This window comes from Myxocyprinus asiaticus, chromosome 27, assembly GCF_019703515.2.
Source record: "Myxocyprinus asiaticus isolate MX2 ecotype Aquarium Trade chromosome 27, UBuf_Myxa_2, whole genome shotgun sequence".
Classification (NCBI taxonomy): domain Eukaryota; kingdom Metazoa; phylum Chordata; class Actinopteri; order Cypriniformes; family Catostomidae; genus Myxocyprinus; species Myxocyprinus asiaticus.
In genome coordinates this window covers 1,450,943-1,520,897 of record NC_059370.1, presented here as the reverse complement: position 1 = coordinate 1,520,897, position 69,955 = coordinate 1,450,943, and the positions used below count along the sequence as shown (strand labels likewise).

Below are 69,955 nucleotides of genomic sequence, written 5' to 3'. Positions count from 1 at the left end.
ATTATGTATATAACAGATGTTTAAATTGTGTTGTGTTAATTTGATGTTTTAAGTTGTGTAATTATGTATAACAGATGTTTAAATTGTGTTGTGTTAATTTGATGTTTTAAGTTGAGTGTATTTATGTATAACAGATGTTTAAATTGTGTTGTGTTAATTTGATGTTTTAAGTTGAGTTTAATTATGTATAACAGATGTTTAAATTGCATTGTGTTAATTTGATGTTATTGTAAATTGTATATGTCTCATCACTGTCACGACTGCTATGTTGATCGGAACTGCACCCAAGAATTTCACACACCATTGCACTTGTGTATATGGCTTTGTGACAATAAAGTGATTTGATTTTGATTTGATTTTTGATTTGATTTGAACTTGCACCAGACACTCCCCGCGCCGTTCCTGGGCCAACAAAGATGCCAACGGGTAAAGACCAGTCTCTCAAGGAGAGGAGCACTCGATTTTTAAAGGCAGCGGTGATGAGGCTCTTCATTAAGTCCAGGTGCACCCATCACGTGCTGCCAATTGAGGAAAAGTCACGTAGCCAGAGTTGTTTCACTGTGTTTAAGCAAACACATGCACACACACATACGCATGTGCACAGGCACACTCATCAGTCAACCAATACGCTTGAATGTTACTACAGAGACTACTGTATACCATCAACTACCGAGGTGGCTGGCATGACAAAAACATAAAGACGGGTATGTATCCAATGTAATAGAAACTAAACAAGGCAGTTTCACACGACACGGGACCAGACAACTGGTAAAACTGTGTGTGGTGTTTGTGCAGCCAAGACTTAAGCCAAAAACTTAAAATCAAGAATTTCACTGAGTCCAGTCACCCACATCATGTCTCTCACAGTTTACTAAAAACAGCATATTGAAATAAAAATAAATAAAAATAGTATTAATATTGGATATCAAGTCATTTTAGGTGTAATGTATTTACACATGTAGGCTTCTGTAGTCTCTTGTGGGCCACACAGTGTTGTCAGCTTGAACTGGTCCATATTAGCTTGATGAATTAACTGTGTAACATTTTAAATAGTCAGGGAAAAGCAGACAGCAACTCTAAACAGATAAACAGCACCTATTTATTATTGATTGACTATTTTCAAAGCATTGACAAGCTGCTTAAAATACATTATTTTACAGCATTTGTCCACCATTCACAACATTCAACCATGCACAATAAAATATTAGGTTATTTTGGGCAGTGAAATGTTTTGTTTATAATTTAATTATAGACTATATAATAAATGTATTATTCGATGACAGAGTTGTGTAAAAAGCTAAACTTCATGTTACGAGATGAATTTAGTTGGTTATGACGTTTTTATTTAAATGTTTATTTTATTTTATTTTTATTGTAAACCACCGGGTAACTTTTTTTAGCCTAAATCTCTGACATTTTTGAAGGACAATTCTGTTAAATGTATGACTCAAAATTATTCTCCATGTTTTTTCAGTTAAAGAAGCGCTCAAAGAAATTTTCTTTGGTTGGTATTTAAAGATTTCAGACTGATTACAGACCAACGCGGCTGCCGCTCAAGCAAATATCAATTATTCTTATTTATTTTTTTCAATTTTCTGCAGCAGCTGCGGGACACATATGGACGCATCAGGGATTTAGATACATGAGCAGCACGCAGGACTGCCTGTTTCCTGCAAATTAACTAGAAAATCATGTCCGTGACGACATGGCCCTAATATTATCAGTGGGCTTTTCAAGTGTTTTTGGATGTAACATTTGCAGTCAAATCATGAGACATAAGTTCTCAGTGAGTGCTAATTACTACTGTGTTGACTCATTTGTATGTACTGTATTTTCCCAAATCAGTCGGCAGATAGAGAAAAAAGATTCAGAAAGAAATCTCAGTATAGACTATTATTTCTTTTTTTTTCTTTTCTTTTTTTTTTTTTTTGTATTCCCTTTTCTCCCCAATTTGGAATGCCCAATTCCTACTACTTAGTAGGTCCTCGTGGTGGCGCAGTTACTCACCTCAATCTGGGTGGCAGAGGACAAGTCTTAGTTGCCTCCGCTTCTGAGACCGTCAATCCGTGCGTCTTATCACGTGGCTCGTTGTGCATGACACAGCGGAGACTCCTCATGTGGAGGCTCATGCTACTCTCTGCGATCCACGCACAAATTACCACACGCCCCATTGAGAAGGAGAACCACTAATCGTGACCACGAGGAGGTTACCCCATGTGACTCTACCCTCACTAGCAACAGGGCCAGTTTGGTTGCTTAGGAGACCTAGCTGGAGTCACTCAGCACACCCTGGATTCAAACTCGTGACTCTAAAACTAAATTAAATTGAATTGAAAATGAAGTAGAAATAAAAACTAAATTAAAATTAGAAACATAATAACCTTAGTTGTAATGACTAACACAGCTTTCACTTCTATGTTTGAGTGGAGAGGAAAAAGCAACAAATAATTGAAATGTCAACAGAACGCAAGTGTGTTGAAGGACAGTTATGTCTTCATACACCTAAAGCATATGCTTTCATACTGAAACCACTTTGAAGTCTGTTCAGCAGGATACTAATCATAAAATATATATAATATACATCAAATATATATGAAACGCAACAGAGGTGTTTTTGTTTCATTTATATTGACAAACTGTTTTTCTTAGTTGTGAAGTTTAAAATAAGCTTAAAATATTAATGTTGAGTTTACGGTTACAGTTTTAATTCAGATTCATGAACAGATTCATTTGGACTCGACTCGGACTCGATTGTTTAAAGACTCGGACTTGACTCGGACTCGACTAAGGTGGACTCGAACCCAACACTACTGGCTGAAGAATGGTCCTCTGAAGAGGTGGGGCGGTGATGATCCTCGGGAGGGGTGTGTTGTTCCATCACAATAGTTAAAACACAGAATAAATCTTACATGAGCGTTTTCTTCTCTTCCCCACTGGAGACGACGCAACGCGCGTTGTTCAACATGCTTTCTTGTGATTTTGATTCAGATTCATGATTTGCAAAAGGAATCATTTAGATCACTTTTTGAATCTTTTTGACCTATTCAAAGAAATAAAATGTAAAAGATTTGACTCAAATGATTCTTTCACGAATCAAACATCATTATTGCCGATCCTCTTGCAGTTTACACCTACAGCTGTTATGTTTTGCAGTGTTCAGTCACAAAAGTAACGAAAGGGTCGGGAGAAATTTATTAAGTAAAAGTATTAATTTTCTCTTTAAAATGTAGTAAAGCAAAAGTGAAAGTCAACAGAAATGTTTATATTCAAGTAAAGTACAGATATTCAAAAACTGTAGTACAGTAACAAAGTATTTGTATGCCGTTACTATACACCTCTGCCTCGACTTGCCCGTTTACCTCGTTTGTAGTCCCTTCAGAGATTCCATTGAGACTTGTGTCTCTGAAGACCAAAAATGGCCGTTTTCTAATCAGTGGGTGTTTTCAAACCAGGATGGGCATTTTTCAACCGCTTTACACGATTTGCCTATTACACTGAGATTCCCTACTTTCATTGGATAGTTCAGAAATATCCATCCTGGTTTGGAAATGCCCACTGATTGCTACATTGAGATTCCCTTCTTTCATTGGATAGTTCAGAAACGCTCATCCTGGTTCAAATACGCCTACAGATTGAGAAACACCTTTTACTGTTCCACAGAGACCTTTACTTCTTCCCATTTGTTCTCTGTGGTGACTCCCTTTCCTCATATATTATGTTCATGACTGACACAAAATAAAACTTCCAAAGTATGCTCCGGTGAAGTCAGTAACATGAAAACTTTCTGTCTGAATCAAAGTACGTGCCTGAGCGCAGTATTTTTACATCCCAGTGGTATCATTTTGACGGGACTTGCTATTTCTCAGAAACTTACCAGCTCTTTAGTGATCGCTTCATTTGAAACGAAAGGTGGTTCATTAGAAATGGTCATTTTGGTTGCAGGAGCGGATAGCAGGGTTATAGGAACAAAAGTTTCCTTCACCTTTATTCCGCTCTCTGTCAACAACCACTCTGTTAATGCGAGAGGCCAGTACAATGTTATCAATCCTGACCTGTTCTCCAGCCACTAAGAGCAGTTATTGTACCTTTACATAGGGCTCTGTCAAACACTGGATCCATTACGCAAGGACAGAGGTGGCGTTCAGACGTCATACTGGCGAAAACACTCCGAAATCGGCAAAAAAAGTCTTTCCCTGCGATATTCTGTATTAAGTATTAAGCCTAAATCTGCTCCCAGCATGCAACACACACACACACACAGAGAGTGAGTGAGATTATATAATTATTTTCCAAGCTCTTCCTCTGTCTCATGGAAATTACTTTTCATCATAACAGAAATAACTTTGTGTGACACCACAACTGACGTCAGACGCTGGAATTACTGGTGACTTCTTCATCCATTATCTTAATGGGCTGCAGTTCCCACAACACCACCTCTCATTACACACACTCACATACATACACATATGCAAACACACACGCACACATGATGGTGCGGCTATCCTTATGAGGACTCTCCATAGACATAATGATTTTTATACTGTACGAACTATAGATTCTATCCCCTAACTCTACCCCTCACAAAAAGCTTTCTGCATTTTAAAATAAAAAAATATTGTTTAGTATGTTTTTTAAGCGATTTGAATTATGGGGACACTAGAAATGTCCTCATAAACCACATTTATAGCATAATACCCTTGTAATTACCAGTTTGTAACCTAAAACAATGTCCTCGTAAACCACCCAAACACACACATACCAATTAACACTCACAGCCACATACTGTATGTACAGCTGCACACGCACATATTTATGCACATAGCAGACATGCCCACACAGCATTTAGGGCTGATACAAACAGAAACTCTGTGGGTACATGTCCATGAGCTTATTTTAATCAACGTCACAATTTTAGATTAAAATGTAAACAAATGCATCAGGGATAATTTATATTTAAGGCACTGTAATTTGGGACCATTTAAGTTTTCATCTTTTTTATCACCTTTTTGCCTTCACTGGTTTATTTTTTAAATAGTCATGTCATTTTTATTTGTATAGCGCTTTTCACAACACACATCATTTCAAAGCAGCTTTACAGAAAATCATGCATTAACAAAAAACAGCATGAATATAATGCCAATATTAGTTATTTGTGTGCAGTGCAAGTCATGGTTCAAAATTAGTAAATTAAGTGTCAAGGTCCAGTTTAAAAAAAAAAATTAAATTAAAAAAGAAAATATTTTTATTTTTATTTTATTTTTTATGAACTGTAAGATTAATGACTAATGTCTTTGAAGTCCATCCTGGATTAACTGCAGAAGTTCACATGGATGCATTGTCCTTTGTCAGTTGGCTGATGAAGGCTTTTGTTGGCAATTAAATGATAGTCTATGTATTCCATTTCAAGAGTGTAGTCCATCAATAGACAAAGGTTATGCAAGCAGAGGTGCATCGCAGTTTAACCGGCAGGTCATTTCGGTGAGGTTCGGTGAGGTCCATCCTTAGTCCATGGTTCAGGCAGTGGCATATGAAGTATCCTATGTCTCACAGTTGGAGTTGGCATCAGTTCATCTCCTGAAGTCCATCGTAATAGACTGAAGTGATGTCTGGCTTGCGCCGGCTGTAGCTTGTCGTCATTACTCAGTGACACAGTGGAGTCCGACACCAAGCAGGAACGGGGCTGGATCTGGTCGGCGCTGATAACCTCAGGATATGAATCCCGAGGTTGAGACAAGGAAGCAATTTGCACTGTGACAGATTAATTAAAAAAAATAAAAATATTACATGTAGTCTCTAAATTACTGTTAAATGAGCCCATAAAAGCTGCATACTGTATATAATAATTATAAAACAATTAGAAAAATGCAGTCTAATATTGTTTTAGATGGAGTCACACCACAGGACATGTAGTCCCATAAGTAATTTATGTCTACAACTACCAATGTAAGGAAAAAAGTATAAAAGATGTTGGTTTTCATTTCAGCAAAGAGCAACCAAAGCTTGTATCAACTGCAGTACTATTACTTATTTTAATACTACTATATATTTGTTTAGCAAATGGTGCTACAATGTAAGACAGTCTTGGAATTTTAGCTGGTCATAATGTTTTTTTTTTTTTTTTCTCATTAAGGCAGTTTTTGTAATACAATGTGTAGTGTATTCACTCATAATGCATGTAATAAGATGAAAGTAAGCTACACCTGATTACAACCAGGATCTCTGTTTACAGACATAAATTTCTGTGATTTCTGAGGTCTAGGAATCACCGTATTGAGTTTTACAGGTTGTGAAAAAAAAAAAAATTCTTCAACATTACAAAGATAATCACTGATGTTATAGCAAGGTTTCAACAATTTACTATTACATTCTTGTGTTTGTGTCTATGCTGTGTGTGTCGTTCTTGATCTCTAACTCAGCGGTTCTCAAACTTTTTCAGTGTCAGGCCCACATTGTGTAAGGTACATCCCATTGTGGCCCCCCTGGGGACTAAATTGGCCCCCTCCATCTTATAAATCAAATTTTCTATCAGTTTTTAACTAGCAATTTATCTACTGTTTGATAACACTGAAGTATGGAATAGCAGTAAAATCGAATCATTTAATTTCATTAATATTTTTCATTTTAATGCACACCACATTTTTAACATTGACAATCCCTGATTAGACATATAATTAACCCTAAAAAATGGCAGGATCATAAAGAAACCTCAAAAACTTGTTTATTGCTATTTTCTGACACATTAGGGCCCAAAAATAACACAATTTCATATTTTTCATAAAAATATTGCTTTTATTTCCAATTTTACTGTTTGTATCAGCTAGGATATGCTGCCTCTAAAGGTAAAAAAAAAAAAAAAAAAAAAAAAGTTCATATTTGGTTGTGGTTCTTACCAGATTTAAACCCATTTAAAAATGTTCTTAAAACATTCATTGGTGTCAGAGCCTCTTAAAATGCCTACAAAAAAGTACCATGGTATTACCATGTTTCTTGGAAATGGTACCATGGTATTATGATGTTTTTTTGGACATGGTACCATGGTAATACCATGACTTTTGGACATAGTGCTATGGTAATACCATGGTTTTTGGACATGTACTGTATGATGGCATTGGTAATACATAATATCCTTTGCAGAAATTTGAAGTACTTTGTAAATACTATGGTATATGACACCGACTGTTATTTAATACCACAGTACATTTCAAATGCTATGATATAACCATCTGAAACCATCACTATTCCATGGTAATGATCAAGATCAAGAGAGGGGCCAATGCTCAAGGGCCTCTGACTACCAGGGGCATCCAAAGCCTAAGGACTACCAAAGGAAGGTGAACACCAGGGCCCTTGGCTAATACATTGCAAGTTGACCACTAGGACCTTGGTCTAGTGTGAGCTCATCACTTGGGACCCAGAGGCCTTTGGCTAATACAGCACAAGCTGACCACTAGAGTCCCCAGGCCTTTCAGTGAAAACAGTATCAAATCAAATAAAAAAAATCAAATCACTTTATTGATTTGTATGTGCTGATTGCTAGGGCCCTGTGATGATACACCATAAGGGGAACATCTGAACCTGTCCCTTTGGTTCATTTAGAATAGCTTAATCAGAAAAGGTTAATATGTAGCAAGAGGGGGACTCTCATGTCCAAGGCTACATTTTGGAGCCATCTAATGTTAGCCAACCAAAACACAACTTTCCTAATTTGTAATAATTCTTGAAACTAGCCATTGTCATTTAACATAGTTTAAGGGCTTTTCACTATGGGTGAGTTTACTGTGACATGTCTCTTCCTGCTTCAAGAGGCATGCTAGAGTATGACACAGATCTTCAACTACTTTCTTGCAGAGGCCAGATTTTTTACATTTTTATCTTTGTTAAAACTTTCATTGTAACTAACATGTGTGGGTGCTACTGGTTGTTTAAATCAGTTTTACTCTCAGAAATAATCAATAATTAATTGTTATCAATTATGGAATAATTAAATAACAATTAAATAATAATTAAATAATAATTAAATAGAATTTAACTCATTAAATTCTATTCTTAGGGCACCACTCTTTGAAAAGAGAAAAATGATAGCAAGTTACTGATTGAGTCTCACAAAACAAAATCTACCCTGTAGGTTGAGTACCTTAATTGTTAATCAAAATAATCAAAAAGGGGGAAAACTAGTTAAATTATTGCTATACAAATCTAATAGTAATCTAGTTACAGTTAGTTTCTAACACCAATAAAATAACAGTACTCTGAGGTAACTTGGGAGTTCTTCACGTGGCAGAGGTTGGCTTCAACACAATATACAAACAAAACAAACAGGAGTACTTATTATAATATAACAAGATTTATTATAATCAAGCAGTAGTGAACACAGCCAATACTATCCAAATATAATCCAAAAATAAATCAAGGAAATCCTAAACTAACAGTGGAGCTATATGCTAGTGTGTATGTGTGTGTATATGAGTGTGTGTGTGTGTGTGTGTGTGTCCAGATGCGGTAACAAAGGAATCAAAATGGAGGATCAGGTTCAAAATGGAGGGTTAGATCCAAAATGGAGCTGATACCACGTGAGGGTGGAAATGAGTGGACACACAAAGGAACTGACGAAACAGGTGGGAGAATTTGGTTCACCAGCCTGAGTCGAACATAAACCACGGCGCCGCTCACTCAATGAATATCAGTGAGAGAGAGAGAATGAGAGCGAGAGAGAGAGGAAAAGTGCATGCAATTTAATCAAGGGTAACCGCTCGTAACAGCGGGATTGAATTACTAGTTCAGATCACTCAACAAAACAAATATAACCCCAAAAGAAAACTAAATACAAATCTCCCAACTCGAAACAGCGAGCAGAGTTTAACATACAAAAATACTCAAAACATCAGCATTTAGAATCAAAAATACGATTTTGTTTCAAAAGAAAAATCACAGTTTCTAAACTAAATCTGCCCAGATATCAAGCCTTACTTGGGAAATCCTGTGTGATTTCAGTAGGGTTGTCCGTTGGAATTCCGGTTGCATTGAGCGGTCAGGAGAAACAGTCTGGATGGTCCCTTGTCTTACGCTCGTCAGCGAAAAGACGCGTCTCTGCTTTATTCTTCAGATCCAGCGATGGAGAAGAATGCAGAAAGTAGTCAACGTTGAATGAAAAAGAGGGAGAAGGGAAACTGGTTGCCTTTCCGTTTTTCAAAATAAATTCACTGTTGCTTTACAGTGAAACTGAACCGGTTGTTATAAGTATACTATAAGACTTGAACAAAGCTAAGTTAATCTTACTCTACCGTGGCCAAATGGTGAGGTTAGAAAAACGTGGTCTCTTTGTTCTCAGTCCAAAACGGAGGGAAAACTCCTTCAGTACGTACACAGTACAAATGTCCCTTAACAGCCAGGCAGAGCTTAGCACAGAGAGGCCAAACTACATCTGTCTGCTGGTTTTATTGACAAGATGACGTCATCGGTCATAGGCCGCTTTCGACCAATGGCGTTTGAGACTGGGTCCATGGGCGGGACTTCGCATCCAGTTGTGAATTTGTGAAGGATCCTGGGAAACTGAGTTCAATGTTTCTCCTTTGATTATAGAACAAAGGGCCATGCGGTCTCTGCTGCCATTTTGAGTGGGCCAAAGCCCTACACCTGTCAACATGAAAAACAAAACTACACAGAGTTAATACAATGCATTTATTTACATTAACATTTAGTCATTAAGCAGATGCTTTTATCCAAAGTGGCTTACAAATAAGGAACATGGCAAGCAATTTGTCCAACAGAAGACAACAGTATCTGCAGTATAACACTGGCAAGTTCTCATAGTGGCTGATGTACCATAGAAGCTAGTGCAGAAGAAAGAGACACACACACATATATATATATAATTATTATTATTTCTAAATAGTAAGTGCAATTAGTGTGGATTAGTTAAGTGATTGCGGAACAGATGTGTTTTCAGCTGGTTCTTGAATGTTGAGATGGTATCAGCAGATCATGTGGAGGTTGGAAGAGAAATAGAAATTGAATGATCGTGAAATAAACTTTGTGCCTCTTTGTGACGGGACCAGCAGAGCGAGTTGGGACAGAGGCCTGGAGGAGTGAATCGAAGTAAGATGGTGCTGTTCCATTGGAGTCAAAGCCTTGAATTTGATGTGGGCAGCTACAGGCAGCCAGTAGAGTGAAATCAAGAGTGGGGTGATGTGAGCCTTCTTTGGATGATTGAAGACCAGACCCACTGCAGTGTTCTGGACCATCTGCAGTGACTTAATCACACTAGCTGGGATGCCAGCCAATAGAGCATTGCAGTAGTCCAGTCTTGAAGTGACCAGAGCTTGGACTAGGAGCTGTGTAGCATATTTAGACAGGAAAGGTCTGATTTTCCCGATGTTGTAAAGTGCGAACCTTCAGGACCGGGTGATTGATGAGATGTAGGCGGTGAAGTGAAGCTGGTCATCTACCACCACTCCCAGGTTCCCGTCGGATCACAAGGAATTCTGTCTTGGCAAGGTTGAGCTGAAAGTGGCGCCCCTTTATCCAGGCCAAAATCTCAGAGATGCAGGCAGAGATACGAGCTGAGACGATGGGGTTGTTTAAATTAACACTTTCAAAATAGTTAAACATTTAACAATATGCCAGAGTTCCTTCTTTAACTCGCAAAACAGAGTTAAAGTAACACTAAGGGATTAGACAAATAACACTGCTCTGAGTTAAAAAAATTTACTATTTGGGTAGTGTCAGTTTCACTCCATAAAGTGTCAAACTATCTACACTGAGTTTTTTATTTTATTTTAATTAATCATAAGAATTAATTCAAATAAATAAAATAACATTTATTTTTGCCTTTTCACACTTGCAGTCATTCATACAGTTGAACTGAAACATTGTGAATGAAGGTATAATGTACAAACTTTCATCGTTGTATGAGCTTTGAATATCATGCTTTGATCATAAAACAAATTAAACACAAAATGTGCTTTGAAAAGTTCATGAAATGCTCCGAGGAAGCGGTTTGCCTGGAATGGGAGGAGATGCTTCTACATCACCATGGATAAGCTGTCAATCTTGCTCTTCTGACGCCCAACAGCGAGGAGGTATGGCTGCTTGACCCTGCTGGTGGCAGAGATGCTCCTCCAAACTGCAGCATGACTAGGGTTGAGATAAAGAAACTGAACATCAGACTGAACATGAGAATAATGTGCAGCCACAGAGAAAACTACATTATAGAAGCGATTATTCAAGCATCTTCTCACTGGCTAGTGCAAGATGGGAATGCCTATGAAGACTTAATTTCAATTTCATCCACATTTTAACAACCCTCATTCACACATGTGGCTAATAAGGTGACATGTGACAAATTATTATAATCACCTTAATAATATAATTACCTTATGAAAGACTACAGTTCTTTCAACTGCATCACATGCACTAATTTTTGGAGACTTCAGTCCCCCTGCTGGTGGTGGAAGGAGATGTATCAGCAACAACAGAGAGGCCATTTCTTGGTCGTAAGCTGAGGACAAAGAGTCACAAGAATTAACTGAAAACTCTTCAAATATAATACGTTTCAAGTTTGAACGAGAACAGGGAGGCATTATGAGATAGTTTTAAACAGTCATCCATATATTGTTCATATTTGTCCCAAAAATCAGATCAACTTTCAGAGATATACAAAATAAACACATTAAATCTAACAGGTGCTTTCATTTTCTAATTTGAATCATATAGTCATGAAAATAATAAATGAAGCAACCATAACTGCAATAATAGCAAATGCTTTAAAACAAGCAAAACAAATACAACTCACTTGTTGCCTCATAAAGATCACTTCCTGGGGAACTTTCTGCTGACTGCACCAAGTGATGCAACTCTGGTGTTGAAGTGAGCCGCTTAGCCTCTTTTATGACATTTGGCTTGAAGAACACATCCCATTTCTGAAGCAGCCTGGAGGATGTCTCTTCATCAAATAGGAGGGTGAAATCGTGATCCACCTTTAAAAAAAAAGAAGATATTACACTACTACTACAGGAAATACATTCATATTTCAAGCCATTCCAAACTTACCAATGCTTTAGTATCCATGAATTTTGGGAAGGTGGAGAGGATATGAACACTTCTGCCTGGGTCATTAACAAGCTTCTGACGGTGCTGAAAGTCTCTCTCATCTTCTGGAAATTCAGGGAATAGTCTGTGGTATTGTTGAGCAAAGACATCGCCTCTTGGCAAGCATTCCCATCAAGCTGCCTTTCAACATTAACAGTCCTTTGGAAATTTGGGCTTCCTGGAGAAAAGTCAATAGAGCCATTTGGTGGCGGTGCAGATCCTCGATGAATCTTCCTTTGAAATGTTTTCAGACGGCAAGAAATGTATCCTCTGCTGCTTGCAGCATCATAGAAGTGTTCCTGAAATGAAAAAACAAAAATAATTGTAGGTTCTACTGGTTGTTTAGATCAGTGTTACTATCAGAAATTATTAATTATTATTTCTTTAGTTATTAATTAATATTTAAATGAAATAATAGAATCTAACTCATTAAAACTTCATACGGGGCTCCAGTAAATGTAGTGTGCTACGTTCAGGAGCAGGTTTGGTTATTAGTAATAATTAATAATTATTAAAGATAATTATCAGTTATTAAAATCAATAGAACATTGATTTGAATCAATGTTAGCTCTTTTAATCCTTCACATCAACAATCAAAGATAACCATCAAATTCAATAGAATATCAATTATTATCAAAGACAATCATTAATTATTAAAATCAATGGAACATTGATTAGAATTAACACTAGCTTATTGATCCTTCAAATTCAACAATCATCAAAGATAATTATCAAAATCAAAAGAAAATTAATAAGGATTAATATCGCTGGGGCACCACCCTGGAATCAGGGACTAATAACCAGACAGTATAACAGTCTCAATATTAGATTGTTCTCTTAAGAAAATCGACATCCAAAAGGAAACAATGAAGGCTTGAATCCGAGCACTGACATCCCCTGCCAGCATTTGACACAGGTGTATGCAAAACAAACCAAAACACTTCTCTTTGAAATATAACAAAGTTTATTTATGCAGTAATATCAATTAATAATCAGTACAATGCAGTCAATAAACTTCCGACTTACAACTACAAACTAAACAGTGACATGATTAGATATGGTAACCAAAATAAGCCTATAACACATGAGAGCAAGGTAGGTGTGACAAAAAATGGCGGACGTGACGCGAGATTTCCGCCAGAGAATATGACCGCGAATGTGGGCGGAGAGAAGCCGGTTAATGGCGTCTGCCCGTTTACCGCGTGTCTCCACTTGTACGATAACTTAGGGACAAAGCTGAGCTTTATCACGAAGTTATCTACTAGCCAAAAGTGTGTGCGAGAATGTTTGTGAGGGGTGGCGTGTGTGTGTGTGGTTAGTACGAGAGAGAGAGAGAATAAATTGGCGGCACCAAAGCCGATTTCGCGATCGAGGGAGAGAAAGCATCTGTTAGTTTATCAATCAGAGTGGACGGCTCGTAAACCGTCCTGTGGTCTTTGGTTCTTTAATGCATAAACTCAGTGTGCCGGTCTCACCCGCGATGGCGGAAATACACAACAGTCCAATGTGGTTGGACTACAACACAGCAGATCTCATTCGTGGCATTACAGTAATACCTTGAGTATTATTAGCAGCAATGAGCGGACTCGGCGGTCTGTAAACTGTACAAGCAATAACCTTGATACACAAGAATAACACACTATAATATTCTATCTCTGCCCAGACATAAACCTCTTACTTGAATCGTAGTTGCTGCAAAGTTGCTGGAAGCAATGCCCGGAAGCATCTCAGAGGTATTTCTACTCCTGATGAGGTCAGGGTTGAGGGGCGTTCTGTCGTGTGCCTCATCCAATAGGAGTTGAGAGTTCGATCCTTTAGTGAGCAAGGCTTCATGGGATTTGTAGTCTGTTTTGGACTCCCTTTGTTTGATTTTGGCACGGTTTTTATCAGTAAGATTTATGACTTTATGTGTGGGCCTCAGTCAGGTTTTACAACTGTGTTAGGCCTGCCTTTGTCTTCTATCTGAATACATGAGGCCCAACATAATAAATTAAATGCGTTGTGATACTCGGCTCATAAGAAATCTCAGAGAATTCAAATGTCAATGTCATTCACACAGCTTTTTGTCACAACATGCAAATATGACATGAAAGTGTTATGCAAATAATAATAATGACTATTGCATAGCCTTTCTTGGAATATGGATCCTTGAGGGAAGGGAACAGCATCACTATCCCAAGAGCATACACTTCTCTGATTGCTTTAGTGGGAAGGTGGAGAATTTAAATTAATAATCTAAATTTATGTAATGGCCATGCAGTTATTTGACAATCAGCTAATCACCTGTACAAATTTGCTGCTCATTCCTGGCAACAAACAAGGCTTTGTAAAGCATATATTTTCCATAGATGTTTCATTGTACATACTGCAGTTCACAGCATCAATTTATAATTGTTTCAGTAAGTTTGACTTAATTGCACTTACCGTGTAGAACTGCATGAGAGGGGGAAAAGGGTGCCAACTTGTGTCCAACTCTTGTCAAATAACTCCAACACTGAACACCAGAATGTGTTAAAATTACTCTTTGGGAGTGGAAATAAACTCGGAAATGTTTAACCCTGAAATTTCAACACTCCAATTTTTGCTGTGTACAAGCACTGATCCCTGAGGAACACCAGTGGTCAGCTGGTTTACATTAAAATAGTCAGGTGTATACAATTAACACATTTTAAGGTCTGGCAATAAATTCCTTCCAAAGATCTGACTGAAGAACCAACATCAACTCACCCCTCAACTAACAAATAGGTTTTGATTAATTATACTTTAAAAAGAAAAACAATGATCATTTTTATCATTGTAGGGCTATTGTTTTCAAATATTGAAAACTAATAAAGAACATTCAGATCTTCTTAAGTCTGTATCGTTGACAATATCAGCCCAGATAAGAAAACAATGGCAATCTAATATAGAACTGTCTTTTTACATAAAATCAATTTAAAACTGATCAAAGAGAAAATGTCCATTCTTCCTTTTCTGTTTCTTCCCATTCCATGAGGGGAAATTAGCATTTCCTTGTCCTGCGCATATTGTGAAGGAACCAGATATTTTTGCTGATATTCATTGGTAAATGGAGAACAAGCTGATTTGATGATGTTCAGGATTGAGAACGCTGACACACATCTGTAGAACCAAACCAAGTAAGGATATCTACGTGTATGCAGGTTCCATGTCAGATAAAGTTTTTGGCGGTCCAGGATATTATTGCACGGTATGCAGAAGTGCCTGTCATGTGGCCTGTGAGGAATACATGTAATAATTTCTAATGTCCATGTTTGGCATGACAAATCATAACAGCGTTCTCTGCCATTCTGGATACATGTAACTTACACAATATGAGCATATTAGAGCGCTTTAGCGCTTCAGAATGCATCATTTTGTAGAAAAATAGACATGAATAACAATTCTTTCTGAAGAAATGTTAAGTAAACAACTTTTGGATTAAATGTTTTATTGGATGTTGTTTACATCATTCAATAGATATGTGCGTCTTTATTATGGTTTCATATTCATAACTCTCATTTTGATGTTTGGATATGTTGACATAAATTAAGAAATTACTCTCACACTGTTTTGTGGTTGGCATGTCCTGCTGGAAAATGCAGGGATGTTCCTGGAAAAGACATGTCTGAATGGTAGGATATGTTGCTCCAAAATTTGTACATATCTTTCTGCATTAATGGTGCCTTCACAGAAGTTACCCATGCCATGGGCACTGACACACCATCATACCATGACAGACACTGGCTTTTGGACCTGATGCTGATAACAGCTTGGATGGTCTTTTTTATCTTTGGCGCGGAGAACACAACAGCCCAAATATTTTCCAGAATATTTTAAAATGTTGGCTTGTCAGACCATAAAACATGATCCCACTGTTCTACTTTCCATCTTAGATGAGTCCAGAGAAGTCGGCAGCGTTCCTGGACAGTGTTGACATTTGGCTTCTCCTCTGCATAGTAAAGCAGCAGCGAATGATGTTGACTAACAAAGGTTTCCCGAAGTATTCCCGAGCCCATGTCATGATATCCATTACTGACAAATGTAGGGCTTTACTGGTTGTTTAGATCAGTTTTACTATCAGAAATAATTGGTAATTATTTCTTTAGTTATTAATTAATATTTAAATTAATTAATTGAATCTAACTCATTAAAACCTCATATGGGGCTCCAGTAAATGTAGTGCGCTACGTTTAGGAGCGGGTTTGGTTATTAGCAATAATTAATAATTATCAAAGATAACTATTAATTATTAAAATCAATAGAACATTGATGAGAATCAATGTTAGCTTTTTTTTAATCATTTAAATCAACAATTATCAAATATAATCACTAATCATTAACATCGATGAAACATTAATTAAAATTAACACTAGCTTATTGATCCTTCAAATTGAACAATCATCAAAGATAATTATCAATTATCAAAAATCAACAGAATATTAATAAGGATTAATATTGCTGGGGCACCACCCTGGAATCAGGGACTAATAACCAGATAGTATAACAGACTCAATATTAGATTGTTTTCTTAGGAAAATCGTCATCTGAAGAATATAGATTTTCGGGAAAAAAACAATGAACGAAGGCTTGAATCCGAGCACCGACTAGGCTTTTTTTTTTTTTTTAGGCTCCTTATATACTATAACATGATTGCCTCATTGGTTTAACATCTGTTTCACATCACCTTGTTATTTCAACTCATCTGATTGTTATTAGTCCTAAATTGCCCGTCTCAACTTTTTTTGCAGCATATTGCAATCATGTGATTTCAAATGAGTGTAAATTTAAGAAAAAACACTAATGATTCAATTCAGTTTAAACATCAAATAATGTGTTTTTGTAGTGTTTTCAAAATAGCACAGGGTGAATAGAATTTACAAATCATTCCTTGTTGTTTTTATTAGACTGTCCCATATATGATGATTGCAAACGTGTCTAATACGGAAGTAATCTGGAAACACTGTGGCAGATCTGTCAAGCAGATAAAAGAGCGCTGGCTGGTTCTCTCAGTGAGAGAGAGGATATCTTCATCCGGCACAGATGGTCTCTATTTAGTTTTCTTTATTTCCTTTTTCTCTTCTCACATTATTTGGGGCAATCCACCTTACAGATCATACCCCTAAAAAATTCTAATTGGAAAACATTTGTCTCTGTGTCTCTCTCTTTGTATTATGATTTTGGTTGGTCTTAACAGTACTTAAAGCTGAAGTGTGTAATTTCTGTGCCACTACCAGCACCAAAAGGAATTGCAAAATTAAACATTGTTTTCAAACACCTTTCCTAAATACTTCCCCTTCTGCCCTTCACTGAACAGATAGGCCCACCTTAAACTCACACCATACCTTTAAATGTACCGTAGTAGCCAAAGGGTTGATGACTATCACAAGAAAATAAAAATGCAGCATCTCATTGATGAATAATGATACCAGGATTAATATCTGGCAACCGCATGCAGCATCAAATAACACCCTGGTTCCTTGCATAACCTCCATTCCCTGAAGGAGGGAACGAGACTTTGTGTCGATGTAGTGACACTAGGGGTCACTCTTGGGAGCCCGAAACACCTCTGGTCTTTGATAAAAGGCCAATGAAAATTGGCGAGTGGTAGTTGCATGCCACTCCCCTGGACATATGGGTATAAAAGGAGCTGGTATTCATCCAGCGCACCAGGCTGACACGTAACCTCCCCCAACATAGTTATGAGTGTTGAACGGCCCTTTGGGGACAAGTCGACTACCCAAAAGATAGAGACAGGCTAACCTAGTCGTGGCCACTTTTCCCCTTCTTTTTTTCCACTCTCTAACAAACAAGGGGGATTATCTGACTGGGCCGCCAGGTCTAGTCGGGGGTATCCCTCTCAAGGGGAGGACACCGCGGAGACCACACCTCGCCCAAAGAGAGGGGGGATATTTAAGTAGAAAAATACATCACATGGTCTTGCTGACCATGTGGAGGGTCTCGTGGTAGATCCTACCCAACGGGGGAGGAGTTACTACAAACGTGGAGACTGTGGCAGAGGGGGCTCTGCCCAAGGAAGATGCAGTTTGCCAACAGGGAAACGAATTAGCGGAAGATATACATCGCATGGGGTTACTTTACAGGGAACCGCCACATGCGGAGCACCTACCCCAGAACAGGGCTCTTAGTTAGCACGTGTACTGGGCCGGCAGCGAGTCTCTCTGAAAACTCGACTGCCACAGGGCTTGGAGGAAGTCAACCAGGGAACATAGTTTGTGAACACTACTGGGAATTAATGGCACACATCTTCAGCTCAGAGGAGGTGAAAGGTGCTATGTGCAAGCGATACACTCGGCCGGCTATCCCGGGCTTATCTGCTTGTATTGCGTGCCACTACCTGGGACGAAACCGGTTCCACCCAGAGGTTGTAGAACCTTGCAAAGGTGTTGGGTGTTGCCCAGCCCACTGCTCTGCAAATGTCTGTTAGAGAGGCACCCCTGGCCAGGGCCCAGGAGGCCACTACACCCCTGGTAGAATGGGCTCGTAGCCCTACCGGGGGCGGCATGTCCTGGGCGTGATATGCCATAGCTGTGGCGTCAATGAGCCAGTGGGCGATCCTCTGCTTGGAGACAGCGCTTCCTTTCCGCTGTGCACCAAAGCAGACAAAGAGCTGCTCAGAGATCCTAAAGCTCTGCATGCAATCCAAATAGATGCGTAAAGCGCGCACCGGACACAGCAACGACAGGGCTGGGTCTGCCTCCTCCTGGGGCAGCGCTCGCAGGTTCACCACCTGGTCCCTAAAAGGGGTCATGGGAACCTTGGGCACATAGCCCGGTCGGGGTCTCAAGATCATGTGAGAGTAGCCCGGACCGAACTCCAGGCACGTTTCGCTGACAGAGAATGCTTGCAGGTCTCCTACCCTCTTGATGGAAGTGAGCGCAGTCAGGAGGGCAGTCTTCAAGGAGAGTGCCTTAAGCTCAGCTGACTGCAAAGGCTCAAAGGGGAATCTCTGTAGACCCTGAAGAACAACAGAGAGGTCCCATGAGGGAACGAGGCACGGTCTGGAGGGGTTCAGCCTCCTGGTGCCTCTCAGGAACCTGATGATCAGGTCGTGCTTCCCTAAGGACTTACCGTCCACTGTGTCGTGGTGTGCTGCCATAGCAGCAATGTACACCTTCAAGATGGAAGGGGACAGCCTCCCTTCCAACCTCTCCTGCAGGAAGGAAAGCACCGATCCGACTGCGCATCTCTGGGGGTCCTCCTGTCAGGAAGAACACCACTTAGCGAACAGACGTCACTTAAAGGCATACAGGCACCTCATAGAGGGGGACCTAGCCTGAATGATCATGTCTACCACCGCAGGTGGAAGGTCCTTCCTCAGGGGAATTCGCCATGGGGGGGCTGTCGCGAGGAGCGTGAGGTCCGAGAACCACGTCTGGGTGGGCCAGTAAGATGCTACCAGGATGACCTACTCCTCGTCCTCCCTGACCTTGCACAGAGTCTGTGCAAGTAGGCTCACTGGAGGAAACGCATATTTGCATAGGCCAGGAGGCCAGCTGTGTGCCAGCGCGTCTATGTCGAGGGGTGCCTCGGTCAGGGTGTACCAAAGCGGGCAGTGGGAGGATTCTTGGGAGGCGAACAGGTCTACCTCTGCCTGTCCGAATCAACTCCAAATCAGCTGGACCACCTGAGGGTGGAGACTCCACTCTCCCCTGAGGGTAACCTACCATGACAGCGCGTCCGCTGTAGTGTTGAGGTCGCCCGGGATGTGAGTGGCTCGCAGCGACTTGAAGTGCTGCTGACTCCAGAGTAGGAGATGGTGGGCAAGTTGTGACATACAACATGAGTGCAGACCGCCTTGGCGGTTGACATATGCTACCGTTGCCGTGTTGTCTGTCCGAACTAACACATGCTTGCCCTGGATCAACGGCCGGAACCTCCACAGGACAAGCAGAATTGCCAACAACTCAAGGCAGCTGATGTGCCAACACAGCCACGGGCCCTTCCATAAGCCGGAGGCTGCGTGCCCATTGCTAACAGCACCCCAGCCTGTTTTGGAGGCATCTGTCGTGACCATGACGCGCCTGGAGACCTGCTCTAGGGGAACACCTGCCCGTAGAAACGAGAGGTCGGTCCAAGGGCTGAAGAGACGGTGACAGACCGGCGTGATGATCACGCGATGTGTCCCGCGGTGCCATGCCCATCTCGGGACTCGAGTCTGAAGCCAGTGCTGAAGTGGTCTCATATGCATCAACCCGAGCGGGGTGGCCACCGCTGAGGATGCCATATGCCCCAGGAGCCTCTGAAAGAGTTTAAATGGGACCGCAGTTTTCTGTTTGAACGCTTTCAAACAGGCCAGCACCGACAGTCCAACTCCAAACCGAGAAAAGAGATGCTCTGAACCGGGAGGAGCTTGCTCTTTTCCCAGTTGACCTGAAGCCCTAATCGGCTGAGGTGCGAGAGCACCAAGTCCCTGTGTGCACACAACATGTCCCGAGAGTGAGCTAGGATTAGCCAATCGTCGAGATAGTTGAGAATGTGAATGCCCACTTCCCTTAACGTGGCAAGGGCTGCCTCTGCGACCTTCATGAAGACGCGAGGGGACAAGGACAGGCCAAAAGGGAGGACCTTGTATTGATACACCTGACCCATGAATGCAAACCGCAGGAAGGGTCTGTGTCGAGGTAGAATCGAGACATGAAAGTACGCGTCCTTCAGGTCTACCGCCACGAACCAATCTTGATGCCGGACGCTCGCCAGAATGCGTTTTTGTGTCAGCATCTTGAACACGAGGCTGTGTAAAGCTCGCAGGTCCAAGATTGGCTGCAACCCACCACCTTTTTCGGTACGATGAAGTATGGGCTGTAAAACCCCTTCTTCATCTCGGCCGGAGGGACAGGCTCTATCGCACCCTTCCGTAGGAGGGTGGCGATCTCCACGCGCAAGGTAGCAGTGTTTTCGTCCTTCACCAAGGTGAAGTGGATACCGCTGAACCTGGGCGGATGCCTGGCGAACTGAATCGCGTAGCTGAGTCGGACGGTCCGGATCAGCCATTGCGACGGATTGGAAAGCGCAAGCCACGCATCCAAATTCCGCGCAAGGGGGTCCAAAGGGACAACATTGTCGGACGTACCGGCAGGTGGGGCCTCGCGGCGGGGCGGAGCTCGAGGTGCCACAGCATGTTGTGGCTGTGCTGAGTCTAGGGACATCGAAGCACCTGGCTCATTGTGACCACCCCTGGAACAGCTTGGGATGGGGGAGGAAGAGGCCTGTCCTCGCAACCCGTGGAGACGGTCACATTGGGGGTGGATGTGTGCCACAGCTGGGCGCACAGGGGCAGGGAGACCGCTGTGGGAGCGCCAATCTTGCAAGGAAAAACCCGTGGAAGGTGGTCGTGATGACGACCGTGCACACTGGGTATGTGACCCAGGGAAGGAGGAAACCGCTCTTTTGCTGAACTGTTGGGTACCGCAGCCACTTGGGCATGCGGCGAAATCAAATAAAAAGGCAACAAAAGATTCTCCACCCAGCCCTCCACCGGGGGATGGAGTGGTCTTACTACCAGCTCCAATGCAGTGGGTTTCGTCGACCCTGGGTCGCCCGTCTCAGGGGTGCTTTGACAACCTTCGTGGGTTCTTAGCGGCCGGCCGTGAGACGGGTGGCGTTTACTTCTTACAGTGGGCTCCACGCCGGGGCCGGGCCGAAGGGGCGGGCTGCGGCGGAGCCGGTACAGTCACCATAGGGGGATGCCCTTGGCGACAAGCAGATGGGGTGCAGGATCTTGAGCTGCGCCGGGGCAGGATGTGCCAGATAGCCTCCGTCTGCTGCTTCACCGTCGAGAACTGCTGGGCAAAGTAGGGCCAGCCTGGGAGATGGGGGCAGCAAGGAACTGTGTCTTGTCGGCCTCACCCATCTCGACCAGGTTGAGCCAAAGGTGGTGCTCCTGGACCACTAATGTGGACATCATCCGCCCGAGAGAACGTGCCATGACCTTCACCGCTCGGAGAGTGAGGCCGGTCGCCGAGCACAGTTCCTGCATCAGATCTGGGGTGGAACTACCCTCGTGCAGTTCTTTTAGCGCCTTGGCTTGGTGGACCTGCAGGAGAGCCATGGCGTGCAGGGCAGAGGCGGCTTGTCCAGCAGCGCTGTAGGCTTTGGCCGTCAGGCACGACGTGAACCTACAGGGCTTGGACGGGAGCTTTGGTTGTCCGCACCAGGTGGAGGCACTCTGCGGGCATAGGTGCACCGCGAGCGCCTTATCCACCGGGGGAATCGCCGTATAGCCCCTGGCTGTCCCGCCATCGAGGGTAGTGAGGGTGGGGGAACTGAGAAATCGGGACCGGGCTTTGAGTGGCGCGCCCGGGAAAGCATGTCCGTCATCTCTGCATCAGCCTCTGACTGGGCAATCGACCCCAAAGGGGGGAGCCCAGATGAGGCTTCTGCATCCGACTGGACAAGCCCGCTCTCCGATGCTGCGCTCGAGAGCTCATCAGCTTCGCGGGCTCTGAACAAGAGGTCGAACTCGCCGTGAGACGAGCTGGCGGACTCATCTGGAAACCCGATCGGGGCTTACGAAAGCAAGCCGCGACCACAACAGTGAGAACATGAACCATCCACGAACGCTGCCTCTGTGTGGGTCGCGCCCAGACACGAAAGACAGCGATCGTGACCGTCAGAAGTTGAGAGGAAACGACCGCAACCAGGAATAACACACAATCGGAAAGGCATCTTTAAAAAGACGTTCCGTGTGTGCCGCTCTTTCAGAGAAATATACTCTTCTTTCTGCCGAAGAGCCCAGGGGCGTTCTCTGCAGTGCACCAGTGCAGAGCAGGGAGAAGATGCTGAAATGCGCCATCAGATCCAGTAGAGGTGAATGAACAGTTGTGAGAATTCAGCTCAATGAGCATGACTGCTCGGCTCCGAAGAGAAAATCTGAATGAGTGGTTGCATACCAGCTCCTTTTATACCCGTATGTCCGGGGGAGTGGCATGCAAATACCACTCACCAATTTTCATTGGCCTTTTATCAAAGACCAGAGGTGTTTCGGGCTCCCAAGAGTGACCCCAAGTGTCACTACATCGACACAACGTCGAGTGAGTGATAGATAGGGAATCACAGTCTTGAAGCCTGCACTGTGCCCTGCAGAAGAACTCATACAAGTTTGAGACGGCATGGGGGTGAGTAAATGATGAGAGAACTATCTTTCTTTTTTTTTTAACTATACCTTTAAGACAGTTTTGAATTAGGTGTTTAAAACTAACATACAAAACTACTTAAGTTTGACTCAAAACCTTAGTTACTGAGATTAAACCCTTGTCAACTTCCATGTGTGACAAATAGCCTTGGTCTCCACTATACACATCACATGAATGTCCCTATGGATAGTTACCAAACAGTCATGACTACCTAGACCCATCAACTCCAACACTATAGCTCAGTATAGCACAATATTTTGACATTAGTTCTTTGAGAACATTAGAGCATACAATATTCAACAGAGCCTCAAAAACTCAAAATCAATACTTAAACATGATAGCAGCTAGAGATGCCTTTGGCATGCCGATTGATTTCAGACTGAGGCAAGTCAATTAGCCTTGTAAAACACATTTATCCATTTAGCCAGCAGTGTTATTAATGCTATTATTAATGAGAGGCTGCTCTTGAGAGGTGGTGAAGTAGGGGAGCTTTCAGAGCTTTGTGAAGGGTAGATTAAAGGGTAGCTAAAGAGCAGCTCTGTCACATTTCCAAACGAGGCTTTTACTCTTTCTCACTGCATGTAAGAGAAGATTAATAAAATCTAAAGCTTTTAGGGCCAGGTTTCTTCATAACAACATGTCACACACTTAAGTTCCAAAAACACTTTTTCAAAAAATGAAAGGACACTGGAGCAGATTTTGTTTAAAAATTTGACAGACTCAGCAGCTTTTTAACCTTAATTTTGGGAACTCTAAAATCACATAAAACCACTTGGCATGAAGATTTGTAGTATTTTGACCTATATACAGTAAGTCTTACATTAAAAAATCTCTGTACATGATCAAAATGTGTGAAAAGTTCCATTGGCAGAAAGAGACAGAGTTTGAGAATTTGAAAGTTTGCATTAAGTGCATTATTTCTGGGCCCATACTATCCTTTTTAAGGAAATGTGTTGCTTCATGTTTTGTGATTTTTTAGAAGAAAACAGGCGAGAGGCGAAAGTGGGGAATTTGTTTTTATTAGCAGCGATGGAACATCAGAGTGAACATAGCCACCGGCAGACTTGATAACTGTTGTTTTAAGTGCCGATAAAATAAAATGCTGCCATTAACAAAAGTTTGCATGACAAAACAGCATGGTCTTTAATAAGCTGCCATTTTTTAACCTTCAGAAAATGTCTTTCTTTTTCTGCAGAGTAAAGTGAAATATGTCAACACTCTCAAATCATGTCTGCTTGAATGATGTTTTTTTTTTGTTTTTTTTCTCTAATGAATAATACACCAAAATGAAATATCTAGGACAAATGACTGAAAAGCAAGGAAACTTACTGCACATACATGAGTTAAAAAAGTAACTTTCCCCCACCTACTGTATGTTATAATCACTTGGTAAACCTTAAAAAAAAAAATGAAGCGTATGGAAAGGGAAGGCAGAGCATGTGGACACAATACATAAGAAAACACAGGACTCTATAGGCAGGTATGGTTTTTCTAGATCAAATAAGTTAACAACCATAAAATGCCATTTAAAAAGAATTTTTGTGTGTTCTCGCAGACATGCAATATAATCACTGCAAATCTGCATGGTTCTCAGGATTTAGCTTCAGTTTGTGCTAAAAATCTGTACTGATACTTATAAAACCATTGATAAAAATATTCCTCTGTTTACAATATGCCTTGGAAGTGTGGCCAATGACATGAGACTGAAAGTGGTGTGCAGTGGGGATGACAGGGCTTGAGGGAGGCAGTGGCACTACTCGGACTTTGCTTCCTCTATTTCTTCAGTCTCCTCAACCTGAGGACAAAAGCAATAGTGAGTTCTGAAAATCTGAGTATCCCCAACTATTCATACTGGTAGAGAATAGCACCTAGATTTGTGTACAGTTGCCCCCCAAAATATCTTAATGCCATTGCATTTGATTAAAATAATAATACAAATCAAAGTAAGTGTCATCTGCAAACAAATGATACTAGAGCTTGTCTCAGAACTATCTTCACTTTTCTAAGTCATTTTTGCAATGACTTAAGCAACAGGCATGAAGGTGATTTTTAGTTAATATATTGTAGATGCATTGTCCTGTGATGTTGGCCGATGAAGGCTTTTGTTAGTGGTTAATTAATTTTTTTTTTTTTCATAGCATCTGAAATGTTGCTCTGGTTATTCTGAAATGCTGGACACAAGGCATATCATGAACATGATTGTCTACTGTTACCTTCCACTTTGGCTCCCAGACATAAAGCATCTGCGGCTAAATGCTAGCAAACATGATGTTCGTCAGAGCATTTTGTCTGAGTGCTCTAAACCGCAAGTAATTCGTTACATTTAATTTAAGATTCACAGTTGCTACAACTTCCATTTTAATTTCTATTTTGTGGCAATTACCCCAGAAGTGACTATTTTGTTCTCTTACACACACGGCATGGAAATGCTGCTTTATTTGCAAATTGTTTTTGCAATATTCCGATTCTGCACTTAGATTAAATTCGTAACTTAGATGGACACATAGCTAGAGTTTACTCATTTAGCCCAGCTTTATACAGAAGTATGCACTTGTCTTGTACAGTATTATTTTATTTCTTTCTTATTAATATTATTGTGCTTATTTTATGCCTTTTTTTTATATGTTCATAGAAGCAGTATGGCTACGTTCACACCACAGCTGAATATGGCCCAGATCTGATTTTCTGCTCAAATCTGATGTTTTTGTAGGGTTGTTCACATGACATTTTAAATGTAGCCCATATCAGACACTGGTCTGAACAGCCAACACTCCTAAACTGGCCCGCATGCATGTAGCACTCCGTGAGCATGCATATAACAAACTCCAGCATGCTCATCATTATAGTATGAATAATGAATTAAATTATTAAAAATGTAATTATCAGTTTTTAACGCAGTTAGGACACATGCCTATCTGATAATATGTCCGAGAATGATGGAGAAAGACCGTTGATGGATAAAGTATATTCATGTAGTCATTTGCCTTCGTATGGTGAATTTATAATAATCATCACAGTTCAAGTGTAATATTACCTCCGAGCGACACACACCATAAAATGGAAAGACAGCAGGAAAAACGGCATTACATACACTACCGTTCAAAAGTTTGGGATCACTTGCCAAAAATGTTTCTCATGATCTTAAAAATCTTTTGATCTGAAGGCATATGCTTAAATGTTTGAAATTAGTTTTGTAGACAAAAATATAATTGTGCCAACATATTAATTTAATTACAAAACTAAACTTAATCAAAAATAATTTTTTGAAATGGATGACTTGGACCGAATAATTAAGAAAAGCAGCCACTAAGTGCCAAGCATATAGATGGGAACTCCTTCAATACTATTTAAAAAGCATCCCAGGGTGATACCTCAAGAAGTTGGTTGAGAAAATGCCAAAAGTACATTCCTGCAAAATCTAGGCAAAGTGTGGCCACTCTGAAGATGCTAAAATATAACATAGTTTTGATTTATTTTGGATTTTTTTAGTCACAACATAATTCCCATATTTCCATTTCTATTATTCCATAGTTGTGATGACTTTACTATTATTCTAAAATGTGGAAAGAAAACAAAATAACAAAAAAAAATAAAGAATGAGTAAGTGACCCTAAACTTTTGAATGGTAGTGTATATGTAAGGCATCTTTATTTATTTCATATTTCCATTGACTGGCTTGCATTTGTATTGTGATACAGTATGAGAAATATAAAAACTGTGTTTTCTGTGCGAGTGACTAGCAAAGGGCACCGTTATATAAATCTACATCTGTATCTTTCATACGCATATTTAATCTGCAATCAATATTAATCGCTGAACCCAACTGTTGAAGCCTTTACTATTATTTTCTTTCCTTGAAAGTAAACTGAATGTATTAACTAGACAAATATGATTCGCACTTAAAAGTTTTAAAACATAACAGGCATATATACGCAGGAAATCAAGCATGCAAATGGCGAATGTTGAGGTAGATTTATGTAAAAATCACATTAAATCTGACCTGGCTGTTCACACCAAAGACACACTGGAAAAAATCAGATACGCATCTGATTTATTTCCACATATGAAAGTGGCCCAGATTGGATTAGAAAAAGTCAGATTCAAAGTGCTTTTGGCTGTTCACACGATCATCCAATTAACAGATCTGTCACATGTGAGTGAAAAAATCAGATTTGGGCCACATTCAGCTGAGGTGTGAACGTAGCCTATGAGACATATGTTTGATTTAAAGTGGAACCTCTACACTGAATTTGCATTGTTTTTTTTATATGTTCTTCCCAAGTCTCCTTGCAGGCCCTGCATTCCAGCTAAGTGCCGGCCTGTTTGTTCTCTCTAATAATTTGTATTTTTTTTCTCAAGAAAATGTCAATGGAGTGAGGTAACTCATGCTTATAGTTCTCAGTGTGACCCCCCCAAATCACAGCCAAATCGGTGCTTGGTCCAGTCGGCAATACATGCAAAGAATGAGCAGTTTAGCAACGTGAGCTGAGCCAGGTTTGGGCCATCACAGACGCTACGATATTTTCAAGCATGTTTGATATTATTGCCACATAACCTCATAGTGTGAGTGACGCAGGGACAACAGTGATATTTTCTTTTGCCATTTATTATTTTTTTCCACCTCTTCCTTATTTTATTTTCTGCAAATAAATGAATAAATAAATAAAAAAATTACACGTACACAGCTACAACAACACCAGAACTGAAGACAGGAAAGGTTGTGCAAAGGGAGCAGTCGTGTAGTGAGTGCACGGCCTAAAGTGTCCGTATACATTTTGGGGACACTGTACATCTTCACTGGAAAATGTATAGAAGACTAAAAGAGGAAAAAACTGAAAGTAGCAACGCTGCAAACTTTACTATAAAGTAATTTTTAGCAGCCTGAAAGTAGCTCAGTTATTTTTAAAATGGTGCAAATTTTCAAGTATGAGCTAAATTTTCTAACAAGTGGCGCTGTATTGTTTTATAAAATTGTATTGTGAGTGCAGCAATGGAGTCGTGGGAGTTATCAAACACACTCACCTGAACGTCCCCTCTCTCTCACGTAGCGCTGGGAGAACCAAATCATTAGTCAGTTCTTTTGGACAACTCATACATAAAGATGGCGCCGAGTATGGCTGCTGCTTTGCGAGCTCCGACACAACATGGTAGTGTTTTGTTTGTTTTGTTCACAATTCTTATGTTTTTTGTCTTGGATGTTGTCTGCCTTATTGTCTACGACAGACAAACACTTTTGGACATTGGTTCAGCAATTTCACACCGTAAACCGGACTTCAAATTCCTCAATGCTGACCCGCTGTTTACAAACACGCAAGCGGAGCCCTTTGTCTGGGCAGCCCGGCCGCGGAAACGCAGGAGGAAAAGGGGAAACAGAGCCGGCGTTCTCATCAGAGTAAGACGCCGCGCAAATCGACCCCCGCTACCCAGTATTCTACTGGCAAATGTTCAGTCTCTGTATAACAAGCTCTGCGAGCTGAAAGCGCAGATCTCTTTCCAACGAGAGACGAGGGACTGCTGCATTATCTGCCTTACAGAAACTTGGATGTCTGCGGAGATTCCAGACTCAGCCATTGAACCCGCGGTGTTCTCCGTGCACCGAGCGGACAGAGCGAAAGACCTCTCAGGTAAAAGCAGAGGTGGTGCTGTATGTTTTATGATCAACAAATCCTGGTGTGATCAGAGGAACGTACATTCTATCAAGTCTTTCTGCTCTCCTGATCTGGAATTTCTCATGCTTCTGTGTCGACCATTCTGGCTACCGAGGGAATTCACTAGCGGTCATTATCACAGCTGTGTACATCCCCCACAAGCCGACACAGACCAGGCAATCAAGGAACTGTATGGTAGTATAAGTGAGCAGGAAACCGTGCACCCTGAGGTCGCGTTCATTGTGACCAGGGACTTTAATAAAGCCAGTTTCAAATCAGTCGCACCAAAATACCACCAGCACATTAGTTTCAACACACGAGGGGACTGGGTTTTGGACCACTGCTACTCTCCCTTCCGGGATGGCTACAAATCCCTCCCCTGCCCACCATTTGGCAAATCAGACCACTCTTCCATTCTGCTTCTGCCCGCTTACAGGCAGAAACTGAAACAGGAAGCACCCACCCTCAGAAAGATCCAGTGCTGGTCGGACCAGTCAGACTCTACGCTACAGGACTGTTTTGATCACACGGACTGGGAGATGTTCCGGTCTGCCTCTGATGGCGACATCGAGCTTTACGCTGATAGCGTAATGTGTTTCATCAAAAAGTGCGTGGAGGACGTCGTTCCGACCAGAACAACACGGATCTATCCGAACCAGAAGCCATGGATAAATAGCGATGTTCGTGCGGCACTTAATGTGCGGACCTCCGCTTTCAATTCGGGAACGCGGAGGAGCATAAACAAGCCAGTTATGCCAGAACAGCAAAACGTCAGTACAGGAACAAGACTGAAGGACTGTTTAACGCCACCAACTCTAGAAGCATGTGGCAGGGAATTATCATCATCACGGACTTTAAAGGGAATAAAAACTCAGCCATGAACACCACTGCCTCTCTCCCGGATGAGCTAAATACTTTTTATGCTCGTTTTGAGGGAAATAACACCGCCCTCGTGGAGAGAGCTCTCGTGGCCGAAGCTACAGAGGTTAGTTCACTCTGTAACCTTCTGACAGGTTACCGATCCTTCCGACGGGTGAATATCCGCAAAGCCGCGGGACCAGATGGCATTCCGGGCCGCGTCATCAGAGCGTGCGCGAACCAACTGGCTGGTGTTTTTACAGACAATTTCAACCTTTCCCTCTCTTTGTCTGTAGTCCCCACATGCTTTCAAACATCCACCACTGTGCCTGTTCCAAAGCAATCAAAAATAACTTGCTTAAATGACTGGCGTCCTGTTGCTCTGACCCCCATCATCAGCAAATGCTTTGAGAGACTAATCAGAGATTACATCTGCTCTGTGCTGCCTCTCTCTCTAGACCCACTGCAGTTTGCTTACCGCAACAACCTCTCCACTGTTGATGCCATTGCATCTACAATACACACTGCTCTCTCCCACCTGGTAAAAAGAACACTTATGTGAGAATGCTGTTTGTAGACTACAGCTCAGCATTCAACACCATAGTGCCCTCCAAGCTAGATGAGAAACTCCGGGCTCTGGGCTTAAACAGCTCGCTGTGCAGCTGGATCCTGGACTTCCTGTCAAGCAGATGCCAGGTGGTTAGAATAGGCAGCAGCATCTCCTCATCACTGACCCTCAACACTTGTTGACAGTAAGTAAGCTGTGTTCTCAGTCCACTCTTGTATTCCTTGTACACACATGACTGTGTGGCAACACATAGCTCCAATGCCATCATTAAGTTTGCTGATGACACGACAGTGGTAGGTCTGATCACTAACAATGATGAAACAGCCTACAGAGAGGAGGAGCACACTCTGACACACTGGTGTCAGGAGCACAACCTCTCCCTCAACATCAGTAAGACAAAGGAGCTTGTGTGGACTTCAGAAGAGAAGACAGAGAACACAGTCCCATCACCATCAATGGAGCACCAGTGGAGAGAGTCAGCAGCTTCAAGTTCCTGGGTGTCCACATCACTGAGGAACTCACATGGTCCATCCACACTGAAGTCGTTGTGAAGAAGGCTCATCAGCGCCTCTTCTTCCTGAGACAGTTGAGGAAGTTTGGAATGAACCACCACATCCTCATACGGTTCTGCACCTGCACTGTAGAGAGCATCCTGACTGGCTGCATCTCCGCCTGGTACGGCAACAGCACAGCCCACAAACGCAAAGCACTGCAAAGGGTGGTGTGAACTGCAAGACACATCATCGGAGGTGAGCTTCCCTCCCTCCAGGACATATATACCAGGCGGTGTGTGAAAAAAGCTCGGCGGATCATCAGAGACTCCAGCCACCTGAGCCATGGGCTGTTCTCACTGCTACCATCAGGCAGGCGGTATCGCAGCATCAGGAACCGCACCAGCCGACTTCATGATAGCTTCTTCCCCCAAGCAATCAGACTTTTTAATTCTTGATCTCCCACGATCAAAATACATCAGCACTGCACTTTATTACTCTTACTCTTATATCTCACACCGGACTGTCATAAATTATATTATTATTATATTATATTCTCTCTTAACAACTATCAACCAACAGCCTGAATGTCAATACAGTACAATACAACCTACTGTACATTCTATATATACTACTATATATACTTTTTTTTTTATTGAATAATGTGTATCTATATTGTGTGTATTGTATACTGTACAGTGTATGTTATTATTTGTATATTGTTGTGTGTAATTATGTGTATATTAGACTTTAAATTGTGCTGTGTTAATTTGATGTTATTGTAAATTGGTTTATGTCTCATCGCTGTCACGACTGCTATGTTGATCGGAACTGCACCCAAGAATTTCACACACCATTGCACTTGCGTATATGGTTGTGTGACAATAAAAGTGATTTGATTTTGATTTGATGTAAATTAACTAGTTCACATAAATGATTCACTTGAGTCCTGAGCCACATTAAAGGGACTATTAAAATATTTAGTTTAAACTGTTTATCACTACATTTTGATTCAGTTAAAGTAAGGTTTTATCTATGTTTTCTAATTTATTTTTGTACTGTATATTAAGTATAAATTTATGTTCAATTCAATGTTTTTATTGCTGTCCCTATTTGTTTAACCCCTATGAAAATTAACCATGGTTTTACAATAGTAATATTGTAGTAACCATGACTGTAGTAACCATAATTAATTTTGTGGTTACTATGGTTTTACTGCAAACAGCATGGTTAATTTCTGTAAGGGAATGTCACCCCATTTAAATATTTAAAAGTCAGGTAATATTATTAGCCTAAATTCTGCAATTACTTTATTAAAAGAGTAGCTTGACTTCTTTAGAGTAGTTTAACTACTTTTCAATAGTAGTTTTAAGTAGCTTTTGTACAGTTTCAAAGTATCTTCCCCCAACTAAATAATCCAGGTGTTTTTCTAATATCAGCACAACCATTTTTACATAAATGTCTAGAAATTTTGGGCAAGTCTCCACCATTTCAGTGGATGTCCAAGGATAGGCTACATTACATACTGCATAATAAATCTACTGTAACATAATTAGGAGACATTTTACTATTGACAGGAAACTGCCAATAGTAAACTGCTTAGATGCCTCAGTTACTTTCCATGATAATGCAAAGCAACCTCTATACTGGAGTGTTTTAGCCTACTAGTCAATGTAATTTCATATTCCAGTCAAAGCTCACATGTTCAAGTATGTTTCTTTTCAAGAAATATGCATTTGACAAATTTTAACATATACTGAAAGTTGTCAGTTTATAGCATGTTACGTAATCTACATTGTGAACATACTCTTTGTCTGGGTGATTTTATATGTATTCAGACAAAATCAATGTGAAATGAAGATTTAATGTGCTTATTAAAAAATGATGTGCATATAAACTAAGGCTGCTCGATTATGGCAAAATCATAATCACGATTATTTTGGTCAATATTGAGATCACGATTATTTAACACGATTGGACACTGAATTTGGAAACATCATGCATTTATTGAACTTTAAAAAAAAAAAAAATTAACAGTGGATTTCCTTGAAATTGAAATGTAAACCTCACTGGGTAGAGGAGGAGGCTATTGTCATATAATAATAAATTACTTGACTCTCCGTTTGTTCCTTACAAAAGGATACTGTACAGCTTTAGAGGAATTTTAATATAGTGCATGAGGTGAACTTTTACATTATTACTTAATGTTCGTATTGAAACTTGACAGCCCTAGTCAATATTCACTTTTGTTCAATGAGAGGAAAAAATTTCCAGGATATTCTGCTAGCTAGATGATGACAGAATTATATTTTTAAGTTTGGAAAGCTGCAAACTCTGTCATCATTTACTCACCATCATACCATTCCAATCCTGTAAACTGCACTAGGTAGAGGAGGCAGGCTATTGTCATATTGAAATTATTTTATGTTACATATGGTAGTCAAATAAACGAAAGCCTCCATCGCCATCATTTACAGCAGGGATGATCACACTTCTATGGAATGAGATCTACTTTTTCATCATGTTATTGTAGCAAGATCTACCATGTGCAATAAAGGCTATACATGATCACAATACCAAAATTTAAGTTGTCGGTAGTAGGGGTGTAACGGTTTTTGGTAAAAACCGAACCGTACGGTTCACCACCCACGGTTCGGGAAGCACTGGCACCGCAGTCGGTTCACCTGACGTTTAATGACGCATCTGGAGCACAAGTTTTGGTCAAGAAAACAAAGCGTCAAACAGACAGGCAGTTACAACCTCCGCTAATGCACCTGAATGGATCTGTAAATGGATACGCTCCACCTGTGTTTCACGTGGGTCAACTTGATAACATCACTGTTCTGCAAGCGTTGTGTGTAGTTGAAAATGGCAAGTGAAGAAAATGAAACGCTGATAGAGAAGCCCCCTGCGTTTCTCCTTTCTGGGAACATTTTATTTTTGCAGTCAATTACAACAGTGATGGTCAAAAGACATTTACAAAACAGACACTGTTTGCAGACTTCGCTCGACACGAGTGCTGTATACTGGTAATATGTCAATAATGCAGGTGAGGGTTTATTTAAAACACGCACGCAAGTTCTTCCTGTTTCCTTGCATGGCTTTAATCTATCATGAGCGTCAATAATGCACTTTGATTAATGGCATTAAGATTCCGTTATAGTAATACATTGATACATGATTAATCATTTACGCCATCACCCAGGGAAAGAGCTGCAGGTGAGCCAAAACTGCACACACTCCCTTCCATTTTTAAGCAGATACTCTGTGCTAATTCAAACAGACATGAAACAATAACTAAAGCACTTGGGGTGTTCATGTGGGATTTCCATGTATGATTAAAATACTCAATCAGCATTATCACAACATCCCTTCACGTATGCATTCTAATAGCAAGGTTATTCCTTTTATAGTGATGTACAGCTTCCGAATATTGAATATATGTTTAGATGAGTTTGAAGTGCACTTTATGTTGATGCAGCGTATTAGTGCAGGTATTAAGTTAAAATGTTGATTAAGTAATTAGAGAAAATGTATTTTAGTTAAGGACCCTGACAAAAATTAACCATGGTTTTACTATAATAATATTGTAGTAACCATGACTGCTGTCACTATGGTTTTCTGAACAGAAATCATGGTTTTGATACAATTAACCATGGTTTTATAACAGTAATACTGTAGTTTCTATATAGTAACCATGATTTTACTATATATTGTAACCATGACAGCACCATGTTTATATTGTGGTTATTAAGATTTTACTACAAATGCCATGGTTACACTATGGTTACTGTTGTAAAACAATGATTGTTATTTAAGGGCAAACCTGTTGAAGTGTTTACCAAATAGATTATTCTTTGGATTTGGCAGTAATATTTTTTTTGTTGCTGAACAAAGCAAATACTGAACCGTACCAAAACCGTGATCCTTAAACCATGATACAAACCGAACCGTGAGAAATTCATTACACCCCTAGTCGGTAGTGAAATTTGAACATTCAATACCAGCTTCAAAACCACAACAAATAAATCTAATATGTTAATTATGGAAGAATGGTTTCAAGTTCTTAATTATTCAAGACTAGTAAACAGTCAGTTATAATATAACAATAAAAAACAGCAATGAATAGAAATAGATTAAAAATAATAGAACAAAAAATACAAATTAAGATCAGTGCTTTTTTAACAGCTTTAAAAGTATTCAACAGCAGTATCAGGTATTCAAGTAAACATTCAGAATGAAATGCAACATAAAACTACTACTGGTCTTCACTGTATGATTATAATACATTATACTTTTTAAAGCTACTAAAGTTACTCAGTCAAGAACAGTGAGTGTTTTCTTGTTTTCTTGTTATGGTTGTTTGATTATTATAATGACACACTAGACGGCAGCAGGTCTGTTAGCTTACATTTATACTTACAATTCCGACATTTTAATACAAATCCACTTTTTTCTCTGCAGTTTACGTTCAATTTAGACATCACTCTCTGCGTTTACATGAATACCTCACCAAGACGGGCATTTTGGCAGAATTTTGAGATGTATTTGACTGTTCAGGTGCACATTAGCGCGAGCATGTTCATCACACACACATACGCCGCATGTCAATCACACAGGATGCAGCGGTTACTAGATCACTAGTGAATTATAAAATTATGTGCTCTGGATTACTTACAACAGCAGAATAAGAATATGAACTTTGTAATAAGTGACACAGGCCTAGGCTATCACAAATATAGCCGGTTATTTTTTCATTATTGACGGTTTAATCAGTCTGCTTGTCAAGTTGGGCTAGTAAAATTCTCTTTCACTTGCCCCTTCAAAAATCCACTTTTCCCGGACAAGCGTTGATGTCGAGCCCTAATTAAATATTGTATTCAACATTCTCTGATAACAATTTCTTCTTCTGCAGTATAGCTCCTAAAGTAAGTGTACGTTGTTTTAAAGGAGTTTTAGATATTATTTTGGAAAACATGCCAAAAAAGACTAATCAAAAACATATTTTGTTGGTTATTCATGTTACAGACATTACATCAGAATATTTTGTTCCAGTGTATAATGGGATATGACTCTCTCTCCTTTCTGTTCACTTCTATCCATCTTTAACTCACAAAAAACAAACTTTCTCTTCTTAATTGAGCTGCGTATCGCCGATTTTCTTCATGATAAGATACACACAGTGAACGTGACACATATATTATGATTCACTACGTTATAATTTAGCTGCAGCAAATGCGCGCGAGTGACGAGCGTCCCTGCGCCAGAGTGTGAATCAGCCAGGAGAAGATTCAATCTCTTCCCCGATCACTTCACGCAACTCATAGCGCTGACCGCACAGAAAAATGGCAGTTTCTTTATTTTCACAACCCACTTCCTTATTATTTGAACTTTAATAAAGGATGCTTTAAAGATAAAACGCTGGGGTGTTTCATTGCGAAACGGAATGCGGCACAATAATCGTTTTATCTCGATTATCTTGTTTTCATAATCGTTGGAAGCCAAAATCGTAATTGAAAATAAAATGTGATTAATCGCCCAGCCCTAATATGAACACATACAGTGTGTGACTTAAGTGTTTCTCTTGAAATGTCTCAATTGACTTTATTTTTGAGTTTCCTGTACACACCGCATTGGTCTTCGCTTCTCCATTTTCTGAGTGGTTCTCCTCATTGGCAGCAGACTCTGAGGTCTCCTTGGCTTTCTGCTTGCTCGTTTTCTCCTTCTTGTCGTTGACTGCTTTGTTTTTCTACAGGGAATGTGAAAGATTGGCAGTACAATGAGTCACTAGCTATGTTTTAATCGAAGAATTTAATTTAATTTATGGGAAAAACCATAATAATCGCAAAAACAATGTGCGAATAAAGCCGCGTTTCCATCCCATGTGTTCAAAAGAACCAAATCATCACTTCCGGATAAACTGTAGCCACTGTGACTCTTTTATTAATAAAATACTGGCAGTTTAGAGCACACAGATAAAACACTGTGAAGAATGTCTGGGAGCGACAGCACGTCACATGGTTCTGGAAACACTCTGTGTGTGCGTTCCTCCATCCTTATGACTGTGCAGATCTATAAGATATTTTTCAAAAGTGTCCATAAACCTGCTCTTTGGCACAGTTCAAGCTTATATTCAACTTATTTGCTCCGCAAACTCTTTGCAGGTTTTGGATTTTCAGGACACTGTTATTTCAGGATGACCGGAACAACATTTCAGATGCAATGACTGGTCCGCTGGTTAGTCCAGTTATGAACAAGTTATTCAGTCACATGACTTTTTTGATGCACATCTTGTATTCCGAATTAATTCAATATTCAGTAAATGTGTTTCCATCATAGCACATTTCTTCTTATGAATTTTTTTTTTATCCACCTCAAGCGAGCGTAAACATTTTCTATGCACATTTTGGAGATTTTATTCGCATCTTGGTCTTTATATCCAGCAGTTTTTATGTGCTATCCAAAAATTTGCATAAAAATAAGTGGATGGAAACACAGCTACTGTTATTTGAATTCATAAATAGGCAATAAAAGCACAGAGATTAACCAAGATGCAACATGCATGTTCATACGTTTTAAATCACCTCATAGTACTTTAAATGCAGTAGCTCGGAAACATTATTCTAATGTTAAAAGCTTGTTGGTTAATGATCTGTTAGTGTTTACCTTTGATGTCTTTTTTGGTTTGGGTTCAGCCTTGACAGGTGCTGGTCTCTATAAATGAAAAATATGAATTATGACAATTACTCATCGGAAATGTACCAAGCCTGACAGCACACGTACATCACCCAGACGTCTATTAGATGTGTGTTTACATCTGGAAGACATCTATATTACGTTGTTTGCTCATCTGCAATACGTCTATACGACGTATGTCAAAAATTATGTCTCAGATGACACTATGCATTTATGACATTTAGCAGATGTCTTTGAGATGTTTATGATGTACAATGTTTGTAAATCTGATCCTTTTAAGATGTTTAGCAGATGTTAGATGCTTTCCAGATGAAAAGATCTAAAACAGACATCTCGGAGACGTATGTGTTCTAATAGGGGAAAATAGGCACATTCATCAAAACAGAGTAAGTTGTTAAAAAACAAAGGCAGGAAAGAAAAAAAAAGAGGAAACTGGGATTCATACAGTAAATAGAACACACAAATTTATATGTTTGTACAAACTGACACAAAAAATTAGAAAATAACTTAAGCTTCCTTTGTTTACCAGTGGTAATGCCAAAAGACAAAACCCTCTGATAAAACTGCTATACTTACTGCTGATAACCGTGCAGATCTCCTCTGAGGCTGGAAAGATTGGAAATATCAGTCAAATATAGACAAAGACAAAACATTCAATAAACAAACAAAGAATAACAGAACTGCACAGTGACAAAACTTCACCTCCTCCTTTGCATCCCCATCAGCTCCCTGCGGTTGAAACACACACACACACACACACACACACACACACACACACACACACTACATTAGCTCAACAAAGGCTTTATTTAAAATCAACTGTATTAGCATTAATAATAAAAATGCATTAATTCACGTTAACCACACGAGCAGTAATAAACAAAACTTCAGTGGCCTACATATGCCAACTCAACCTTAATAAATCCGTTCACCTCAACCATCCCTTATTAGTGCGCACAACCAAACCCTATCAGAGCCCTGGGAGGTGGGAGAGGCTAACGACAGCGCCATCTGCCGGTAAATGAGGGACATTACAGCCATCTGGCCACAAGAACAAAGACTGTATAATACCAACAGTCTCTTACTGCATTTATCATTGTGTTTTATAAAAGGTAAGATACTGAAGACCAAGAAGCGCACGAGTCATGTTTAGTATGGCTGGATGTTTCTTGATTGGGTTTGTTGGAGTTTGTTCTTGACCAGTATGGCTGACTCCACCAGCATGGAGACCCGAAAAAGAAACCTGAGCGCGCATTCTCACATATTATGCAAAATTAGGATGTTCGCAGTGAAGATTTCGTCGTTAAAAATTATGCAAATAATGTTTGTTTTTTTGCAATGGACAAATAAACATGGTAAATGTGGCTATAAATAGCAAACTACGCCTCTCTGATGTCGGAGGATGTGTGTTCGATTAGAAGAATACGTACCTTTCTTTTAGGCATGTTAGATTCCTGAAAAGATTCTGTAAAATACTAGAAAAGCAACTGCTTTAGGAGAGGACTCGGCATATACGTGCTCAGCTCAGAATACTAAATACAGTAGTAAACACACAGGAACATTTCAGCGAGTGGTTCAATGGGATGGGCGTGGCTTAAGCGTGATTGATGTGCGATTAGACCAATCAGAGCTGAGAACGACGAGAGCCGAACAAGAAGACCAGAGCCGGTGTTGTGTGTCGAAAGTATATGAAGGGTCGACCGAAAACATTGTGTCTGCGAAACTTAATTGTCAGTTTTGCTAACTTATTTTTATTGAGGCAAAGTAACAGGTGATCTTTTTTGTTTCCGCAATGTCATAACAGCTTTAGATGGCATTTTTAATGGCACAGGGATGATTTAATTTCTGAGAGCTCTGTGTTCAAAATGGCGCCCTGTAACCATTGCTGGTTTAGGGTTTGCTCCTCAAGTCTGTAGATAGTTGTTGTGAGCCATAAAACGTCTTTCAGGAAAGGTAAATCTTTCAATGAAAACATCGCTAGCGACGCGACCAGCTAGAACGCGCGCGTCTTTGATTATAATCGTTCAAGTTCGACGCGTCGCTCGCTAGCGGTGTAAATATGTGACAAATAAACAAAACTACACAATAAAAGTGAAGAAACAACATTTTAGAGTATTTATTCTGGGGAAATTGCTGTACAGTTCTATTACAAACATGTAACAGTCACATATTGACAGTATACAGATTATAGTGAACTGTATTATAGATTGGAATCAGAGCAATACAAAATAAGCATTTCCACTGAAAGAACATTCAATACGATAAAGAACTTTAAAATAAAATATGAGGCCCACTAGAACATGGCGAAATTAGTTTTTTTTATTTATAAATGATATAGTATATTACTTAAGTCCCATTGAGACATAATAGATGCATAATAACACAGTACACTCCAGCGATACCTTTGACGCAATTAAATAAATCCTCTGTTTATAAGGTTACATGCAGTGTGTTGATCTTACTACATAGTCATTCATTTCACATTCATAGTATAACTCTATTGTATATTCATAGCATCTGTTTTGAGGAAGCCGTGAAAATTTTCCGACCAGTTCTCTGTTCAGGCGGCACTAGTCTGAGGATCAATCTTTGCATTCTCACATCGGCTCTCTCTGGTAAAGCAGGGAGTTTTCGCCAGCCATGTTTCTTGTGGAGGAGGAGCAGAGGAGGGGTAAAGTGAGACGGGGCAGGAATGCTCAGATTCTCACGGGGAGAAACGAACTGAACGTGGGAGATTGTGCCTTAAAGTCTCTCTGTCTCTCTGCAACTGTTTGTATTTGTCTCTGTGAAGCGTTGAGGAATTTGAGATTATGGTGATTAAAGTTTACATCGCATCATCCTCTGGGTCAACATCGGTAAGAACTTCATATAGGAGCACTATAAGAGTATCAAAAGTGAATTTGCGATTGTAATTAGAAATTTCTTGCAAAAAATCACCATGGTAACCATAGTTTAAGCCAAAATGCCATATTCACTATAGTTATTTTCAATACTGTAAAATTAATATTGATAAATTAATTTAGGATCTCTCTTAAACAGTGTTAGAAGTTTTTCAGAATCATTTCTGTTATTTCGTTTTATGACAGTGCTGGATAATACAAGTTATAATACACAGTAACTCTAGTAACAGTAACGAATAATAGTAGTATTTTGGCTGAAACTCTGGCAAACATGTTACATTTTTGTTAGGGATGTTTGTTGTTGTTATTATTAGTAATAATAATAGGCTAATAATTGTTGTTTGCAAATATTTTAGGGCTCATTTACCAATAAAACATCTACAGCACTAAATAAACTACTAGAGACCTCAAGAGTCTTTTGTTCTCGATCAAACTCAACCAAGAGGAAAAGAAACACTGTCAGCTCAAACTCTAAATATGGTGTTAAAGTTGACAGTTAACGTAGCCACTTCCTCAAACATCAGTGCCTCTGAAACGATCGCTTGTGCTCAGTGCACAGTTTGGTGGAGAGACTTTTCCAAACATGAGGTGCATATTACTATGAAAGATGAGCTCAAAATGACCCATGTTATCATTTCATTGAGCTTTCTTTGATTAAAACTTGTGCCATGAACATCCTGACTGTTCGAAGTGAAATAAAAGTAGCCTACTGTAAAAGGCCACAGTAGAGGGAACTGCTCCTTCAGCAGGTGGCTCTTCCTAATTTGGTGAGTTAATGGATCCTAAAGTTATGTGACATCAGAATGCCATCTTATGTTCTTTACAGCTCCAGGGAATGGAGTTATGAAATTATTGCAATAATATTTAGTTCCAGACATGAGGACATAATTTACAGGAAAGGTAGTTATTGTGATTTATTGATGATCAGTTGTACGAAAAGATACAAATAAAGGAAGATTTCTGTGGAGAGTAAACAAATAATGTGGATAGATTCAAGAGGTAAGCAGGAGAATAAGCAATGATAATAACAGTACCAAATAAAATCTTAGTGCTTTAACATCAGAGAAGAACAACCTTTATAAAGAACTGCTTTAGCAAGTTCCAAAGAGAAAGCTAATTATAATTCATAGAGCTCTGTTCCACACAAAAGTGTTATATTCTAGGAAAATTAAAAGTATGATGTGTCAGTGTTCACCTTTTAGTTGTATATGCATATTGTAATTATTCATTTGTAAATGATGAACTACCATTTTAGTTTAGATCACACTGAGATGGGATCTCCTTCTTTTTTTGTGGCACATGTATCTGTGTATTTTGTCATTAGATGTTGAGCTTGTATTCAGAGTCTGGCTAATCAATGAAGAAGTCATATAATGACTATTTATGAACCAGGGACAATATTACTTTACTTGCTGGTTACCAGTGTTTGGTGTAATCTGATTACAAAGTAAATTGTAATAAATTACTCTAATCTCATTACATTTTTTTAGTCCAAAAGTAATGTAGCACATTGCATTTTTAATTTGTGTAATCAGATAACAGTTACTGATGTTCAGTTAAGTTAGTTTGAAGTACATTACTGGTACTTGGATTACACGTTTTTGAAATTATGAATTATGTTCATGTACGTCAGTTTGTGTTTCTGTGACAGCTAATGGGCGAGCCTGGTTTATACTTTGGAAGAAGCCAAACTTTTTTCTCCTGGACGAACAAAAGCACCCTAGGCGAATGAAGCCACCGTTTATACTATGCACGACATCGTTTTAAAATGAGTTAGTTTAGGGTGATGTCACTGTGTCTCAGCTGGCATGATTGTGAACACAATTGACAAGGTGAACACGAATTACCCATCTATAATGATTCAAAGGTTGTTTTAAGCTATTCCTCCACTGATGCGTGTAAATATGGGTCCGGCGTTACAGGCTCTTGGATGTGAGCACAACAGCACCGCTGCTGAAAAAAATGATTGGGGAAACACTATATACAGTATACTGTATTAAAACCATGGTTTCCACCAAAAAAACATAGTTAGGCTACAACAGTCATGGTTACTACAATATTACTATAGTAAAAACAAGATTTCCACCAAAAACTATGGTTAACACAGACTACAATATTACTGTAGTAAAACCACGATATAGTAAAAACATTTACAACAATAACGGTTACTACACTGTAAAAAATTGCCAGGATTTTACAAGATTTTACAATCATTTCTTACAATAAAATACTGTTTTCCAAATGTTACTGTAAAATCAATGCAGGCTATGCCATTTTCTGTTATAAAACAACAAATTACTGTAAAAAAAGAAATAACAATTTCACACTGCATTGTGGGATAATAGTGTTTCATTTGAAGTCACCATTATGGTGTTTATTGTTCCCTTTAAATGGGAACTTTGACTTATTTAAAGTTAATAAATTTTTTCCTAGCTGATGCAATTGTGTTTTATGAACATTATTCTTTGCACTGTGCTGCAGGGAGAAAATTAGTTCGGCACTGCTACATTACAGTAATTTCATGACCTTGTTCACTGTGAAGTCACAGTATACAGTTGTCTTTTAATTGTAATACATTGTAGAAATAGTACAGTAAAATACACTATGAAAGTCATGCAACTAGTAGCCAGGAATTTACTGTAAACTCACACAAACATTTTTTACAGTGTAGTATTACTATAGTAAAACCATGGTTTTCGCCAAAACATGGTTATAACCACAAAATTATGATTTTTATTACCATTGTTTTCATCTTCATTTATTATTACTGTGGTTTCTCTACAAATATCACGGTTAAAATATGGTTACTGTAGTAAAACCATGGTACATTTATTGAAAGGTAACACAAAACCATTTCAGAAAAAGAAATCCTGCCCTGTCCTCTAAGGGGCTCCATAGAACGTACCTTAAAAATAAAGCGATTATTAATTTGATTACTTTTTTATGAAGTAATCATAAAAGTAATTTGATTGCAAATTTAGAGTGTGCTCATGCTAACATGGAGTATTACAAAGTGCTGTAATTCAATTCTGCAAAATGTAACAGTGCCATATACTGTATGCACCACACTTTTTCATGTATTGTTAAACTTTTCACCAAGTTAACATACTTCAATGACCTGGAGTTGTTAATTGAAGACACGGAACAGTAAAATGTTGTGTGTTGTATTTCTATTATCATGATTGAGATCAAAGATCAAATCACATATACATGTAGGAGCCATCCTAATATTTGCAAAGGGTTTACAAAGTTTTTCTCACAGCTGAGAAAATGAGCACAGGCAGAATGTAGTGTATGATGTTTCTCCATCCCAAATTAATTTATCTTCCAGTACAAAGGGCTTTTTGTCAGTTCAACTAGGCAAAACACAGTGAAAAAGAGGGAAACACGGACTCCTCCTTGCTGGAAAGACATTGTGCAACAGCTTCAGAGTTGATGCAACAGTCTGTTTTCATATTTTGCAGATACCTCAAGCATAACACAGCTGCTGCTGCTTGTTTTTACGTACATTAACTGGCTGGTTCTGCTAACAGTCTAAACCCCAATGGATCCAGATTTAATTTAGCAGGAATTTGATGAATTCACAAGTTGAAAACTGAAGGAGAATTGACTGCCCAATAATAATTTATTTCTGCTTGAATTCTAAAGTTTGAATGAAACAATAGCAAAGTTCAACACATCCACCCATTTTTTATTTATTTATTTATTTATTTTATTTTTTTCCCTTTTTTCTCCCAATTTGGAATGCCCAATTCCCAATGGGCTTTTTTTTAAGTCCACGTGGTCACATTGTGATTCGCCTCAGTCTGGATGGCAGAGGATGAATCCCAGTTGCATCTTATCATGTAGCTTGTTGAGTGTGTTGCCACGGAGACACAGTGCATGTGGATGCTATCTGTTGGCTCAACTCACCACACGCCCCACTGAGAATGAACCACATTATAGCAACCATGAGGAGGTTACCCCATGTGACTCTACCCTCCCTAGCAACTGGGCTGGAGTCACTCAGCACACCCTGGGATTTGAACTAGCGAACTAGCGAACTCCAGGGGTGGTAGCCAGCGTATTTTTCCACTGAGCTACCCAGGCCCCCACATCCACCCATTTTTAAAGGAATAGTTCACCCAAAAGTGAAAATTCTGCCATCATTTACTCCACCTTTTGTTCCAAATCTTACTTTATACTGCGGAACACAAAATAAATTATTCAGTGAGTTGGCGAAATACAATGGCAGTAAAAAGTAACTCACTATAATGCTTAGGGGTGGGCGATATGAGCAAAATCTTATATCACGATATGAGTAATTTTATAATAACAATAACGATATACTGTATATCATGAAATAGTTCATTTTTGTTGAAAAATCAATACAAATTGGTGAATATATTAAACATTGTAATGCCTATTTTTAAATAATCTAGTCAGTGAATTAAAAATGTAAAAACTACTTCCTCTCTTATATAATTTTCTCTTTATTTGGAACATTACAATAGTCAAAGTAAAAAAAAAAAACACAACTTGGGTTTAAATCATTCTTATTATAATGCTAAGTTTCACATTATGCCACATTTCTGTCTATGTTGTTGACCATTATTATTATTATAAACCTTTCTCAAGAAACTTAAGATCTTCCCAAAGCAACACTGGACACATAGTTATTTACAAATCATGATATACACGATATAGCAAAATCTTATATAATTACCACGATATACAGTATATCGTCATACCTAATAACGCTTAATAAAGCACCTAAAAGTGTAATAAAAGTAGCCCATGTGACTCGTGCATCATAAACTGTACCAAGTCTTATGAAGGCATGTTATCACTTTGTGTGACATGACTTCATGGCATTTGGTCATGAAACATGCAAAAGCCAGAGAGATTTAATGTTATTGATGCTGCCTATGTACCTTATTAATGATTTGAAATTATTCGAGAGTGAACGATGACTTTAATGGTCCGTTCATCACATAAAGTGATCGTATGTGTTCAGAAGACTTGCTATATGACGTCCGAGCCATACATCTTCCAGAGTTGTCTTGGTGTGCAGCCAAATACGCAGGAGTTCCAGCCATTTTCCTCCTCTTGCTCTGCTTTTGAGGGGCTGTTTGGCATTTTGTAACTGAACGTGAGTCACTTTCTCTCAGCGGGCCATATTTAGTGTGTGCTATACCAACTCCCTCCTCCCTGAGTCCCAGCGGGTCCCTGTTTTCTGTTTTCCCTTTTAGGGGAATTCTTCTGGCATAGAACCCTCCCACTGTGCTTTTCTTTTACTTTTGTACTGAGCACTGAAAAACCTGCAGAATATTCATATGAAACTAAGTATCTGCAAATGTATTGAACTTTTGTTTAATTCAGAACTTTGTTTTTACCAAGAGAAATTGTTTCTAAAGGAACATGGACAGAATACTTTACAGCTGGCAGTCAGTCACATGTAGCTTAATAAGGTAGTTTTATTAGTCACTTGTCTGATGCTTTTTATCTACAGCTACAATACACTAAATGCTGTAACAGTCCTCTTAGTTTACATGTCTTGCTTTCAGGTAAATAAAAGACTATCAGGAACTATCAGTTCATGTAAAAGTGAACTTTTATGCCATTTAAGTACAAGAACAACAGTGAGAACATACAGTGGCATGTGTGGTGAAGAAAGAACTAACAGGCCATTGAGCATGCTCAGTTTGATCACTGATGTTCAGTCACCATGAAGCATTTGAGGCAGAATAAAGTGCTATCACAGCTACAGTTGTGCTCAAAAGTTTGCATACCCTTGGAGAATTGGTAATATATGTACCATTTTTAAAGAAAATATGAGTGAGCAGGCAAAACACATTTATTTTATTTCTTATGGGATTCATATTCAACTGTAGGTTATAACAGAATGGCACAATCATAAAACAAAACATGGCAACAAAGAAAAAAATGAAATGACCCCTGTTCAAAACCCTTAGTTAGACCCCATACCCTTAGTTCTTAATACTGTGTATTGCCCCCTTTAGCATCAATGACAGCGTGCAGTCTTTTGTAATAATTGTCTATGAGGCCACAAATTCTTGCAGGTGGTATAGCTGCCCATTCGTCTTGGCAGAATGCCTCCAGGTCATGCAAAGTCTTTGGTCGTCTTGCATGAACCGCACATTTGAGATCTCCCCAGAGTGACTCGATGCTATTAAGGTCAGGAGACTGTGATGGCCACTCCAGAACCTTCACCTTTTTCTGCTGTAACCACTGGAGGGTCAACTTGGCCTTGTGCTTAGGGTCATTGTCATGCTGGAAAGTCCAAGAGTGTCCCATGCGCAGCTTTCGTGCAGAAGAATGCAAATTGTTGGCCAGTATTTTCTAATAACATGCTGCATTCATCTTGCCATCAATTTTCACAATATACCCCATGCCTTTAGAGCTTACACACCCCCAAACTTCAGTGAGCCACCACCATGCTTCACAGTGGGGATGGTATTCTTTTCACTATAGGCCTTGTTGACCCCTCTCCAAACATAGCGCTTATGGTTGTGACCATAAAGCTCTATTTTGGTCTCGTCACTCCAAATTACAGTGTACCAGAAGCTGTGAGGCGTGTCAAGGTGTTGTCGGGCATATTGTAACCGGGCTTCTTTCTGGCAACTCAACCATGCAGCTCATTTTTGTTCAAGTATCGTCGTATTATGCTCCTTGAAACAACCACACCGTCTTTTTCCAGAGCAGCCTGTATTTCTCCTGAGGTTACCTGTGGGTTTTTCTTTGTATCCCAAACAATTCTTCTGGCAGTTGTGGCTGAAATCTTTCTTGGTCTACCTGACCTTGGCTTGGTATCAAGAGATCCCCGAATTTTCCACTTCTTACTAAGTGATTGAACAGTACTGACTGGCATTTTCAAGGCTTTGGATATCTTTTTATATCTTTTCCATCTTTATAAATTTCCTTGTTACACAGGTCTTTTGACAGTTCTTTTCTGCTCACCATGGCTCAGTATCTTGCCTGCTCAGTGCATCCACATGAGAGTTAACAAACTCATTGACTATTTATACACAGGCACTAATTGAAATTTAAAAAGCCACAGGTGTGGGAAATTAACCTTTAATTGCCATTTAAACCTGTGGGTGTTACCTTGTGTGTCTGTAACAAGGCCAAACATTCAAGGGTATGTACAATTTTGATCAGGGCCATTTGGGTGATTGCTGTTATCATTATGATTTAAAAAGGAGCTAAACAACTATGTGATAATAAATGGCTTCATATGATCACTATCCTTAAATAAAAGGCAAAAAAAGTTTTTTTGCATGAACAGTCATACAGTATTTTCAAAATCAATGCCAAAATTTCACAATTTCTGCCAGGGTATGCAAACTTTTGAGCACAACTGTAGTTCTAGCATGATACGTTGACATGGATTGCTTGCTGAATTGCTTTATAGACCTAACTAGTTAACAACGTATTTTTACAGAGAAATTACATAGGATTGTCCTTTTAATTGACTTTCTGTGGAAACTTTGTGAACTTCTGTGAAGGGAAATCTTCAAGTTTACTGTTGTGACTCTCATCCTCTTTTAAAACCTTGTCTAATAGTCATTAACTTTATCAAGTTCAATTTATAGAAAGGTCCTGAAAATTCATGGGTCAAAAAGTGGGGGAACTTAGTAAAGTGAAGCATTATGGTCTGCTTCTGAGCGTTCCCACTGCAGAAGCGCATGGCTGGAGCAATACCCATAATCCCTTGCTTTTGAATTTATTTATGTGTGTTTGGTCAAAGCACGGGGTGCTTCTCATTTCCTTGCATCCTAGCGCCACTCTTTTAGGAAACAAGGAAAGCATGCAAGGAAAGGAAACAAGGATGGAGGAATCAAAGCAAGATGTATTTGTAAAATGTAATGTCCTGCTTACACGTCACCTCAGAGGTCTTTGCGCAGCTGCATTACCTCGGAGTGCTTGCCGTTATGTTGTTGAAACTTGATTAATTAATATATAATTTTTTCGTTAGTGATCACGTTCCAGGTGACTTTCTAGTGACAGTTATGGTTCATTTGAACGGTGAAACAACTAAAACTACTGAAAGAAAAATTTTCTACTAGATGTGAAGGGGGAGGAGCATTAACATTTGAGTCTGGTGCTTTGACAAAAAAGTCTTCCCCATCTACCCCACTTCTTAAGTCAGCCTGATTATGTGGTTCTTTGATGGGGCTGACACATATCTAAAATGGAGGTGACGATTTGCTTAACAGAGAAAAGAATGTTGAAAACTATGATCAGCTAAACTTCAAAATTGAACTTAGTTCTTCTTGTAACAGTTATTAATATCTTTTTGTTGAAATTAAGTTGTACTTGTATTAAATACATTGAACTTACAATCCAGCTTGAATTGTTAAGTTGGTACAACTAATTTTCCCTAAAGTTGAGTAAACACAAAAATCCTTTGCCGATGATTGCTTTATTGTTTTAAGTTTACTCAACTTTTTATTTTTCTACAGAATTCCCAGGTTAGATTTAAGCCAACATGAAATGTGTTTGCCACTCATTTTTCTTCCATAATGTGACATATTCCAAAGTGAAATATAATATTTAATATGGAAACAATTGCAGGACTTGATTTTATCCATCAGGATTTGATAGGATTTTAAAAAGTGTCTTCTAAATCACTGGTTGTGGAAGAATACAAGGGTTTGATGATGTCAGCTGAAAAGTAATGTTGTTTAGAGGAGGAGCAAGTTTTGAATGAAAGATTTAATGATTCATAGTAATTAACATTTTTATTGATTCATGTGCATATGACAGTGAAAAAACCTCAACACATACAGGTGCATCTCAATAAATTAGAATGTCGTGGAAAAGTTCATTTATTTCAGTAATTCAACTCAAATTGTGAAACTCGTGTATTAAATAAATTCAGTGCACACAGACTGAAGTAGTTTAAGTCTTTGGTTCTTTTAATTGTGATGATTTTGGCTCACATTTAACAAAAACCCACCAATTCACTATCTCAAAAAATTAGAATATGTTGACATGCCAATCAGCTAATCAACTCAAAACACCTGCAAAGGTTTCCTGAGCCTTCAAAATGGTCTCTCAGTTTGGTTCACTAGGCTACACAATCATGGGGAAGACTGCTGATCTGACAGTTGTCCAGAAGACAATCATTGACACCCTTCACAAGGAGGGTAAGCCACAAACATTCATTGCCAAAGAAGCTGGCTGTTCACAGAGTGCTGTATCCATGCATGTTAACAGAAAGTTGAGTGGAAGGAAAAAGTGTGGAAGAAAAAGATGCACAACCAACCGAGAGAACCGCAGCCTTATGATCGATTCAAGAATTTGGGTGAACTTCACAAGGAATGGATTGAAGCTGGGGTAAAGGCATCAAGAGCCACCACACACAGACGTGTCAAGGAATTTGGCTACAGTTGTCGTATTCCTCTTGTTAAGCCACTCTTGAACCACAGACAATGTCAGAGGCGTCTTACCTGGGCTAAGGAGAAGAAGAACTGGACTGTTGCCCAGTGGTCCAAAGTCCTCTTTTCAGATGAGAGCAAGTTTTGTATTTCATTTGGAAACCAAGGTCCTAGAGTCTGGAGGAAGGGTGGAGAAGCTCATAGCCCAAGTTGCTTGAAGTCCAGTGTTAAGTTTCCACAGTCTGTGATGATTTGGGGTGCAATGTCATCTGCTGGTGTTGGTCCATTGTGTTTTTTGAAAACCAAAGTCACTGCACCCGTTTACCAAGAAATTTTGAAGCACTTCATGCTTCCTTCTGCTGACCAGCTTTTTAAAGATGCTGATTTCATTTTCCAGCAGGATTTGGCATCTGCTCACACTGCCAAAAGCACCAAAAGTTGGTTAAATGACCATGGTGTTGGTGTGCTTGACTGGCCAGCAAACTCACCAGACCTGAACCCCATAGAGAATCTATGGGGTATTGTCAAGAGGAAAATGAGAAACAAGAGACCAAAAAATGCAGATGAGCTGAAGGCCACTGTCAAAGAAACCTGGACTTCCATACCACCTCAGCAGTGCCACAAACTGATCACCTCCATGCCACGCCGAATTGAGGCAGTAATTAAAGCAAAAGGAGCCCCTACCAAGTATTGAGTACATATAGAGTAAATGAACATACTTTCCAGAAGGCCAACAATTCACTAAAAATGTCTTTTTTATTGGTCTTATGATGTATTCTAATTTTTTGAGATAGTGAATTGGTGGGTTTTTGTTAAATGTGAGCAAAATCATCACAATTAAAAGAACCAAAGACTTAAACTACTTCAGTCTGTGTGCACTGAATTTATTTAATACACGAGTTTCACAATTTGAGTTGAATTACTGAAATAAATGAACTTTTCCACGACATTCTAATTTATTGAGATGCACCTGTATATAATGAATCAACATTTTACATTAAAACCCTACTAATACAATCCCACCCTGACCCCAACGAACACCCCTGTGGTCCCACATAACATACACACAATCCAAAAAAATAAAATAAATACATATATATATACATATATACACACATACACATATATACATATACATACATACACAGATACACATACATACACTTACATAAAATAAATATATATATATATATATATATACATATATACACACACAAATAAATAAAATAATAAACATACATGATTAAACTACACTCTCCACATCCCCTCCCCGAGATTCCCCCAAAAAAACTAAATATTTGCCCCATTTTTTAGTAAATAAGTCCCTCAACCCCAGCCTTCTACTTACCGCCTCTTCATATGCAGCTACCCTCCCCATTTCCACACACCACTCCGAAAAAGAGGTGCTCCATTTGACTTCCAACCCCTTAAAATTACTTGCCTGCCGATCATGAGACTGGTCATAACCCAGTTTTTTATATGATTGTCCCCTAAATGCATGACCACCCCATCACCCAAAATACAGAGTCTGGGACAAAGCAAAACCTGAGTGTTCAAAACATCGCACAAATACATCTGAACCCTCAACCAAAACTCCTGGATCTTAACATACCCCCAAAAGACATGGGTAGTGTCTGCAACTTCTGACTGGCATCGCCAGCAAGCGGGTGTGTCTTTAAGACCAAGCCTATATAATGTAGTGGGGGTCCAATAAAATCTATGTAAAATCTTAAATTGCATAAGGCGAACCCTTGCATCTCTAGATACAGACTTGACATTTTTAAAAATCTTAGTCCACACTCCATCCTCCAATACCAAATTCAAATCTTTTTCCCATACTCTCTTGAGAGAAGTCAAGGCTCCATCCCCCAGACTCTGAATTAGTAGGGAGTAATACACTGATGCTACATGGCCTTTTCCAAAAGCAGCAATCACCTCTCCCAAAGCACCTGCCGCTTTAGGGGGGGTGCGTGCCACTCCCAAAAATAGTGCAGAGTAGGTGGCGAAGCTGTAACTACTTATAAAACTGAGATCTGGGAATGCCAAAATGTTGAACCAAATTTTCAAAAGATCTCAATATTCCACCCTCATATAGGTCACCAAGTGCATTAACCCCCCTCACAATCCAATCTGACCAACAAAAAGGGGACTTATTAATACATAGTTTAGGGTTCTGCCATATGCTCGAGGCAACATTTAAATCAATATCAGAATTAAACACTCTGGACACTTTTGTCCATATTGAGTGCAAATGCAAAATAACGGGATGCGACTTAACCTCTCCGGCTAGTTTAATCGAAAGGCTATGCAGTGGCGAGATAGGGGCAAGAACTTCCTTTTCAATACAAAACCAGGGAGGGGCTCTCTCAGGTGGAAGCGACCAATGAGCCAAATGTCTAAGACCGAATGCATAATAATAAAACAAAATCTTGGGTAGGCCTAGCCCTCCTTTGTCAATTGGCCTATGTAACTTATTGAAATTTAACCTGGGGCACTTACCATTCCAAATAAAGGACTTCGCAATGCTATCAAATTGCTTGAAATAAGAGAGGGGGACATCTACAGGGAGAGACTGAAGCAGGTAGTTGAATTTTGGAATACAATTCATTCCCAATCATCGATAAATGTAATGAAGCCCACCTGCCGACATCGCTCGAAAACCTTTTTATTAAAGGGTCAAAATTAACTCTAACTAAATCAGACAAATTTGCTGGGAATAAAATCCCCAAATACTTAATGCCCTGTTTGGGCCACTGGAAGGCGCTCGGCTGGAATGCCGTTTCTGGGCAGTATGCTGTCAGCACCAAAGCTTCGGATTTAGACCAATTGACTTTGTATACTGAGAACTTGGAAAAGGAATTAATAATTCTGTGGAGGCAAGGCATAGATCTAGTAGGTTCAGAGACAAATAATAAAATATCATCTGCGTAAAGCAGAAGCTTATGCGCTGCACCTCCCGCTGTCACCCCTGGAAAATCATCCTCCTTTCTTATCACAGCTGCTAATGGTTCCAGGGCAAGACAGAACAATAACGGGGAAAGTGGGCAACCCTGTCGAGTGCCCCTATCCAGAGTAAAATAATCTGAAATTAATCCATTTGTTTGTACCGCTGCTACAGGGTGTCTATAAAGTAACTTAATCCAACCAATAAATGTACTCCCGAACCCATACATTTCCAAAATCTTAAAAAGATAATCCCATTCTACCATATCAAATGCCTTTTCAGCGTCAAGTGAGATGGCAGCGACCGGAGATTGTTCCTTCGCCACTGACCACATAATATTGATGAGACACCTGATGTTATCAGAAGAGCTGCGGCCCTGAATAAACCCCACCTGATCTATATGTATAAGAGATGTCATAACCTTACTTAATTGGTTAGCCAAAATTTTTGACAATATTTTTACATCTAGTTGGATCAGGGAGATTGGATGGTAACTTTTACACTCGCTTGGATCTTTGTCCTTTTTAAGAATCAGACTGATCCGGGCTTGTGTCATGGTTGGAGGAAGTTTTCCCTTCTTTAATGATTCAGTATAAACTTCTAGCAAAAGTGGGGCCAGTTCTGTAGCATAGGATCTAAAAAATTCTGCGGCAAAACCATCTGGCCCCGGAGCCTTGCCAGTAGGTAGGGACTTAATTACCTCGTTAAGCTCCTCCAAGGTTATCTCAGAATCAAGAGAGTTTTTTTGCTCAGTCGTCAGTTTAGGAAGATCTAATGGTTCCACAAAGTTTCTAATATCTTCATCAGTAGATGAAGACGTGGAACTATAAAGATCAATATAGAATTCTTTAAAGGCATTATTAATATCAATGGCCGAGGTAAATATTTCACCACCAGCAGATTTCACTGAGGGAATGATAGAAAGAGACTCTCTCTGCTTTATATATCTAGCCAAAAGCTTCCCTGCTTTGTCACCCGACTCAAAGTATGACTGTCTTGCCCTGAATAACCAAAACTCCACTTTCCGTGACAAAATAGTATTATATCTATATTTCAATTGGGTCAATTCTCTGAGGCCATCAGCTGACATTCGGCGCTTCAGCTCTGCCTCTGCACTTTTAATATTTCCTTCCAACTCCACAAGTTCTCGTGCATTGGATTATTTGATGAATGAGGCATACTGTATGATCGGCCCCTAAGAACCGCTTTAAGTGCCTCCCAAGCCACGCTCACAGAGGATACTGAGGACCAGTTGGTCTCCATATAAACATTGATTTCAGTCTTTAACATTTGTTGGAAATCAGGATTTTGTAAAAGGGATACATTAAGGTGCCAACTATATGATTTCTTTTTCTCTATATGTGGCATCACCTCTAAACTTACCAGGGCATGATCCGAGACTAAAATGTTTCCAATTGAGCAATCAACAACAGATGAAATTAGGGATTTGGATATAAAAAAAAATCTATTCTAGAATAAATCTTATGGACTGATGAAAAAAATGTATAGTCCCTACCAGATGGGTTCAAAAATCTCCAAATATCTGTAAGACCAAGATTTTTACACATCCTGTGAAGCGTCAATGTTGCTCTAGGGGGCTTACACACTTTTGCTTCACTATGATCAAGGACTGAGTCCATCAAAAGATTAAAGTCTCCTCCCAATATTATATCATGAGGGGTGCCAGCGGTTTGCAACATCCCTTCAAGATCTATAAAAAAGCCCTGATCATCAACGTTAGGTGCGTAAATATTAGCCAAAATCAGACTTTGCCCTTGAATTTCAGCTAAAATAATAATTACTCTTCCTAATTTATCTTTAATCTGTTTGAGAAATTTGAATTGTAGATGTTTATTAATCAATATAATGACTCCCTTGCTCTTACTTGAGCCAAAACTAAAGAAAACATGTCCACCCCATATCTTCCCAATTTTTTCAGCTTCCTGCAGGGAGAGATGTGTTTCTTGAAGAAACACTATATCATATTTCTTACGTTTAAGAAAAGTAATAACCTTCCTTCTTTTTATGGGATGCCCCAACCCATTCACATTCCACGTGGAGAGAGACAACTTATTCATATTAACATTTGACATTTTGATATAATAAAAATAAAAACATTGTGTGTGAAAAACAAAATTATGAAGACCACATTCCCCATTAGTGAAACAATCAACCCCCAAACATCCCCCGGAACAAAACAAACAGAAAAAAGAAAAACGTGCACATTAACCCTGCGCACGACAGCGCCAACCGGCGACAATCCCTTTAAACTCAAAAGGTCCATGAACGCACACGAGTCCCCACGACAACTTTGCCATCGGATTGCTCAATTTTGCCTCACAAATTTGTGAGGCAAAATTACATAACAGAAAATAATTTGTGAAATAAACCCAGTTAATAGGAAGAATGAACACAAAAAATGTGTGATTCATTCACAGAACTGTCTCAAGGATGTGATCTTCCACAAAACAAATTCCAGCTGATATAAAACTGTTCAGATTCCTCGGACAGACAAACAAATGTTCCGTGAGCCGGCTGTTATGAGTTCAGCGGATGACATTCCAATGTCCCGTAAAAAAAGAAAAAAAAAAAAAAACCTCAAAACAAACTACAGCCAGCTGGAGGAATAAGCACGAAGAATGAACAGATTAATCCACAGCTGTTCCAAAGGAGTGTTATTCAACAGAACAAGCTCCAGCCGCTAGGCGGAACCAACACAAAAAGAAACAAAACCGGCATCCCGGATCCCTGGATGGTCGAGTCAATTCACTCGGAGGCCGCATAAAAGTAAATACCATGACTTACACAATCCGTCAGCTTTATAAAAGACATCCTTTGTATGAGCGTGTAAATATTTTGCGGTCATCCGTAGTGTCCACTCTCAAACTGGCCGGGAACTTCAATGTAAATGTAATCTTCCATCAATGCAAAAGTTTCTTTAAGGAAAAGTGTTATTCACAAAACAAGCTCCAGCCGCACGGCAGAGCCAACGCAAAAAACCCAAAATTTCACCCAGCTTCCTCAAGAGTTAGGTACAGCGAGTCAGGCCCACTCACATGAGAAACATCCAATGATTTACTCAGTCATTGATTCTATAAAAGACATTGCCAGATTTGGACATGTAAATACTTTGCGACCGTTTTTCGTTTCTATTCTCAGTTTGGCAGGAAACATCAGAGCAAACGAGATCTTTTTCTGATGTAAGAGTTTCTTAAATTCCTTGAACCGATCGGGTTTCTCTCTTGTCGAACTCGCAAAGTCTGGGAACAAGAAAACATTATGGTTCTTCCAAGAAAGCTTCCCTTTGCTCCTCGCCTGGCGCAACACAAGATCTTTATTGGATGATCTCAGAAATCTGGCCAGAATCGATCTGGGCCTATCTCCCTCAGCAAATCTGTGAGCTGGCACTCTGTGAGCTCGCTCGATTTCTAGCTTGTGGCCTGTTATGTCGAGCAGACTCGGGAAGAGCTCGTCCAGGAATTTCACCATCTCTCTGCCCTCCTCATGCTCAGGAATTCCAGCAACTCGTATGTTATTCCTGCGGTTTCTATTTTCAAGATCTTCAAGCTTTTCAAGGAGATGTTCCAAATCAACTTTGGTCGTGGGCGGATTAGCGGATAATTCACTCTCCGAAGATTCCAGAAAATCGATTCGTTTTTCAACATCAGACACTCTTGTACCTAACACGGAGAATTTTATTTCCATCGCCGTGATCGATCGACCTATTACAGGGAGATCCTCCAAGTCAGCAAGAATCTTCGTCAACATCATCGACATGTTGGACAACTGACGCTGGATCTTCTCTCCCGCCGTGCCATCCAAATCGAGTCCCCGGTCTGTAGGCCTGTCAGGGCTTTCATCCTGAACAATTAAGTGTCTTTTAATATCTCCAGAGCCCGAGGATTTTGACTTCTTTGCCATGTTTTGCAACAAAGGACAAATGTGTAACTGGGTGTATCAAATTTCACCAGATTATAACATGAGAATAATCGAAAATTCAGCAAAGTGCGCAGAGCTCGTCGCTCACACGTCTGCTCCTTGTATGGCGTCCATCCCCCCCCCCCCAATGATTCATTTTCTTTGGAATAGTGTACAATGATGAGTCATGCACAATAAGACCAGAAAGTCTATGTAGTCAATCACCATCAGCACCACCCAATTATATAGTGTGCTTGCATTTAGATATTTTAACTTATGGATTTACATATTGGAAAATAAAAAAGTAATTAATGCTTTTACTTGCAAAAGAAATCTGACTGGAGATACAAAGAGACAGAATCTTATTGATATCCACTTCAAAGCTGTAGTTTTAGATCCATAATATAATTTGACAACAATTTATTTAATTATTAGATAGTTATTATATTAAGTTATAATGAAGTAAATACATTAACATTATTGTAACAGATAAAGGACAGGCAAGGAGGACCGGCTGAACAGTAAACATAAAGTTTAATAAGTAACTGAACATAAAACAAACGCCACGTGCGTCTCTCTTTCTCTCTCGAACTGGCGCCTCCGGCTCCTCTTTATCTCGCTCTCCCGCTGATCAGCTGATTCAGCACGGGCTGTGCATCATCACGACCTGGCAACGCCCTACTCCTCATCACAATTATAAATATAAGTTATTATAAAAGTAATCATGCCATCTCATGTGGAGAAAAGTGGTAATTGATTAATCTGTCGCAGTCCTGTCAACTTGTCAGGTTGGGTTTCTGCCTGATGGTACCATGGCAGTATCGGCCTGCCTCGTGTTTTGTGTACCCTCTTTGTGTGTGTACGAGTCCGGTTGTTTGGGACCGCCATGCGCAAGTTACCGGCATGTTTCGTGTACGTGCTCTGTGTGGACGAATGGGCCAGGTAGTTGGTTACCGTCATGCGTGAGTTACCGCCATGCGCCCTCCGGTGATGTCACGGTCCTGTCACCTTGCCAGGTTGAGTTTTGTCTGACGAGGATCGTGGCATCATCGTTCCCTGTCTGTTTTGGTCAAAGCGTGTTTACGTTTTGCTCTTATGTGTTTCATGTGCCGCTGGCACACGGAATCAGCGTTTCCATGGGAACCCTGATTGTTTCCATGGGAACGCTGATTATTACTACCTTCAGCTGTGAGCGGCACCCGCCCCTTGTTTGTTCCCCGTTCATTTAAATCCCGTCGTGTATCATGCCTGACGTTGGATCATTGTTGTTCAATGTGGTGAATGTTATGTTTGCCCTGTCAAGCTTTAACCGTTCTCTCTTGTCTAGTAGGAGATCTCTCGTGTGTCTGTTGGTTGCCTGTCTCTGCCAACGTATCGGGAAGTGTGGTTACCTTCAAGTTCGCCTTCGCCTGTCTTCACCACCCAGTATCGTTGGAGGAGGATTCCTCGTCTCTGCCCAATTAATAAATCCTTTTGAGCTGTTTACCTCTGTTCTTGGGTCCTGTCTCTCATGTTCTGACATAATCAGATAAAAAAATCCAAACTGTAGGCCTATATCTTGTGTTGATAAATACAAATATTTTATATTTAGAAAACAAATATAAATCTAATTGTGTTTGATAAATTGTAAAAAATTTTAAATATAATTACAATATTAATTGCATGAAGCATTTCACACTTCCAAAAAAAAAAAAAGTTTGTCCACAGAATAGAGCGTAGTAACTCGTTACTGTAATTTCTTTTTTCTATAAATACAAGGGACTGTTTGTAATATAAAGCATACACTGAAAGAGGTTCTCCGCGTCAACAGCGCATAACCAACTAATCGATAATGAAATTTGTTGTTGATGATTTTTTATATTGATTTTCTTGATTTGTTGTTTTAGCACAAACGATTTCAAATGTATGACTTTCATTTTTCTGTGGAACACGAGGAGATGTTAGGCAGAATGACTCACCATTCACTTTCACTGTATGGAAAAAACATGCTATGAAGGTGAATGGTCAACTAACATACTGCCTAACATCTCCTCTTGTGTTCCACAAAATGAAAGTCATACAGGTTTAAGTCACAGGGTGAGTAAATGAATTAAACTGACAGGACTAACCAATGGCCATGTCACCTGTATTGATGAAAATACAGTTAAGTCTAAATGACAAAACTCTCTCACACATGAAATGTCCTGCCTTTGGCTTGAGCTGCCCATCACAGTTTGTTTATATCCATTTTAATGCCTGATTTAATGTTTTAATTGCCCTCAGATCAAGAAACAGCAGCAGGATGTAATGGGTTTCCTGGCAGCCAATAAGATTGAGTTTGAGGAATGTGACATCGCAGCTAATGAGGAGAACAGGAAATGGATGCGGGAGAATGTTCCGGAGGATTCTCGGCCAGCCACAGGCAACCCTTTACCTCCTCAGATCTTCAATGAAGCAAGATATTGTGGGGTGCGCATGCCCAAACCCAGGGTTGGACAAAATTCAGAACTTCAAAATTGGCTCTCTTTTAGTTCATGAATTGGAATTTGAATTGAATGGAATTGGCCATATCCCACAGGAAGTTGATTTGGACTGATGGAAAGTGGGATTTACTGAATTGCTATTCAAAGAAATTCAGCACAGTCACACAACACAACAGTTTCATTACAAGACATTTTGTGACAAATAATTACATTATTGTTTTAGACTAAGTATGCTTATTTAGAACATTTTACATTTTATAAGACAAAATATTTCTCTAAACTAACAAAACAGTTTGACCATAAAAAAATTTGACGATTATGTATTAATTTCACCATACAGCACCAGAAATGGTCCACCACTTTGTTATAATATAATTTCATTAAAAATAATAATAATAAAACAAATAAAGAAAAAATAGATAACATTTTGAATCTTTTTGTTGTGTAATATGATTTAGAGCATTTTGGGAAAACTCACCAGGGTCCATAAAATGAAAATGTGTTCGATATAGTGAAAATGTAATACTAATTTCTATAGGTGGCATTTCAATCATTATGTAATATATTTTAGTATATTTATTATTGATTATTAATACTGTAACACCCCATATATTGTGTTGTGTGTATGATAACATGGTTCATTTTAAAGACTAAACCTAACAACAATATCTTTGAAATTCATTCTATATTAATTCTACTTAAATTTTGATTCTACATCCTGTTTGCTACAGATTCAAATTCAGGAATTGACATTCTTAATTCAGTTCTGAATGATGCACAACCCTGCCTGAGTCACCTGAAATGTTACATGTATGTGTTCACAACAGGACAGTGCATAAATGGCACAATATTTAATGGTGCTAAGCATCCTCAAAAGAAAGTCAGACCAGATAGTGTAATGTTTGAATATCAGATACACTTTAGTCTTGTTATAACACGCCCTGGGAAAGACGAGTCCTGCATTCTGAGAAACTCCAGCTGCTCTCTACATGATATTCTGTCATTTTGTCCCTTCAGAACTACGAGGCCTTCTTCTACGCTCGTGAAGACAATGCTGTGTATGCATTCCTCGGCTTGACTGCGCCCCCAGGCTCAAAGGTGGGTGCTCTAGAAAAATAAAGGGTGTTTTATTCCCACCTCATGTCTAATGTATGTGCCCACTGTGAGGAATGTAGCTTGAGTGCTTCATAATGTGAAAGATACAGTCAGGCCTTGCTGAGTAATGCAGCAGCACGCTTCAGCAGACACAATGTCCTGTCTGATGGCCTTTGCTTCATACTGCAGTCTTCAGTTAATGGCTGTAAAGAACAGGTTATTATAGCTGAACTGATCTGAACTGAAGGCGTTATGGTTGTTTCTTCACAGGAGGCAGAGGCTTTATCCAAGAGAGAGCAGCAGTAGTGTGAAGACCCTGTCCCAGCACACGCCCGCTGGACTCCTGCACTTTCTCATTTGCTTTCTGTTGTTGGTTCTGTTTTCTTTTTACACTTAAAATGGAATTATTTGTGATGTACACTCAATCCAGTCCACAGCCCATCTCAATCACTTTTACATGGCTTGAAATTAAAACAGTCCTCCAGACTTGCACAAAGACAAGTCTGTCAGCTTTTCATTTGCTGTCATTAATTACTTAATCGTTTAAGCATGCGTCTTATTACAAGTATATACTTGAATATCCATGTGTATTTACGTGGTTCAAGCTACGTTCAATCAATGCCCATTTCTGTGAAATATACTACTCACAGTACAAAACATTGACAAGTCTCTTAATATAGCCCATACATTTGTTTATTTTATAAACAGATATGCATTTTATACTTTATGCATTTTGGAAAGTTTTAATGCTTTTTTTATGCAAACATTTTGTTCTGTCTTACCTGTGCAAGCTTATAAACTAAAGCATTTGTGTGTGTGTATTTCATACATTTCTGCTCTGGTTATCTTTTCATTTTTAATGTCTTCATAGTGTTTTTTTTTTTTTTTTCTAAGAGCAAAAAAAATAAAAACCAGCTACCCGCTGTTATTGAATTATCAATATCATGCCATTATCGATGTTGTTCCTAGAGAGGAAGGACATGAGAACCGTTTTGTTATTTGAAGTCTCTATAATTGCAGACTAATATACTGTATAGTTCACAGTATGTATACTGCATAAAATTCATAAAAACAAAATAGGATATGGTACATGATATGCAACATGCAAATGTCTTTCTAATTTTTTTACTATTGACTGTTAGCAAACAACTGAATTTTTAGGCACTTGTGAGGATGTCTTAAAAATAATGACATAAATAGTTTTCATTTATCACTTAATGTCATACATAGTCCAGTAAACATAAAAAAGCTAAATCAATATTCGGTTTGACCACCTTTGCCTTTAAAACAGCACCAATACTCCTATGTACACCTGGACACAGTTTTTCTTGGTTGTTGGTAGATAGGATGTTCCAAGCTTCTTGGAGAATTCGCCACAGTTCTTCTATCTGTTTAGACTGTCTCAGTTGCTTCTGTCTCTTTATGTAATCTCAATCTGACACGATGTTCAGTGGGGGCTTTATGGGGGCCATGACATCTATTGCAGGGTAGAATATTGTTCTTCTATTCTAATCTTTTCTATTTGCAAAAGTACTGTTTGTGAGTATAACATTTATATTCCCTATTGACACACTAAAGCTGAAGATATAAATAACCTTCTTAAGACAAATGCTTTTTGTGTGAAACATCTTATGTGCCTATGACTTTTGCTGTCATGATTCACTGTTGTTTGCCTTGTGTTTCTCCCCTGTCATCTGTTCCTCCCGGACTACACTTCCCATAATTCCCTGCCCTCATCACTGCCAGTGTCCTTGATTGTTTTCACCTGTCTTTCATTAAGTCATTATCCTTTGAGTATATAATGCCCTTTTGTTTGCTTGTTCTTTGTCAGTTGTTATGTGTTTTGACCTCCTGTGTTTGACCAGTACCCATCGTGTATGTTTTCTCTGTTCCTGTGTTTTTTCATCTTGGATGTTTCTTTTGTTCCTATGTTTACCCCGTTATTCTGTACTTTGTTTATTTTATTAAATACTGTTTCGCCACACCTAGATCCAGCACTCGTGACTTCCTTCCAGACGTTACAGAACAACTGACCACAAAATGGATCTAGCAGCTCCTTTCATTCAGCTGACCCGAGCAAACGTACCCATCCCGGAATATTCCCATCTGTTTAGTGTCCTTGCTAAATACACTGACTTTTCTGATTCAACCCTGAAGTCCATGTATAAAATCGGTCTCATTGCTCACCAGTGGAAGGAGTTGCCGGCAAATAGAGATTACACGTGGGAGGAATATGTTACGCTGGTTTTAGAGACATTCGCTTCAGTGGATCCTCCTCAATCAATCCCGATCCAGAATTCTGAGTCAGCCACGCCTGAATCCTCTCCATGCCATGACACAGCCATGCCTGAGTCTGCTCCATGCCATGTCACAGCCACGCCTGAGTCTGCTCCATGCCATGTCACAGCCACGCCTGAGTCTGCTCCATGCCATGTCACAGCCACGCCTGAGTCTGCTCCATGCCATGTCACAGCCACGCCTGAGTCTGCTCCATGCCATGTCACAGCAACGCCTCAGCCTGCTCCATGCCATGTCACAGCAACGCCTCAGCCTGCTCCATGCCATGTCTGCCACGGCCAACGAGCCAACGCCCATGCCTGCCATGGCCAACGAGCCAACGCCCACGCCTACCACGGCCAACGAGCCATTGCCCACGCCTGCCGCGGCCAACGAGCTGGAAGCTTCGTCCGTCCCAGAGCCAGCATTGCTAGCCTCGTCCATCCCAGAGCCTGCGTTGCCAGCCTCATCCGTCCCAGAGCTAGCGTTGCCAGCCTCGTCCATCCCAGAGCCAGCGTTGCCAGCCTCGTCCCTCCCAGAGCTAGCCATGCCAGCCTCGTTTGTCCCAGAGCCCACATTGCCTATGTCGGCCTCCCAGAGGAGGAGGAGAAAGGCTTCTGTTTCCAAGTCTCAACCCATGTTCATGACCACAGAGGTCGTCTCAGAGTCTCTGCCCATGTACATGACCATGGAGGTCGTTTCCAAATCTCTGCCCATGTACACGACCACGGAGGTCATTTCCGAGTCTCTGCCCATGTACATGACCACGGAGGTTGTTTCCGAGTCTCTGCCCATGTTCACGACCACAGAGGTCATCTCCGAGTCTCTGCCCATGTTCACGACCACAGAGGTTGTCTCCGAGTCTCTGCCCGTGTACATGACCACGGAGGTTGTTTCCAAGTCTCTGCCCATGAACACGACCACAGAGGTCGTCTCCGAGTCTCTGTCTACGCCCACGACCACAGAGGTTGTTCCCGAGCCTCAATCCATGCCCACGACCGCAGAGGTCATACCCGAGTCTCTGTCTGCGGCCACAGAGGTCGTTCCCGAGTCTCAGTCCATGCCCACGACCACAGAGGTCGTACCCGAGTCTCTGTCCATGCCCACAACCACAGAGATCATTCCCAAGTCTCTGTCCATGCCCACGACCACAGAGGTTGCTCTCGCGACTCTGTTCACAACCACTGAGTTCATTTCCCAGTCATCCTGGACTCTTAGCCTCGAGCCTGCCATGGCTCTGCCTTCTATGGCTTTGCCCTTCAAGCCTGCCATGGCTCCGCCTTCTATGGTTTCGCCCCTCGAGCCTGCCACGGCTCCGCCTTCTATGGCTTTGCCCCTCGAGCCTGCCACGGCTCCACCTTCTATGGCTTTGCCCCTCAAGCCTGCCACAGCTCCGCCTTCTACGGCTTCGCCCCTCGAGCCTGCCACGGCTCCGCATTGTATGGCTTCGCCGTATTGTTTTGCCGCACCTAGATCCAGCTCTCGTGACTTCCTTCCAGACATTACGTTACTGAATTTTTTTTCAAATTGTAATAGTAATTTTTCACGTAATTAGTGTCCTGACTATACATTGTGATCAGTTGAATGCCACTTTGGTGAATAAAAGTACCAGTTTCTTTCCATAAGAGCAAAATCTGTACATTATTCCAAACTTTTGGCCACCAGTATATATATATATATATATATATATATATATATATATATATATATATATATATATATATATTAGTTCCAGTTATGGAATCTGATTGGACGAGAGACGTTCCATTAGTACTGATGGTCTCACACCATCAGCATTCAGACGCTTCGCTATATGTATCACGCTTGCCTTCGTGATGTTCTAATCTAAAGTGTAAGAGGAGTGCAGATGTGTTAAGAGCTATCTGACTCTTTACATTTAATTTTGTAACATTACATATTTTAGCAAGCAGGTGGAGGCAAAAGACTGTGTGTGTAATATGAGCCAGTTGGTGATGTGAAGTGAGTCAGCATCAGTCAGTGTTTTCATTCATTTTCATTTTCATTGACCACCTCTCACTGACCATCAACGGCGCGACCATGGAGCGAGTCAGCAGCACTAAATTCGTAGGGGTGCACATCACAGAGGATCTCTCCTGGACCACCAACACAATATCTGTATCTAAGAGGGCCCAGCAGCACCTCCACTTCCTGTGCTGGCAGAAAAGTGCGAGTCTCCCTCCACCCATCCTCATCACATTCTACAGGGGCACCACTGAGAGTGTGTTGACCAACTGCATCACTGTCTGGTATGGGAACTGCAGCGCCACAGACCACAAAACACTACAGCGAAGAGTAAATACAGCTGCAAAGATCATCGGTGTCCCTCTCCCCTCTATCTGTGTGTAATAAACTTCCTGCATATGGATTCTACCTTCGCCTCCATGTCGAGTCCCTCACAGAATACCTCACCCCCAATGAATCCAGTGGAAGTTACTCAGCTCCAAGCTGCCTACACTTACCAGGGTGAACTTCTGAAAAGTTATCAAGAGCAACTGAACAACCTAAGAGCTGTGAATGAGAACCTCACCCACTACATCCGCTCTCTTCCATCCCTACAAGCTACACTGGCAAGATTTGCTCTTCCTGAAAAGTTTGATGGCTCACCTGAGAAATGTAAGGGATTTTTACGTCAATGTAAAATATATTTCTCCAATCAACAAGAGTCATTCAGCCAGAATTCCAAGAAATGATGACTTTACTTACTGGAAAAGCGTTAGACTGGGACTCTGTCTGGGAGAATGATAGACAACTTCAAACATCAATCGATTACTTCGCTTCCCAAATCCATGAAGTGTATGAATATCCTGAGGGAGGTAAAGATGTCTCTGTTCAGCTGCTTCATGTACGCCAGGGTTCACGTTCTGCAGCTGACTTTGCCATACACTTCAGGACACTAGCAGCCCAAAGTGGATGGAATGATATTGCACTCAAGACTGTGTTCAGAGAGGGACTGAACCACAATCTGCAGGCCGAACTTGCATGCAAGTGTGAGGATTCAACGCTCACTGAATTCATTTCGTTGGCTGTAAAGATTGATAATTTGCTGAGAAATTCACCACGTTCAAGTATTAACTCCAAGTCACAACCATCAGTCCATAGTCAAGTCCAGGCATGCTCCGAAGCTCATGAACTGATGCAGATCGCCTATGCTAGAGTTTCTGATGAAGAACGCGATCATGGTCATAGAGAGGGACTGTGTTACTACTGTGCTGAAAGGAGTTATCGAAACTTTGCATGCCCTCACAAAGGCAAGAAATATCAAAACTCTAGAACAAATGTGAGTACCAAGAATATTTCCTCTCCCATACACCACAGCTTTTCTCTTCCCATCGAACTCTCCTTTGATTATAAATTTAAATGTGTTCCTGCACTCGTCGACTGTGAATTTGATTCATCAAGATCTTGTACAAGAACTCCATATCCCAACAGTACCTTGCATACCCACCATTAACACCACTGCAGTGGATAATGCACCCATAGGCACAGGCATCACTCACCAAACTGTTCAAGTGACACTACGTATTGGATTATTTCACACAGAGACCATATCTCTGTTTGTCATCAACTCACCCAAGCATATTCTCATCCTGGGTCATCCATGGCTGGCTATCCACGATCCCATCATCTCCTGGAACCAGGGTGAGCTAAAACCAAGGTCAGATTATTGCCGGTCAAATTGTCTTCATGTCACAGTCACCATGCCATGTTTAACCACTAGCATCAAAAGTCCTGAGATTCAAGCTCAAGTCAAGATCCCCAAAGAGTATTCTGAGTTTTCTGAAGTTTTCAGCAAGATCAAGGCAACACAACTACCCCCTCATCGTCCATGGGACTGCGCTATTGAGTTACTCTCCAACATGGCACCTCCCAGGAGCAAAGCCTATCTGTTATCATGACCTGAAACCATGGCCATGGAAACCTATGTCGAGGAGGCTCTAGCTTCAGGGTTCATTCGTCCTTCCACCTCTCCAGCTGCAGCAGGCTTTTTCTTCATTGAGAAAAAAGATGGAGGGCTCCGTCCATGTATTGACTATCGAGGGCTGAACACTGTAACAATCAAATACAGGTACCCACTCCCTCTTGTTCCATCTGCCCTAGAACAACTACGTGAAGCATGTATCTACACTAAGATTGATTTGAGAAGTGCTTACAATCTCATTCGTATCAGAGAAGGAGACGAGTGGAAAACCGCATTCATCACCACTAGGGGGCACGAGTACCACGTGATGCCTTATGGCCTCACCAATGCACCAGCTGTGTTCAAATCATTCATTAACAAGATTTTCAGAGACCTCCTCAACAAGTGTGTCATCGCCTACATCGACGACATACTCATCTACTCCCAAGATAAAGCACAACACATTAAAGACGTCAAGATGGTCCTCTCACGCCTACAGAAACACCAACTCTACGTGAAAGCAGAAAAATGTGAGTTCCACACTACCCGTACAACATTCTTGGGGTATATAATCAGTCATAGGGGTGTCGAGATGGATGACTCCAAAATACAGGCAGTCACGGAATGGCCAAGACACAATTCTGTTAAGCAGCTACAATGTTTTCTGGGCTTTGCGAACTTCTACAGGAGGTTTATCTGCAACTACAGTCTCATCTCTGCCCCTTTAACATCATTGCTCAAAGGGAAACCATCCAAACTACCATGGAGTGACTGCTCAAAAAGCCTTCGAAACCCTCAAGACAGGTTTCATGACCGCCCCCATTCTCAAGCACCCCGATCCTAACCAGCTGTTCATTGTGGAAGTGGATGCATCAGACTGCGGCATCGGGGCAGTTCTCTCTCAACGCCACGGTAACCCTGGAAAACTTTATCCATGTGCTTTCTTTTCACGTAAACTAAACTCAGCTGAAAGGAACTATGATGTTGGAAACAAAGAGCTACTCTCCATTAAGGCTGCATTAGAAGAGTGGCGCCACTGGCTTGAAGGATCTGTCCATCCATTCCAAGTAATCACCGACCATATAAACCTCGAATACATCAAGGGAGCAAAACGACTCAATCCACGATGAGCCTGATGGTCACTCTTCTTCACAAGATTTCAATTCATGGTCACCTACCGCCCTGGCAGTAAGAACTGCAAGGCTTATGCTCTTTCCCGTCGTTATGATCCTCCTCACAACATACCTCAAAATGTATCCATATTACCACCTTCATTCATCATCGCACCCGTAAGCTGGGACATCATGGAAGCAATCCAAAGAGCCCAACAGACAGACCCTGCACCACCAGAATGCCCCCTAACAAAACAGTATGTACCACGCATTCTACGCCAGAGAACGATCCAATGGATCCATATCTCCCCCCCGCATTGGACACCCTGTCATCCAGAGGACGATAAGCCTGGTACGTAACTCATTCTGGTGGCCTTCATTCATAAATTATGTCACTGCATATATTAAGGCATGTCAAGTTTGTGCACAGTCTGCCAGCCGGCCTTCTACAGCCGCTGCCTATCCCTCAGAGACCCTGGTCCCACCTGTCCATCGACTTCATCACAGATATGCCAAACTCCAATGGGTATACTACCATCTTTGTTATCATTGATCGTTTCTCTAAGTCATGCAGACTAATCCCCTTGAACGGTCTACCCACTGCCATGGAGCCCACTAACGCTCTCTTCCACCAAGTTTTCAGGATCTATGGTTTGCCAGAAGACATAGTGTCTGATTGGGGACCACAGTTTACCTCCAGAGTCTGGCAGGCCTTCTGCAAGCAGCTAGACATAAACGTCAGCCTCACATCTGGTTATCATCCTCAAGCAAACGGACAGGTGGAGAGGCTGAACCAGGAGATAGGCAGATATCTCAGGTCGTACTGCAGTCGTGAACAACAGAAGTGGAGCGACTTCCTCCCATGTGCGGAATATGCTCAGAACTCCCTCACTCACTCCTCTACTAGACTCACTCCCTTCCAATGTGTGCTGGGCTACCAACCTCCTATGTTCCCTTGGTCAGGTGAAGCCTCTACGGTGCCAGCGGTGGATGATTTGATCAGGCGGAACCAATTTTGCTTTGTTTCAGTCGAAGACCTGGCTTGGACATCCTCTTGAGCACCTGGTCTAGGTTACTGAGATGCTCCTCCTTTGTTTTCCCTTTGACCAGAATGTCATCAAGGTACACGGCCACCTGGGGAATTCCTTGCAATAGCTTATCCATAGTCCTTTGAAAAATGGCAGGACTAGACATTACACCAAAAAACAGTAAATTTTATTTAAACAGCCCCTTGTGAATATTGATCGTGACATATTGCTTAGAATAATCATCCAGTAAAAACTACTGATGAGCATGGCTCATGTTAAATTTGGTAAAGGTTTTTTCCCAGCAAGCATTGAAAATGAGTCCCCCACTCATGGAATAGGATAGGCCTTCATCTTAGATGCCTGATTGATTGTCAGCTTATAGTCTCCACAAATGCAAACAGTGCTGTCATTTTTCAGCACGGGGACAATTGGGGCTGCCCAATTCGAGAACTGAAGGGGCTCGATGATCCCAAGTTGTTGAAGTCTCTCAAAATTTTTTGCCATTGGATCCACTCCCGTTTATTTCAAGATAAACACTCTGGATGTTGCATTCACTCATAATTATGCCAACCCATGTGATTCGTTAGCACAGATTATTTCATCCTCAAGGAGGTCTCTCAGTTCAACAAGAAAATGCTTTACCTCTTGTACTGGTTCAGAATAATACAGAATAATGCAGTGGCTTGGACACTCACATTTCTTAATGGAACAGTGTTCACATTAAACCATAACACTGACTAACTAACCTGTGCTTAAATTCTGTGATAACAGGATATATTTCCCCACCATTGGAACAAATCTAGCTTGAAGTACCACTTTGATGCTTTTTTTAAGTCAGCATGGGGCAGTCAGCGCTGCTCCAGCTGTACAGGAATTATGATAAAAGTGATAGAGAATATTGAAATAAACTTAAAGTACATACACTAGCGGTCAAACGTTTGGAATAATGTACAGATTTTGCTGTTATGGGAAGAAATTGGTACTTTTCTTCACCAAAGTGGTGTTCAACTGATTACAATGTATAGTCAGGACATTAATAATGTGAAAAATTACTATTACAATTTGAAAAATACTTTTAGAACTTCTTAAACTACTTCAAAGAGTTCCCATCAAAAAAATCCTCCACGTGCAGCAATGACAGCTTTGCAGATCCTTGGCATTCTAGCTATCAGTTTGTCCAGATACTCAGGTGACATTTCACCCCACGCTTCCCGTAGCACTTGCCATAGATGTGGCTGTCTTGTCGGGCACTTCTCACACACCTTACAGTCTAGCTGATCCCACAAAAGCTCAATGGGATTAAGATCCATAACACTATTTTCCAATTATCTGATGTTCAATGTCTGTGTTTTTTTGCCCACTCTTACTTTTTCTTTCTCTGTTTCAAAAGTGACTTTTTCTTTGCAATTCTTCCCA

The 69,955-nt window shown here is 40.3% G+C and overlaps 2 protein-coding genes across 2 annotated transcripts; one reads left to right on the top strand and one right to left on the bottom strand.

Moving 5' to 3' along the window:
* Positions 1-24,243: 24,243 nt before the first annotated feature.
* On the bottom strand, positions 24,244-39,096 carry hmgn6 (high mobility group nucleosome binding domain 6). Its single transcript, XM_051658640.1, has 6 exons — positions 38,932-39,096; positions 38,204-38,230; positions 38,078-38,107; positions 37,472-37,519; positions 36,435-36,554; positions 24,244-25,035 (listed from the first exon to the last, which is right to left on the bottom strand). Exons 1-6 carry the CDS (start codon positions 38,944-38,946, stop codon positions 24,994-24,996), a joined length of 282 nt encoding a protein of 93 aa, XP_051514600.1. The 5' UTR covers positions 38,947-39,096; the 3' UTR covers positions 24,244-24,993.
* A 1,077-nt stretch (positions 39,097-40,173) lies between these two features.
* Positions 40,174-61,143, top strand: sh3bgrl (SH3 domain binding glutamate-rich protein like). Its single transcript, XM_051658639.1, has 4 exons — positions 40,174-40,356; positions 58,909-59,094; positions 60,126-60,206; positions 60,474-61,143. The coding sequence occupies exons 1-4, from the start codon at positions 40,312-40,314 to the stop codon at positions 60,507-60,509; spliced, it is 348 nt and encodes a 115-aa protein (XP_051514599.1). The 5' UTR covers positions 40,174-40,311; the 3' UTR covers positions 60,510-61,143.
* Positions 61,144-69,955: the final 8,812 nt, after the last annotated feature.

Bases quoted from the DNA above. Each gene is read 5' to 3' on its own strand.
- sh3bgrl (XM_051658639.1), top strand. From the start codon at position 40,312: ATGGTGATTAAAGTTTACATCGCATCATCCTCTGGGTCAACATCG. The intron at 40,357-58,908 runs GTAAGAACTTCA...AATTGCCCTCAG, and splicing joins CATCCTCTGGGTCAACATCG to ATCAAGAAACAGCAGCAGGA. The intron at 60,207-60,473 runs GTGGGTGCTCTA...GTTTCTTCACAG, and splicing joins CTGCGCCCCCAGGCTCAAAG to GAGGCAGAGGCTTTATCCAA.
- hmgn6 (XM_051658640.1), bottom strand. The intron at 36,555-37,471 runs GTAAACACTAAC...CATTCCCTGTAG, and splicing joins AACCAAAAAAGACATCAAAG to AAAAACAAAGCAGTCAACGA. The intron at 25,036-36,434 runs GTGTGTACAGGA...TTTTGTCCTCAG, and splicing joins GAGAAGCGAAGACCAATGCG to GTTGAGGAGACTGAAGAAAT.